General features: G+C 38.9%; 1 protein-coding gene across 1 annotated transcript; it reads left to right on the top strand.

The window, feature by feature from the left end:
* Positions 1–34,290: 34,290 nt before the first annotated feature.
* Positions 34,291–65,423, top strand: LOC140246384 (adhesion G-protein coupled receptor G6-like). Its single transcript, XM_072325852.1, has 15 exons — positions 34,291–34,295; positions 35,894–36,045; positions 37,187–37,429; positions 39,853–40,071; positions 40,662–40,886; positions 42,529–42,663; positions 51,443–51,573; positions 53,336–53,482; positions 54,081–54,266; positions 57,293–57,697; positions 58,235–58,387; positions 60,471–60,595; positions 61,596–61,879; positions 62,382–62,448; positions 63,152–65,423. Exons 1-15 carry the CDS (start codon positions 34,291–34,293, stop codon positions 63,729–63,731), a joined length of 3,057 nt encoding a protein of 1,018 aa, XP_072181953.1. The 3' UTR covers positions 63,732–65,423.
* Positions 65,424–72,089: the final 6,666 nt, after the last annotated feature.

The following is a 72,089-nucleotide window of genomic DNA, read 5'->3' as shown; positions in this document are numbered from 1 at the left end:
ATAACATATCAATTTGGGAGATGAATATATTTGTAATTTATGGATAAATGATGGACATTTGTGACAGAGGCGCTGAAACGCTTTCTGTATTGGCCTTCTTTTGAGAAAATAAGGTTGCCTGTGACAAGTGCTTTTACCACCATAACGTGCAAGACGAATGGGTCAGTATAATAATAATAGGACTACAGTTTAATCATCCGTACAACAAATATTTTATCTCAAATGGCAATGATATAGTAGAGATAGCATTTATATTAGAAAGCAAAGGGGATTAAAGTTAGGTTGGCTTTGAGAAAAGCAATAAGATTGTTCAATCTTGATATTTTGGCTCATATTCTCTATACTGGAAATTTATGCCAATAGGCCTACATTTTTAAATAGGCCTATATTGTGTAATACATGTTCACTCACGTGAACCAAATTCGGTTTGCAGTTCAGTCATAGTACACATAACAATGTGATTAGTTAGTTTTAATTCTACCAGTGGGTTGCAGTTTGCTCCAGTGCGCTGGCCTTGTGTATTGAAGTGCACTGATCATATTAATTCATAATATTGTTGCTTATATTCCCTTCAAAAACAAGAAGACCAATTAAACACGGTTTTTATAAAGATGCGAGCGAACCCTGACGATAAGAGCAGATGATTTGAAAGGAATCCTAGAAACTAAAGAAAATGTTATCGAAATGCTGTGTATCCAAGACAAAGAGATGGATGTTGTGCATAAGACGAAATACTTACTAGTAACAGTAAAAAAACATTTAACGAGGCAATGTAGATTATCAAAGGCATTGTTTACCATTGGGAGTAGTGATTTAAAAATGTTCGAATTATCATGTCAATTTTGATGCATTGTATAAAAAAAACCCAACTAATAAAGCCTTTCTCAATAAACTATAACTTAATACGGTTTAGTCTAGCTAATCTTTTTATTATAACTATTGCACCCAATTTGTATATTCAAATAATACATAATACTTAATTTTTACATTTGTTGTTTCTATTTTGAAGCACTTAAGCTGGGTTTTTGCTTCATCTGCACATGGTAAATAATGCCTTTGATTCAGTAAAGTTTCTTGAACTTGATCTACTCCCGTATCTAATCATCATCACTGTCACTATTCCCTTCTTATGCATCAGCATACTCGTTCATAGGCCAAACATCTGAGCCATCTTCAGACGTGAGATCAACAAGTTCAATGTACTCTGTTGATGAAAGCTCAGTTTCACTTCTTCCCAGACAAGTGTAATGTAGTGTCCATGTATACTTCGCTATATCAGCACATGAAAAGTGATATCTCCTGAGAAATTCATTCTTGGTTATATGTACATTGCATTCAGTGATAATTTTTGTCTATGGTGGCCTGGGACAAATATGAGGATTTGTCGTCAGTGCTCATAACTTGGCATTTGTCACCATTGAGCCTCATTCCCCAGTCGGATGCCCATTTTTTTTTAAGTTGCAATAAATCTTGTAACTTGAGATAATCGCGCTGAGACTTGACTTATTTTTTTAATTGGTAGTCATCTACCAAAAGGCGTAATGAGTCGGGACTTAAAGGGACTGTACAGTACTGGTTGAGGTGGGGAGTCATGTTTTGAACATTCCTACGTTAGATAATGAAAAGCCTCTTATGAAAAATGAAAGAGCATGTAATTTTAAGAAGGATTCAACGTTTATTTGATGAAAATTGGTTTTCAAATGGCTGAGATATCCAAAAAAGTGCTAATAATAAAAGGCGACATGCCACAACTTTATTAGGATCTCTTTGTTTCACCTTGTTTTTGGATATCTCGGCCATTTCAAAACCGATTTACATCGAATAAACTTTTGATACCCCTTAGAACTGCATGCTCTTTGACAGTTCATAGAGTGGTTTCTGAATATCTCGCAAAACGTTAAAAGCTAAATCCTCACCTCGACCAGAACTGTACACACCCTTTAAGGGTATTTGGTAGGTCGTTTATTCAGCACAAAGATAGTAACCGCCTGAGAACTGTTCGGTAACGTATCGAAAGCTTCGGCAACATCCCAAAAGATGGTGTCAGTCTGGATCTTCTTGCCATGGGCAAGAAAAAGATCATACATTGTTGTGAGGAGCTGGGCAATTGTTCAATTACTAGTCTAATTACTAGTCTAATTAAAGGGCGACTGGATGTTGTGATTCTCCAAATGTTGCAAGAATGCTTACATATCATCTGCTCATGTTTTTAACACATCACGGATGTCAGGGAGACAGGTCTGTAATTTCCTGGTTGATGTGTATCTCCTTTCCTCGACACTGGTGTGACATGAGCAGACCTCCAGTTAGATGACAAGTTGTCTGTATCTACTGACAACTGAAGAGAAAGATATTCCCAGCACTGGAGCCAGCTCCTTTGCACATTCTTTTTGCACTGTGTTAGGTAATGGGTCGGGACCTGTGGCTTCGAAACCTCTATTCTCCCGAACAGGGTTTCCACACCGTTGACTGTGTAGCGGTGTACTGTTAATGGAGGGTGGAGTAACTATGTCTGGTATCAGATAAGACACTCTCGTGAAGAAGGACTTGAACTCTTTAAGTAACATCTGAGCCTTAGTTTTGCTGTCATGAATTCGGTCTTCCTATTTGTTTGAATGGGGATGCTGGTTCTGTCCTGGCGTTTCAATGAAGGGTTTGAGGTTGTTTTATTTACCTCTGTATGGTGTATTTGAGCCCTCAAATGCAAGCACATGTCTCTCGGAGAAACCTTCTTGATATAACAAATTGAGACGGATGTAACTCTTGGCAAAGTTGTTTTTAACGATTTAATTTGTTATGTAGGCATATTGTTGACTGAATCGATTTCGTCATCATGGCTGTCTTTTCTCTTCACTCTTTATTGACAACCTCATCATGTATTTGAGCCGTCTAATCCAAAGCACCTATCTCTTTGAGAAAACGTCTTGATTAAGCATTGTAAGAAGTATGCAGCACTCAGCAAAGTGGCACGAAGAGTTGGTGTTTAACTTCAGCAGATTGTGGGCCGAATAGATTTTGACAACGTTGATGCTTTTTTCGTCACCATGTATTTTATTTACAACTGACTGAAGAATTTGAGAACTCAAATGTAAAGTACATGTCTCTGGGAGAAAACTTTCTGCTAAAGCACACAACAGAGTATGCTACTTTAAGCAAAGTGGTATAACGATTTGATTTATTATTCAAGCATATTGTTGCCTCAATCGATTTCGTCACCTCTGCTGCTTATTTTCGTCACCCTTTACTTGCACCTCATCATGTAGTATAGCCTCTAATCCACAGCACATGTTTCTTGGAGAAAACGTCTTGATATAGCGTATTGGAAACCAGGCACCTCTCAGCAAAGTGATACCACGATTTGATGCATTACCCAACCTCATTGATTCATTAATAAACGCTGCAATTTCGTCACCGTTGCTGCGTTTTTCGTAACCTTTTATGTACAACTGTCCTATGCCCTTGAGTCCTCTTATCTAAAGCACATGTCACTTTGAGACTAACTCTTGATACGCTCACTGAGATCCATGCACCTCTAAATACTGTGACATAATAAGTCGATGTATGTAAGCATATCGTTTGCTGAATCGATTTCTTCACCGTAGTTGCCTCTTACGTCACCCTTTATATACAACTTTCTCATGTATTGGATCTCTCGAATGCAAAGCATAATATATATCTCTGGGAGAAAACTTCTTGTAGCACATTGAGAAGCATGTAGCTCTCAGAAAAGTTGTATAGTGATTTGATGCTTAGTTTTTGCATAATGTTGGCTGAATCAATTCCGTCACCGTGCCGCCTTTTTCGCCACCCTTTATTTACAACTATCTTGTGCGTGTCCTTCAAATCCAAAGCATTTGTAATTTGGAGAAAACTGTTATACATAACGATTTAGTGTATCATTTAAGCATATTGTTGGCTGAATCGATTTTGTCACTGTTGCCTCTCATTTTCGTCACCCTATATGTACAACTGTATTTAAAGGACAAGTTCATCTTCATAGACATGTAGGTTAAGTGAAATGCAGCAATATTAGCAGAACATATTAGTGATAATTTGAGGAAAATCGGACAATCCGTTCAAAAGTTATGAATTTTTGGAGTTTCTGCTCAGTCTTGGCTGGATGACAAGACTACTATGGCTTGTGATGTCACATGTGTACAACAATATAAAAAAGTATAAAGAAAATCAAACATATTTCCACTTTTCTCGCATAACAAAAGAACAATCGACTTCTCTATTTCAGAAGGCGAGGGGGATAATGTTACTCATATAACATACGTCAGTAACAAGTCCAGGGAATATGCACTTTATTCAAAAAGCGAAGTTTTATGAAATTCTCTTATTATTTCCGTCATAATTATAGTTCTATGCATATAACATCACACTCTTCTCGTGTAGCAGTGATTGTGCAGATATTTTACAAATTCATAACTTTTAAACGGATTGTCAAGTTTTCCTCAAATTTTCACTGATGTGTTCTACTAATATTGTTGCATTCACTTAACCCTCATGTCTATGAAGGTGAACTTGTCCTTTAAATACATGAGACAGTTGTACATATAGGGTGACGAAAATGAGAGGCAACAATGACAAAATTGCAGTGTTTATCAATGAATCAATGAGGTTGGGTAATACATCAAATCGTTGTATCACTTTGCTGAGAGGTGCCTGGTTTCCAATACGCTATATCAAGACATTTTCTCCAAGAGACATGTGCTGTGGATTAGAGGCTATACTACATGATGAGGTGCAAGTAAAGGGTGACGAAAACAGGGGCGGATCCAGGGGGGACCACAACCGGCGCACGCCCCCCCCCCCCTTTTTATTTTTTTTGAAACAAAAGAAATAAAAAGAAAAAAATGAGGGAGGGGTGCGTGCGCCCCCCTTTGATTTTGTAAACGTGCCCCCTCTTTATGGAATTCCTGGATCCGCCCCTGCGAAAATAAGCAGCAGAGGTGACAAAATCGATTGAGGCAACAATATGCTTAAATAATATTATACATAAATATAACTGCATTCACTCAATCCACATGTCTAGTAAGGTGAACTTGTCCTTGAAGAACTCGAATGCAAAGCATATATCTCTGCGACAAAAACGTTTTGAAATAGTTCATTGAGAAGCACGTACGTCTAAACAAATTGGTGTAACGATTTGATGTAATATTTTAGCATATTGTTGGTTTAATCCATTTCGTCACCGTTGTTGCCCTTTTTCGTCACCCTTTATTCACTTCGTCATCATGTATTTGAGCCTATAATCTAGAACACTTGTCTCTTGGAGAAAACATATTGATGTAGAGCATTTGGGAGCCTGCAACTCTCAGCAAAGTGGTATTACGAATTGATACATTACCTAAGCACATCGTGGCTTGATTACATTTCGTCACCGTTACTGCCTTTTTTTCGTCATCCTGTCTGGTTCTGGATGTAGTACGGTGCAGGACCTTGCGGTATAAGGCACCGGGTGAGAGAGGGCACGTTGGGAGCGTTGGTAGTCAAAGTAAAGAAGACTTTGCTCAATCTTTGCTTTGAAAACCTCTTTAATACACTGTTAACGACTTCAGCTGGAAGTTAATTCCAGACCAGGATCGGTTTCACAAAAAAAAAAGAGGGAAACTCGGTCGGTATACTGATGTGTTACAGTGAATTACTCTTGTAACATTTAGTCTGATTTGTAACGTGATTTTCGACATTTTTTTCTTACGTTACATTCTTTATATTTCTTTGCTGTAATATTTCGCTTGGGTCTTACTTTAGTGAAGACAATTCCAGAATGTAGAGCTGGGACCAACCCCTTTGCCACTTTGAAGAATGATTTTAATCTCCGGACCTGGCATCCCAAGGTAAGAGTTGGCAAGTTCAGTTTCTCCCCCATGCACGTTGTACAGTCTGAATCGCGGAAAATGTATTCATTGCATATGAACCGTACAGCTCTTCGTTGTGGGGTTTTCCCCTGTCTGTCAACTCTTTGATGTACTTGAGCCATATATTCCAAAACACTTTTCTCTTTGATATAACGTCTTGATATCGCACGTTGAGAAGTATACAAGTCTCAGTAAAGCGGTATAACGAGTTGATGTACTAGTAATAAAGAATATTGTTGGCTGATTCGATTCCGTCACCGCTGCTGCCTGTTTTCGTCACCCGTTATTTACAACTATCTGATGCGTTTGAGCCCTCTAATCCAAGCCCACATGTCTTGCATAAAATGTCTTCATAAAGCACAATAAGAAGCAGACAGCTCTCAGTAAAGTGATATGACGAGTTGATTTATTACTTGAGCAAAATGTGGGCTGATTCGATTCCGTCACTCTTGCTGCCTGTTTTTGACACTATTTATTTACAACTGTCTGATGCATTTAAGCCCTCTAATCCAAAGCATACGTCTCTTGGATAAAAGGTATTGATTTAGCAAACTGAGAACCATGCAACTCCCAAGAAAGTGGCGTGACGAGTTGATAAATCGCGTAACCACATTTTGATCTGATTTGATTTCGTCATAGCTGGTGAATTTTTCGTCAACCTTTACGTACAACTTTATCTACAAATGACTGATGCATTTGAGCCCCTCTAATCCAATTTACACATCTCTTGGATATAACACCTTGACAAAGCACATTGAGAAGCATGCATATCTCAATGAAGTGATATGACGAGTTGATTTAATGCTTGAGCAAAATGTGGGCTGATTCGATTTCGTCACTGTTGCTGCCTGTTTTTGACACTATTTATTTACAACTGTCTGATGCATTTAAGCCCTCTAATCCAAAGCATACGTCTCTTGGATAAAACGTATTGATTAGGCAAACTGAGAACCATGCAACTCCCAAGAAAGTGGCGTGACGGGTTGATATATCACGTAACCACATTTTGATCTGATTTGATTTCGTCATAGCTGGTGAATTTTTCGTCAACCTTTACGTACAACTTTTCTGATGCATTTCAGTTGTCTAATCAAAAGCTCATGCCACTTGAAAAAAAAATATTGATAAAGTACATTGTGATATACAACTGTAAAAAAATGGTATAACAATTTGATGAATTAGCTAATCATATCCTGAACTAAATAGATTTCGTCACCGTTGTCGCCTTTTTCGTAACCCTTCGTGTACAACGGCATCATGTATTTAAGCCCTCGAATGCAAAGAGCATGTCTCTGGGAGAAAATGTCTTGATGTAGCACATAAAGAAGCATGGGACACTAAGTAATTTGTATAACAATATGAAGCATCATTTAGACACATTGTTTGCTTCCGTCACCCTGATTGCCTTTTTCGTCACCCTTTATTTACAACCTCATCATGTATTTTCGACCCCTCTGATATAAACACACGTCTCTTTTATAAATTTCTTGATATAGCACATTGAGAAGCATGCAGCCCTGTAATCCAAAGTACATTCTTCTTGGATAAAAACGCCTTGATAAAGCACAATACGAACCATTCGGCTCTCTGTAGAAAGGTATAAAGAGTGGAGTAGTACTTGAGTAAATTTTGGTCCAAATCGATTTCGTCACCGTTGCTGTCTGTTTTCGTCACTCTTTATTTACACTCTCCCTGATACAATTGAGCCCTCTAATCTAAAGCACATGCCCCTTGGAGAAAACGTCTTGCTGTAGCACAATGAGAACCATGCAACTCTCATCAAAGTGGTATGACGAGTTGATATATTGCCTAACCACGTTTGTGACCCTGCATCACAAAACAAACAAAAAGTCGCCAGACAAGGATTTTTAGTTAAGAATAGATTCTGAAAGAGCAGACTCTAAGCTTTAAAATGATGTATAACTCAATTCAAACGGACTCTTCATTCTAATCCAATCTAAATATTGGAAAGAAAGGACACAGTCTGGAAAGTGTGAACTGAGAAAACAGGCTCTGAAGTACAGGGTGTATTCAAGCGCTTAATCTTTACCAAGTTATGCTAGCTGTGGATGAATGGAACAAAAACAGGATGTTGACCACCGGAGCAACAACAATGAAGGGATTATCAGATTATTAAGCATGTTTCATTAACACATTCTGTGCATGATTAATGCCAATTTTCAATGCAGTAGCATTATTCTTTCTAAAGTTATTGGAGTTGAAAGTGAAGTGTATGGACAGGGTTATTGAGAAATGGGACGAGGGTTCTATGAGAAACATCTAATCACACTATTCCACCAAAAAGTGTTCGAGAAAAACTGCTGAAAACACAAGTTCCTGTTTGTTTTATGATCCCAAAATTTTAACATAAAATAGAAAAAGACTTGCTCTTTCAGAAAATATAAAAAACTCAACATTGGTTAGGTTGACCCATTTCACCTGTTTTCAGTCCTCACACAAAATCACTGTGTGCGACTTTTTGTTCGTTTTGTGCTGCACGGTCACATTTAGGATTAGATAAATTTCCTCACAGTTGCTGCCTTTATCTTCATCCTTTATGTACAACTTTCTGATGCATTTGAGTCCCCATATCAAAAGCTCATTGGGATACATGCAACTCTGAACAAAATGAACAATTCGACGTATTAGCTAATCATATCGTGGACTGAATCGATTTAGACACCGTTGCTGCCTTATTTCACCACCCTTCATGTACAATTAGTTTCATGTATTTGAGCCCTAGAATGCAAAGCACACGTCACTGGGGGAAAATTTCTTGATGCACTGTAAAGCACACTGAGAAGCATGCAACTCCGATCATAAAACGATTTGATGTATTATTCAAGCGTATTGTTGCCTGAATCGATTTCGTCAGCGTTCTCCTTTTCTCTTTTCTTCGCCCTTTATTTACAACCTCATCATGTATATTAGCCCTCTAATCCAAATCACACGAGTCCTGGAAAAAATGAAGAATCGTTTTGATATAGTACATTGAGAGGCATGTAACCCTTAGCAAAGTGGTATGATACTGTATTACCATAGCACATTGTAGGTTGATTCGATTTTGTCACCGTTGCTGCCTTTTTTCGTCACCCTTTCTGTACATTTGTCTGATGCATTTCAGCCCTCTAATTCAAAGCTCATGCGACGTGGAGAGAAATTCTTGATACAGCACATTGACAAGCATGCAATTCTAATCAAAGTGGCAGAATGATTTGATGTCTTCGCTAAGCATATTGTTGGCTGAATCGATTTTGTCACCCTATACTGCCTTATTTCGTCATCCTGTATTTACAACGTCATCAAGTATATGAGCCTCTAATCCAAAGGGCACGTCTCTTGGATAAAATGTCTTGATTTGGCGTTGAGAAGCATGCAACTCTCAGCAATGTTGAATTACGAGTTGATGGATTATCTAAGAATATTATGGCTGAATTGATTTCGTTACCGTTGCCGCCATCTTTCGTCACTCCTTATTTACAACTGTCTGAGGTATTTGACCCTTGCAATCCAAAGCACGTATGTCTTGGACAAAACGTCTTGATAAAGCACATTCAGAAGCGTGCTACTCTAAGCAAAGTGGAAAATAAGTTGAGGTATTAGCTAAGCACATTGTGGGCTGATTTCATTTCGTCACCGTTGCTGCCCTTTTCTGTCATCCATGGTTTACAACTGCCTGTCTGATGCATTTGAGTTATGAGAGTGGGAAGGGGCTGATCTATGATTTGGGCCGTATTTCAAAGGGGATTATCAGCACATACACGAATGCTTTATTTTTGACATTTTTAGTTTGTGTATGTTTGTCATTATACTTGTCTTTGTGTGTGTCAATGCGTGTGTGTGCACGTGTGTAGGCATGAATACGTGTGCGTGTTTTCATTCAATTTTTACTGCATGATATAATATTCAACCTTTGTATTATTGCTGTCACATCAACGTATTTTGTAACTAAAAGAAGAATATTTCGTTTTCGGAATAACGAACCTGATTTTATTATCTGATTAACGATCCTTGGAATGATGAATCCCAGAAAGGACATGAAGGAACGTAATCATTTCTGAAATCTTGTCAGAAAATACGAGTATAATCATTTCTGACAGGTTGGATCAAGCGAATGTTATTTCAACAACCACGCCTAACCTCTAAACAAGATGTTCCAGGCGAAAATGGTACAAGACTATTTAGCAGAGCCACACGTGTCACTTCCACTGATCTCAGAGGGGAGATCAGTGGTCACTTCTAGCGATTTGGACATGGACTCTTCTGTTGCGTGTTGTGCCTCAGTTGCGTAATACGTCTTGTGTGTGTGTGTGTGTTGGTGTGTGTGTGTGCGTGCGTGTTTGTATGTGTATTTTACCACAGTTGTTCGCTTGTTGATGATACTCAAGTTAGTCATACATATGCATACAGAATATGCCACAAAGATGTCCTCATATATGCATTTGTAATGAAATGTGAATCAGATTGAATCGGTTTATCATTACTTGTTGCCAGGACCACATAGATGGCATCTCGTATTTTCATGATTGCAAAGAATGCACCATATTTCCCCTGGGCTTTTGGCTTTGCAGGAATCTTTTTGTGTCGCAGCTCCTCTTTGTTTTCCCCTTGGACGCCCATGTTACCGCGGACGAGTTCTTCCGTGACAGTGTGATCACGCGTGAACACGACAGAAAATGCCTGTTTAAAGTCTATTGTGCTCCGATATAGAGATTGATATCTTGACGGCAGCTTTATTGATGTTAAGCAAATATCATACAAAGTTTAATACAAAAATATATGGTAACTCAAGGTTAGAAATAATAAAGTGGAGTGGTGATATCAAATACATTTCCGAAACGTACAATTAAAGTAAATATCAAGTAGACTTTACTCCAATAATTGAAGGTTTGCATTCGGCAGTAATTTGGGCGTAGTTGCCACGTGCAAAACCCTCATAGATTTACAACTGAAGTCAGTTGCACTGATTGCCATCATTCTTTTCTATTTGAAGTAAGGTAAGATGTAATACACCTCAAATAGAATGGAGAAGAGTGAAAAAATACTGTAGTAAGCTGAAAGAGACAGGCAAACTGTATTTTTATTGAAAGATTATCTGTAGTATACCTAGGAGAGTAGACTAGCATTTCTTCGGGCTCTGCGACGTGTTTTGATTGACATCCGATGCTCAGCCAATAAAACTTCGAGAGTTGACGACTGACAACTGTCTTGCCACACCCGGTTCCACGCCTCTATTCGGAGGTTTCTTACTAGACGTATTTTTAGTCAACTTGACTTCCACATCGTCGCGCCCTCTATTGATTGCCAATCACTGATTTAGGCTAAAAATACGTCGCCCGCTAGACTACGTAGGAAGGTGAGTGGAGTTCAAATCAAGAAAAAGAGTACGATGTATGTGGAAGAAAGAGATAAAGGCGTACTCGATGCTCACACTCAACCGAAACTATTGTCCTTCCGTACAGTACCACACATCTGCAAAGGGATTATAGAACTTCGAAGTGAATTGAAATTTAGTGTACACAAATACTTTCACAGATTTATGGGTATCCAGAGTACAAAAATATATGAAGGCACATGAAAGAGATGCTGTGGACTAAAACCCTCGCGGTTTCAGTAAATAATACAGACTTCGTGTGAGCTTTTCTTAGAGGTGTTCTGTTGTTCAGAACGAAAGCAAATGCCAACGTCAAAACTTATCTTATCTCAAAAATACATTTCAGTATCATCAGCATCTCAGGATAAGAATAAAATACAATTCTGCGATAACATTGTGTACGGGAGAATGACAGTGTGAACGGGAGAATAACATTGTATACGATGTGAGTGTATGAGCGCATTTGAGTGAGGACTGCTACATGAGTAATTCCGGCGTAATTACGGCTGACATGCTACATGTGTGTACAGAATGCAAACCTCTAGCTCAAGCAACTGTGCAGGAAGGTGAGTGGAGTTCAACCCCCCCCCCCCCTTAAAAAAAAATGTACAATGAAGAAAGTAGAGATAAGGCGTACTTGCTGGTCACACTCCCCAGAACTATTGCCCTCTCTTGCATACAACACACCTGACAAGCTGTACTCTCCCTTCCTCATCCTCACAGCTGGTGTGCGAAGTTTGAGAATATTTACTTTTGAAAATAAGCAATCTTATGTATCGAATAGAAAGGTCAGAAATGCGTTTCTCAATGTATATGAATCAGCTCTCATCTGGGGTGCTAGGGAAGGTGGCCGTGTGAGGGTAAAAAGTGATTGCGGGACTTCGAGGTGTAGTAAAGATTGGTGTACACAAATACTTTGACAAATTTATCGGTACTAAGAGTACAAAAATAAGTAAAACCCAATGTAAAAGAGCTATCAATTAGGTTTCATGGTTGCCCCATGAGGATAGTATCGGGCAAGTACCTGTATTAAATGTGATAAACTGGAATATACAGATGTGACAGAAAAATAACTTCTGTCCGTTACAATTCACGTTAGTAATTGTGAGCAGTCTTCAAATTTCACACATTGCAAATGCATTCTAAGTTTCATACAGATTATGAGGGAAGTAAGTGAATACTCGTAAATTGTTACTGAAGTTTATATAATCTCATTTCGGGACTGTTTTGTAAACAGATCATTCACCTACCCCCCCCCCCCCCAAAAAAAAAAGGAAAGAAAAAAGGAGAGAGGACAATCATAGCTGTAATACGCATACAGCCGCCATTATATAGGTGGCTTTCACGTTCAATTCACCATGATGGTCTGTAGACTACAATTTTGATTCGATATTGTATGGTCGCTTTCTAGCTCAGTGAATTAAAACTCTTACGTTTTCGGTAGTAAATACAGACTTCATGTGACGGCTTATCTGAGATGTTCTCTGTTGCTCAGACCAAAAATAGGTGGCTTTCACGATCAATTCACCACGATGGTCTGTAGACTACAATTTTGATTCAATATTGTATGGTCGCTTTCGTGTATCTTGCCCAGCTTTCAGGTATTCCTCCATTTCTGACCTTTTTCCGAGTTTGGAGCTGGATTTGTGTGCCGGATATCTTGATTCTCGTAGAAAGGTTGTTGTTTCGTCGAAGATTGTAGGCTATCGATGCTAGTCTGCCCCTTTCGCGTTTCATCTTAGGTGGCAAATCTGTGCGGATCGACACTCTGCTATAAGCGGTCGGGGCGATGGCTTGGTTGCTTCCTGGAGGGGCCGGTTGCTGGCGCGGTTGACGGGGTCGGTGCTCGAACGCATTGAGGAGCCGGTCTCTGTCGATCATCCGAGCGAAACGTACAATGATGGCAGGCGGCTGGAGGTCCGAGGTGCTCCCGGCAGTGCCTCGCTTCGGTTGTTGCAGTCGATGGACGGCCACGAGCGGAATCCGTTTAGCATCCTGCTGGGAGATGTTCAGAAAATGGCAGAAGACGTCACTCACTGTTTCATGGATATCTTCGTTTGGTTTGCACGACACTCCGTAGATGAGTAGATTCTGCTTTCTGTCGTGTATCTCACTTAGGGTGAGTTTTTCGTCAAGCTCAGCAATTTTGCTGTCGATGTAGTTTCGCATGCTTGGAATGGCGTCATTTTCAACATCATGCAGTCGATTAGATGCATCCGTCAATCCAGTCTCCAATTCACAGACGGTTTGTTTCGTTCTTGCAAGTTCAGCCTTCATCACTGTAATTTCGTTGACAACAGAATCAAGTTTCGAGTTTACTTGCGTGGTGAAGTTCATGAACATGCTTCTCATTTCTTTCATGAACGAAGACAGCTCAGGTGGGACTGAGAGGGCAGCGACCGGCTGGCCACTGGCCTCTATCAGCGAAACATCGCTGGCACTGGACGAAGTGGAGACGTCGGCGAGATTACAGGCGCCTGTAGGTGCCTGCGTCAATGTGGCGCCATTTGTAGAAGCTTGCTTAGCCACACCTTGAGTTGCTTCCTTCCTCGAAATGGACGTATTTGACGCCTTTTTGGTGGCTGTGTGAGGTCGAAAATTGTAGTCTTTTTTCCTCACATCCATATTGCCGGTATTTCTGAAGAAATTTAGCGTACTTCCACCAAAATCTTGAGTATATTCAAGAGCTTCCTGAAATGCGTTGCCGCTACTCTGGCATCACGTGATCACGTGGCATCACGTGATCATCTGGCATCACGTGATCACACTCTGTTTGTTCTATTGTATTTGTTCGCTGATAGTACTTTTTAACATTTTAACCTGTACATATTGTGTATATATTGTTACGGTCAAGTTCACACAAATGAATGCAAGGCGGTCTCAGTGAATTGAAATGAACAAATCTTCCGGAGCTTTATTATGAATTTACTGAACAATCAGTTTCCAACCGGAATAGCAATTCTTGTTCAGACATTACAGCGAAATTAACCATAACAATGAAAGGTTAGACGGGATCGTTTTAACAAGTGATAACTTAAAGACAGATTATGTAATACCTGGCCAGGGTTTTGCCCTAACAAAACCAACGTCGGGGCCCAACTCATCTGAGACGTGACGGGGAGGCGACGCCAGACGCTATCACGTCGAGAGCGCGTCGATGCACGGGGACGTCGTCGAATCAGCGGGCGACGCTATCTCAGGTTGTTGTTGTTGTTCATTTTCCATCTGTGAAGATGGCTGGATAGCCCATATTCAGCTACACTAAGCTGGTCTTCCATGGGGTCCAGTTGGATGTGGGGTGGGACCACTTCACCGGGTTAGACACCCTGCTCTTTGCGATGAATGAATGAAGCGGGATCTTTTACGTGCATGAGCTGTGACTCTCTCATACACGGGACCTCCATTTTATGTCCTATCCGAGGGACAGAGTGTTTTGCCTCTTGCTAGAGGGGACGGTATGTTTACACACAACATTGCTCAGTCCAGACTCGGGTTCGAACCCGGACCGCGTGATCGTGAGGCAAACGCGCTACCGACCGAGCCAACTCACCGCCCTAGCTTGCAGCTCAGCGACTACGCCGGGCAGAAGGTAGTCTAGCGGGCGACGTATTTTTAGCCTGAATCAGTCCTTGATTGGCAGTCAATAGAGGGCGCGACGATGTGGAAGTCAAGTTGACTAAAAATACGTCTAGCAAGAAACCTCCGAATAGAGGCGTGGAACAGGGCGTGGCATGACAGTTGCCAGTCTTCAATATCCAGGTTTCGTTGGCTGAGCACCAATGTCAATCAAACCATGTTGCAGAACCCAAAGGAGTTCTAGTCTACTCTCCTAGGTATAATGCATGTTGTCTTTCAGTGAAAACACAATTTCCCTGTCTCTTTCACACTATCATAGTATTTTGCCATTCTTTCCCATTCATTTTGATGTGTATAACATCTTACCTTACTTCAAATAAGAGAATGATAGCAGTAAATGACCACATGCATTTGAAAATTCATGAGGGTTCTGCACATGGAACTACTCAAAGATTACTGCCGAATGCAAACCTCTCACTGTTGTTGTAAAGTCTACGAGATATTCACTGTCATTGTCAGTTTTGAAAGTGTGATTTATGAATTTTTCCCATTGGCATTTCTTTATTCTAAAATACTTTATATTATCTTCATATCAAATCTATTAAGATAGTTGCTCAACATCAATTAAATCTGCCATCGAGATAGCTAATCACTATTGCCAAGCACATCTACATTAAACAGGCATTTCGTGGGTGATCACACTGTCATGGGAAAATCCGTCCGTGGTACATTTTCTGTGAAAGGAGAAAGAAAGGACCTGCGACACAAAAGGATTCCTGCAAAGCCAAAGTGCCAGGGAAATATGGTGCATTCTTTGCAATCATAAAATTACGAGACGCCAGTCTCACAGAAGACTTGTAAGTACTGATTAACATTTTCAACTCAAATGTAGATAAGGACATCTCTCCTGGCAATTCGAAATGCATGCCTATGTAGAAAATGTGAAGCTGAAAAAATGAAATAACATTAACGAGCTAACCTATGTGGATGGTGTACACACACACAGCACACACACACAATGGGCAGAAACACGATATGTTACGAAACTAGAGCACAACGCACAAAATCCATGACCACGTCAAAAGCGCCAGAAAAGACCCATGTGGCTCAAATGAAGTGTCTGATACCATTTTCAAGAGAAACATCTCGTTTAGAAGAAACCCATGAATTGTTTATTACGTATATTATACAAATTAGTTTAGATCTGTCTGAGATAAACACTGTCTGCCTTTTATGCCAAGATTCTAGAATTGTGAATTAAGAATTGTGTTCCTTGATGTCCTTTCCGAAGTTGTTCGAAGGATCGTTGATCCGAAGACAAAATAGGGTTCGTAATTCCGATGATGAAGTAAACTAAGCTGTCTGTAATGAAAAAATGTGGCGATATAACAAAGTAGTAGGATATTATGCAGTGAAAATTGAACAAAAACATGTACAATTCCCCCCCCCCACACACACACACGCATACACACACGCACACGTACTTAAAAACATACAAACACTACCGATACATACACTCACTGGCGAACCGGAATACGATCGTAATTTGTAAATTGTATTATTAATAAAAAAAAAAGGTATTTTTTTTCCTCTCCTCTGTATACTCATAATCAGGACGAGCCATATGTGACGAAGAAACAATAATTGCACTAAGAGGCCACTTAAAACAAAACAAAACAAAACAAAACACACACACACACACACCCACACACACCCACACACACATAGACACACACACATAGAAATGCCGCTATGACGACTGGTATGTTTCCGCCATAATGCATGGTTCACCTTGTAGGTTTATAGTACAATGTCTTGACGTGTGATGACAGTTTCACATAATACTTATCAGAAAAATGTTAAAATGACAGGTTTGTCACAAATGTGCTGAAAGCTCACTTTCGTTAAAGTAGATTTAATTGGGTGAATGACTATATTGTCTAAAAGTGCGTGTATTTGAAGATTTGAGGATTTTTACTTAACTTTTGACCCTTTCATAAGTTAAGGGAAGAAGTGAAATTTAGTACTTTCACTAGACCTTGAACCTTTTGACCTTTGACCTCATGGCAAGGTACTTCCAAAAGAATCTCATTGGGTAATACTTGCATACATTAAGTTTAAAGAAAAATTCTGCAAGCATCGCATCTAGATAAGAAGAAAATAGTGAAATTTGGAGTATTTGACCTTGACCTTTGATCCATGACCCATGCATTCCCTATATAATCACTGCCAGTCAGTGCATGTATATGTACTAAGTTCCATGAAGATACTTTGAACTATTTGTGAGATATGTGAGATTTATGAGATAGTAACACTTATTTGATTTGATCTTTCTTCGTTTTAATCGGATCCCCCAGTTATAGTATGGTCTAAAAAATATCTGTACTTATGATTCCCCTGATCTGATTTTATCACGGGACCTGCGGCTCTATATAAGCTTGCTTTCCCGCAGGCCCCATATTTTTCGCATTATATTCTCAGTTTAACTCGCATATTTATATACAGATCTTATGTATACCAAGACAAACTTTGAACATTCCGGTGAAGTTCTATTTTGTACTGTGTTCTGTATAATTTTCGTATCAATTTACTTTATATTGTGATATATGTGAGAAATATGAAAATAAATTGAAATGAATGAAATGAAATATGGAGAGAAAGTAAAATTCAACATTTTCACTTGAACTTTGACCTTTGACCTCACGACACAAAACTCTCTCTGGAGAATCTTCATTTGGTATAGTTCATGTATACACAAAGTTTCAAGAAATACCTTCAGGCATTGCGTAGATATGGGGGAAAGAGTGAAATTTTGGACATTTGACCTTTTTGACCTATTGACTTTGAGCATGTGTGCCCAAAAGTTGACAGTTGATAGGCATAACGTCACCAACTCGTACATATACATGGCTGCCAAGTTTCATTAAAGGCATAATTTACCATTTGCAGATGAAAAAATAACCTAGCATTAGTGCTTAAAATAGTTCTAGAATGTGAGTTAGGGATAGAAACAACGACATTAAAAATTTGAATCAGTAAAATCGAAGTTTTAGTACTGTTAAATATACGAAACGTGAACAGTAGTTATAGAAATGTTTCCAGACTTTAGGAGAAATTTTCCGAAGAATAATGTTTCCCAGAATATGGCGAAATAAAGGATTATTGTCATATCACCTCCAAGGATGTACGGTTTTGAATAGGTAATAATAAGAAATAATCTCCATTCGATAAATCATTTCATCAACGTTCAGAATTGACAGTTCCCATTGGGTAGCAGAAGGTCTTGCAGCTTTAGACTTTCGAGAGCAGGCCGGCAAGGATGACGAAAGCAGTTTCGCCCTTTATATTGGTGCACTAACATTTATATCAGATTTCCACTCTTCCTAATGAGCGATGGTAACAAATAACCTCGAATTAACATGAAATTTATGTTACGGATCTGACGTCACCGTTTTCACCTTTTTCGTGTCTCATGCATTTGATTCCTCTCACCCATAACACAAGTCTCTTGGTGAAAACTTCGTGATATCGCTCATTGAGAAAGTGCAATAATTAACTGGTATGCAAGTTATATTACTTGAGCATTGTTCTAGACCAAATCAATGTCGTAAAAGTATACTTTTGGGATCTTACCCCGTTTGAACTCAAACCCTGCACATAAGGCTGACAAAATCAGTTTCATCCAGAATATTGCTGTAATAAAGGGTCTATAGACCATTTCGAAATTCCGAAAATGAAATAAGGCTCATAATTCCTAAAGTTTGTTGATGGCCTGAAAATGAAATTGCGTTCGTTTTCTCGAAGGTTCGTTAATACGAAAATGAAACAAGGTCCTGTTTTCCAGTGATTCATTAATTCAACATGTAATAAGGTTTGTTAATCCCAGCATGAATCAAGCTTCGTCAATCCAACAATGAAGGTTCGTTAATCCGAACACTATTTCTATTCGTGGAGAAGCTGGTACTGTCGAGAAGAGGGATGGTCATCGTTTCTGTAGATTAGTTATAATGATGGAAAGGGGTGATAATGATCAAGGGTGCGCACAGTATTCTTTCAGAGGGTATCATCAGTACACGCATGCATGACCTTTTTTTTTTTTTTTTTTTTTTGGGGGGGGGGAGCCCTAAGGTGGCCTCTTGTAATATTTGTTCTACGTCATGCATGGCCCATCATAATGATGCCATAGATGACTATGGGAGCATACGGCGGAGAGGGAGAAATTGTTCATGTTTCCATGAAAAATGCAATTTGCAAATTGTACGATTGCATTCCAGTTCGCCAGTGAGTGTATTGGGGAGTTTGTGTATTTTCCACATTCCTCTCTCTCTCTCTCTCTCTGTGTTCTCGTTCAATTTTCATTGCGTAATAGGCCTATCATACCTTTTGTTACGTTCAAATTAATTCAAGTTTTATTTCATTTTTTCGAAAAGAAAAAAAAACATTTCACTTTTTTTGCTAACAGAAAATAAGGTTGCATAATCAAAAACAAAGTAAATTGAGAAATACAATTGTGGAACCTTGGAGTAACAATAACAACATATTACAGTCTTTTGTCTCTAAAACAAGTTCACTTCATTTTCGGAATTTGAACTTTATTTCGTTGTCGAATTACCGATCCTTCGAATACTTTCGACAAAGAAAATGAAAGAACACAGTATTAATAAAATCATGTCGAGAAAGATGGGAAAAGTTTATTTCTGACAGATCTAAACAAAAATGTCTCTGCGTAATCAACGATAGCTTTCCTCTAAACGAGATATTTCTGGTGAAAAAGGTGCCAAACGCTTCAGTTGAGCTACACGGATCTTGACGGGTGCTTTGGACTCACTTTCCCAACATGTCGTTTTTTGTGCATCATCCACAAACTTGTTGGTGTTACTCAATTTAGCTTCATGTTTTTCTGCATAAGCATGCATTCCGAATTGACAAAAAGAGATGTCCTCATCTCCATAATTATTTGTGTAGAGAATGTCAATCAGCATCGACTTCCCTTCACAAGTACACCTGTACCGCCATCTCAGACTGGCGTCTCGTAATTACGGATTGCAAAGAATGCACTATGTTTCCCCGGGCCTTTGGCTTTGCAGGAATCCTTTTGTGTCGTAGATCTTCTCTTTTACCTTTCACAGGAAATGTACCACGGACGGATTTTCCTATGACAGTGTGATCACCCACGAAATGTCTGTTTAATGTAGATGGTGCTTGTCAATAGAGATTGTTATCTTGGCGGCATACTTAATTGATATTTGTCAAATATCTTAGTAGATTTAATATGAAAATATAAAGTACTTTAAAGTGAAAAACATACCAAAACATAACATTGGGAAAATTCATAAATTACATTTTCAAAACCGACAATGACAGTGAATATCTCCTAGACTTTACAACAACAGTGAGAGGTTTGCATTCGGCAGTAATTTTGGAGTAGTTTCCATGTGCAGAGCCTTCATGAATTTTCAAATGCATGTGGTCATTGACTGCTATCATTCTCTTATTTGAAGTAAGGTAAGATGTTATACACATCAAAATGAATGGGAAAGAATGGCAAAATGCTATGATAGTGTGAAAGAGACAGGGAAATTCTATTTTCACTGAAAGACAATATGTATTATACCTAGGAGAGTAGACTAGAATTCCTTTGGGTTCTGCAATGTGTTTTGATTGACATTGGTGCTCAGCCAATGAAACTTCGATATTGAAGACTGGCAACTGTCGTGCCACGCCCGCTTCCACGCCTCTATTCGGAGGTTTCTTGCTAGACGTATTTTTAGTCAACTTGACTTCCACATCGTCGCGCCCTCTATTGACTGCCAATCAAGGACTGATTCAGGCTAAAAATACGTCGCCCGCTAGACTAGGCAGAAGGGCGTTGGCCGCCAGGTTCGCGTTGCCACTCACACAGTCTCGGCGCCCTGGATCGACCTCGGCGTGGCTCCCACTAGTTGCCGTGTAGCAGTCACAGGTGGGCGTTGGCTCCAGACCGCCTGGTGGTTCGCCTGGCCAAGTCAACGAAAACTTATCGACGCTGTCGTCGTCGAAGGGAAACGGGCTAGAAGCAGGTTGGCATCTCCTGGATTATCCTGCTATTTAGCACTGAACTCAGTTCGCAGAATACTTGTCTCAGGGAAAGCAATTCCTCCCAAGACCATGGACGGGACGTTGAGAAAGTTATAACGGTCCTCTCTAACCGGAGTCTGATTGTCGACTGACGCGAGCAATGGATTTTTAACATGAGCAATGTTACAAACATGGAAAATTCCGTCAGGCTGCGTTCACATAGAAGTATACTATTCGGGTATTCGGGCTCGTTTTTCGAGGGCACGCGAATAGCTTGAATCGAACGATAGGATTTCCTCACACCTGTTCACATAGGAGGGCACTATTCGAAAGTACCGAATAGCTGCGAAAAGTATAGCAAAGTGGGAATCGAACTTGTTCGTCACTCGTTTATGAAATAATGACAATTTTGGTCTGGATTTTCCCTTTAGCAAGAATAAGCATGTAGACTGACATTCTGATGCAGTTTAGAAATTTTTAATAAGATTTGCTAGGATGTAGGAGGAAGAAATCCTCACTGCATGGGATGGTGAGTTGACGGTGCGGGTGATGGTGTATTCGGGGCCCGATTAGCGAATACCGAATAGCGAATAGCGAATAGCGAATACCGAATACTTCTATGTGAACGCAGCCTCAGGCACGCCCAGCTTAATATATTCATAACATTAAACTCAACCTGGGCGAAGTGTGTAAGGCTGCAGTTCGAAACGAATGACTCGAAAGGAGATTACGTAACCGGTGGTGTTTACAAACATTCGCGATCGTGCACGTGTGATCGCATACACATGATCATAAAACATAGAACCACATTGTTAAGTGATTACATGGGAAAATTCGTAACAATATGCATGATTGTAATTTCCAATCTTTTTATCCGAAGAATGAAATAAACGAATGAATGAATGAATGAATGAAAAATGATGAATGAAAAAAAGAAGAAGAAATAATTCACCTCTACAAAAAGATCCACAAAACAAAGAAATCATAGAAATACACTATTCTTGTTTTCCCATCTGTTCTGTTTAACAGATATTAACGAATGCATTTCGCTCGCTGATTGCCATGCCAACGCTACCTGCATTAACACCTACGGCAATTTTACTTGTGAGTGCAATGAAGGTTTTGATGACCAGAATATTGCATACCCAGGTAGAGTTTGTGAAGGTGAGTATTTCAAGTTGCTTTTCTTCTCAAATATTATGTTTATTATATTTAATCGATTGTTGATTAAAAAAAAATAATTGAATGAGTATGCAGACATTGCCTTGCCTCTTGAATCTACTGTTCTCCGTCTGATATTGCGTTACCGAATCTACATCGCATTAACCTTCTTGTCGCTTGTCGGAAAGCATGTATATCGCTTATTCTCAGAAAAGGTTCGAATCAGAGACAAGATACTTTGATGCACAAGACCTTTATATCGGCTTCACAACTCTCGACCACTTCAATCCTGATTTCGTTTTACCATATTAAAACATCTTTTGTCTCAACACGTAGACCTAAATTTGCCAAATAACGGTCCTCTCTGATCGGTAGCTTTGTGGAAAGCATAATTTTCTGTAAATATGATCAAAATCATACCTTGAAGAAATAGACGCACGTAACAGAGATCTCATCATTTTGTAAGTCATGCCCTGATACTTCCATCAACTTTATTCAATTAGATGGTTTATATCAGTCTTGTACGATGATGATCCATTTGCATTTTCTTTGAGAATCGCTGTATTCAGTGAATTTTGAATGTGACTTTGAAAAAAAAAATGAAATGAAACCCTCGAACGCATGTCATTAAATCTTAACGAATGTGTAAATGCTTCCTACAGCTGCTGTTAGGGTATGCAAAAATAAACCCTCAATGTCAAATCCACCAGCGATTTGATTTGTAACAATATGATTTGGGTTTGACTAGTATACTGGCGTGACAATAAGATCTCATCTATCTTCGCAGATGTGACACTTCCAAACATTACTGGATGTCCAGATTCGCAGTCGGTCTCCACACTCCCTGGATTGTCTTACGCGATTGTTTTCTGGGCTGAACCAAGTGCATCAGATTCATCTGGCTACGTGTCTCTTGTGTTCAACGGACCCCGCGGGAATGGCTTTCGATTCGACATTGGAGAATACAACGTCAGCTATACTGCGACAGACTGGGCTGGCAATGCTGTCACTTGCCAGTTTGAAATCAACGTGTTAGGTGAGTGGATAGAGTGGTGACAGCGCGGCGGGTTAAAAGTCCCTTGAACAATCTAGGTGGAAGTCATGCCAGCACCGGACTTTCCGAGATGCCCACATAAAAGTGTATTCATATTTTAATTACACCCTAAGACGAGGACCAAAGTTGATCGATGAATGTTCTACTTAACGTCCATGACCTACTGTATAAATCATGCTGAATTTATCATCTCTTACTGTCGTAGACCGTGAATCTCCTAACATCACTTGTCCCGATGATATCACGATGCAACAAATGCCGAACACTGCTTTTCTGAACGTGACGTGGTCAGCTCCGGTGGTGGTAGATAATTCGGGCTTTTACTCAGAGCCTCAGTCTATTCCCGAATCAGGAACTCTGTTTCCTGTCGACAACACTACGATCAATGTAACATCGCAGGATCTGAGTGGAAACGTTGGAAACTGCCAGTTCATCGTCTTGGTACTTGGTAAGACGACTTTTCGAGTTTCGACTAAGCCACTACTACGAAGGTTGCGAGAGGTATCATGTTGTTTGTGCGTCTGTTCTGTAGTGTTACATGTATGCCCCCCGTTGTTTCTGATGTGAAATTATTGATTTCCGTAAAATCATGGACTTTAGAACAAAAGCTAAAATAAAATCGTGCATTAAACATTTTGTTTATAGCTTTTTCATCGTCATGTTACTAACAATTATAAAATGTGTACAAAACACTTACAAATCGACAGTATTCGTACTAAATTCTCTTCTTACTAAAGTCTACTTATATTTGATTCCCGACACAGACTGACGCCATTCGGAGTGTCGATTAATTTTAATAGGTCCGATATCTATTCTGCTGCATTAAGAGCCTCTTTTTAACCGATGCCAAATTTAGGGAAAATTCTGCAGTTTGTAAGAAACCTGGTAATTCCGTGGCTTTAAAATATCAACAACGTTTGCTTGTGGCAAGAAGAATAACGATCTTCTGAACGTCCGTTCATTATATCAATACCTCCTTGCCTTTGCACGCCTTTTAACCAAAATCGACAGGTCATCTGCTTTGTTCACATTCTATTTTTTTTTTGTCATGCAACTGTTTATTTTTGCTTTTTATATCGTCGCTTTCCCACAATTTACTTGTCAAATGAAATCCCTCTCTTTCATGTCTTTATTCGTAACGGAAAATGATGAATGAAAAGAAAAAGAAATAATTCACCTCTAGAGAAAGATCCACAAAACAAAGAAATCATAGAAATACACTATTCTTGTTTTCCCATCTGTTCTCTTCAACAGATATTAACGAATGCATTTCGCTCGCTGATTGCCATGCCAACGCTACCTGCATTAACACCTACGGCAATTTTACTTGTGAGTGCAATGAAGGTTTTGATGACCAGAATATTGCCTACCCAGGTAGAAGTTGTGAAGGTGAGTATTTCAAGTTGCTTTTCTTCTCAAATATTATGGTAGGAACTTTTAATCGATTGTTGATAAAGACACAATGAAATGAATACGCTGACATTTCCTTGCGTCTTCCATCTACTGTTCTCCTTTTGTTAATGCATTACCGAATCTACATCGCGATTTTTGTGGGAAAGCTTGTATATCCCTTATTCTCCGAAAGGGTTTGGAATCATGGCGTCAAAGACAAGTGACTTTAATGCACAAGACCTTTTTTTTTTTGTTGATACACAAGATGCACAAGACCCTTATATTGGTATCGCAACTCTAGATCTCCTCACATTTTGATTTCTTTTTTTTTTCATGTGGAAAAAATCTTTGTCTTAACATGTAACCCCAGATTTTGCAAATAAGGGTCCTCTCTGATTCTTATCTCTGTTCAAACGTATAATTTGGTATGAACATAATGAAAATCATATACGTAACAGTGATATCATAATTTTGTACACTATGCCTTGATACATTATCCACTTTATTCCATTAGACAATTACATGAGTCATGTACAATGATGAATCATTTGCCTTTGCTTTGAGAATCATTGAGTGGTCAATGAATTTATAGACGCGACTTTGACTTACAGAGTCACCAAATCTTAATACTTAATACAACTGCGGTTAGGGTTTGTAAATAAAATCCTCGACGTCAGATCCATGAGCAGCGGGATTTGTAACCATAAAATTTGGGTTTGACATGTAGACTGACGTGACAGTAACATCTCTTAACAGATGTGACACTTCCAAACATCACTGGATGTCCAGATTCTCAGTCGGTCTCCACACTCCCTGGATTGCCTTACGCGATTGTTTCCTGGATTGAACCAAGTGCATCAGATTCATCTGGCTATGTATCTCTTGTGTTCAACGGACCCCGCGGGAATGGCTTTCGATTCGACATTGGAGAATACAACGTCAGCTACACTGCGACAGACTGGGCTGGCAATGCTGTTACTTGCCAGTTTGAAATCAACGTGATAGGTGAGTGGATAGAGTGGTGACGGCTGCGTGATAATAAGTTCAACTTTAGTTATGCTCGCAATGGCTTGTGGGATGTCCATATTAAAGAGAATCCAAGTTTCATCCCCCCCCCCCCCCCCCCCCCGCAGAGGAGGATCAGGGATCGAGGAAACGGTAGTTTTGGTGGTAAGACATTAAAAAAAAACAAAAAAACATAATGGTATGGTATGCTTTACGCCCAATACCTACTGTATAAACTAACCTGAATTACATATCTCTCGTTGTAGACCGTGAATCTCCTAACATCACGTGTCCCGATGACATCACGATGCAACAAATGCCGTACTCAGCTTTTCTGAACGTGACGTGGTCAGCCCCGATGGTGGTAGATAACTTGGGCTTTTACTCAAATCCCCTCTCTGACCCGGAGTCAGGATCACTGTTTAGTATTGGCAACACTACCGTGAACGTAACATCGCAGGATCTGAGTGGAAACGTTGGAAGCTGCCAATTCATCGTCATGGTACTTGGTAAGATGTGCAGAGACTTCTCGAGTTTCCAGACATCATTGATCATTAAGGCCGTTTATATAAGCTTGACAAAGGCATTACATTTTGGGGTTGTCCGCCCGTTCTGTCCTGTTTCCTTTGTCTCTCATGTGAAATTACTGATTTCGAGGAAGTCATGGACTTCGCTAAAAGCAAATTTGTCGCGATTTAGGTATCACTTTTGTCACACTTGTCAACCATACATCACTCACAGTTATCAATGTTTGTACAAAATATTCACTCTTTTTCATTATTCCTTGTCAGACTTTAGCATAGTAATTTCCTGAGCTTTTCAAGAGGTAGATGTACAGACAGATATCTTCCGGAAAGTCTGTTTACTTTCATGAGTGCGGCTCGGTCGGTTCGACAGAGAGCGTTTTATCCTTTTATTTTAACCTACTTCAAATTTAGCGGGGTTTTGAATGTTTGAAGGGAACTGGATAGTAAGAGAGAAGCATTTTATGAATATCGGTACATTAAGTAAGTACCAATTTACCTTTGCACCCTTTACCCATCTCCCATCACAGTTCCATTTTTTAGTGCAACTGTCGTATTTGCTTTTTTGGGGAGCACTTTGCTGTTTATCCCGAATCCAGTAATATCCCTGTTATTAGGTGAAAGTAAAAATGATGAATAAAAAAAAAAAACCGAAAAGAAATCAGTCACCCATATACCCACCCATTATATGGATAATTACAAATAGTCAAGTTCAAGTTCAAATTAATTCGTTTTTTTCCACAATATGTAAACATAAATCTCACTTTCTTGAGTCACAAAAAAACAATGCATACAATTTGTACATAGAAAACAATAATAAAAAAATAACAGTAGTGACACATTGCAATAGTTGTACTGTGTGAAATAAACGGAGGGAACCACTAAAAAGACAATGCTTGTAGAGTGTGGGCCCCTCTTCTATTAAAAGATCGATGAAAAAATTGGATTGAATTGAAAACAGCAGCAAATCAGCACAAAAATTTTGTCACAAAAAAAAAGTTTGGCAGCCTACTAGGAGACAGACGGACAAACAGTTACACAACAAACAGAATAATGCGCATAAGACAAGACTGGGATAGCAACAAGACTACTTGTAGGGAAAGAAACTGACTTGACGACACGAGAGGAAACAAGACTATAGATTGATAAAGAGGTAGCTGAGGAGACATGAATATGCAACAAAGACAACGATCCTCGGAGGTTTGAGGAAGAAAGAGAAGAAGAAAAAAAAAAGAAGACAGAACAAACCCTTCAACTATAGACAAAGCTTAAAGCTTGGGCAATGATAACAATAATAAAAAAGAACGGAAATGCAGATATTGCGGACGTGTAACTAACTGAGCCTATAAACTAATCTGATTCTGGGAATCGTTATTATAAGATTGTAAAAAAACAACAACTTTAATCTCCTTTTAAATGAGTGTATGTGACCGTGCACCTCAAAAACGAACATAAAGTTACACACACACTGATTTTGCGTGAGGACTGAAAATAAGTGAAATGGGTCAACCTAGCCGAACTTGACTTTTTCATATTTTCTGAAAGAGCGGGTCTTCTTTTACATTATGCTAAAATTTGGTGTCATAAAACGGGCAGGAAAGTGTGTTTTTTTTTTAGCAGTTTATCTCGAACATTTTTGGTAGAATAGTGTGATTAGGTGTGTCTTTAGAATCCCCTTTTCATTTCTGAAAAACCTTGTCCACACTCTTCACTTTCAACTCTAATAACTTTTTTTTAATGTTTTTATTCACGTTCCATATTCCACATTTCGTACAAGTTTTGTATTCCATTTGATTTGAAGCAGAAAAGTTTTTTTTTCACACAATGGTCAGTTTGAACCAATAATGCACAAATGTATAAGGACATATAATTAACGTGTAATATGAGGAACCCACTAAAAAGCAATGCTTGTAGGATGTGGGTTCCAAAAATATAACATAGGGTTTTAGTACAGTGTATCAAAGTCAGAAGTGACGTAACGTGCAAAATTCAAAATATCGAGAATATTACAATGTTTACGGGATGTACAAAGTACAGTATATAATGTTTTATGATTAACTTATGGTATAAATGCTTAAAAAAAGTAGCAAGTTAATCAAACTGGTGAGGTCATCCGAGCGAGGCATCATTTAAGTATATGCAAAAAAAAAAGAAAAAATTAAGCGATTACGGCGAAATAATTACACATAGGATTTTAGAAAATTGGCTTTAAGATTTTTCTTAAAGGAGCTTAAAGAACTTGAGTGCAACCGAACCGAATCTAACTCATTCCAGAAAGAAGGGCCGATAGATGTAATTGTCTTAAGGGCTAAAACTGTACGAACAGGAGAAAAATGATAGGATTCACTGTGTCTTGTAGGGTAAGTATAAATATCACTGTTTTTCACAAACATTGAGGAAAATATACTAGGCAGGTCACCAGTATTCAACTTATACATGGAAATTCCAACATGATATAGATACAAATCAAATTTTTAACAATTTACTTGAAACAAACAATTCATCAGTATGATCAAAAAATTGTGCTCGATTTATAATCCGCAAGGCCTTTTTCTGAACCAAAAATAACGAATCAATTTTAGTCTTTGAGCAATTACCCCAGGCTAATATTCCGTATTCAAGTAAGGTAATAATAAAGTTGTATAAAGAGAATGCAATATTGGCTTTGGGAAGAGATATTTCAGCTTATGAATAATTCCAACATTCTTGCATAACAATTTACATAAATAATCAACATGTACCTTCCATGAAAGGTTACTGTCAATATAAATGCCTAAAAATTTTGTTGAATCTATTTGATTTAATTGTAAACCGTTCATTAAAACTAAACCTGGAAGAGATTTTATTGTGTTACTGAAAACCATATAATTGGTCTTATTTATGTTAAGCGACAATTTATTTGCCTGAATCCACTCAAACACCAACTTAAGTTCATTATTCAGAGAATCGAGCAAAACATAAGGATCTGAGTGAGAATAAAAGAGACTTGTATCATCTGCGAACAGAAGAAAAGACAGCAGAGAGGATGAGTTACGGAAGTCATTGATGTATAAAATGAATAAAACCCCGCGTTCACATTGGTCCCCGCGACGCGGGGAAAGTCCCGAGCTGTGGGACTTTCTCCTCAAAAACCATAATGTGAACGCTCGGTGGGACTTGTCCCCTCGTCCCCGCGAAGCAAGTCGGGTACGGGGACCTAGAGTGACCTTGGGGCGAAATTGATAGCGTCCAGCTGTGGTCATCAAATGCGCTATGCCTGGATTCAAGTGGCAGAGTTCGCTCCAAGCCCCCAAATGCCCCCACAGCTCGGGGACAGATGAGATACCAATATGTGAACGGTCAGTCGTAAAAAAGATAAGATCTCTTGTGGCTGTCCCCGCGTCGCGGGGACCAATGTGAACGCGGGGTGTGAGGACCTAAGAGGGAGCCCTGTGGAACACCACAACAAATCGAGTTTGTATCAGATTCATGATTATTTACGGAAACAAATTGAGATCGACCGGTAAGATAACTTCTGAACCACTCCAAGGCCTTTCCACGAATACCGTAATGATTTAGTTTATACAAAAGAATTTCGTGATCTATTGTGTCAAAGGCCTTGGAGTAGTCCAGAAACAGACCGACTGTATGCGACTTTGTGTCTATAGCTCTTACAACTTTCTCAACCAGAAGTAATATAGCATGGGTGGTTGCATGTTTTTTTCCGGAATCCGAATTGATTATCAGCTAAAATATCACAATCGTTTACAAATTTGATTAAACGATTATAAATCACCTTCTCAAGTAATTTAGAAAAGGACGACAGAAGCGATATTGGTCGATAATTTCCCAACTCATCCTCTCTGCCTTTCTTATAGATTGGGATAACTTTAGCAATTTTCATTTTAATGGGCACAATACCAGTCAATAAACATAAATTCAAAATGTGAACTAAGAGTGATAGTATTTCGTTTACAATACTTTTCATGAGGTGATTAGAAATCCCATCATGACCTGTACTCTTCTTGGGGCTAAAAGAATTGACAATATCTACGACCTCTGTTTCAAGTACTGGGAGAAAAAATAAGGACTGTGGATTGGAATTTAAAAGGTAAGAATGAAAAGGTCTGTGTACAGATGAAATATTGCGGGCCAGATTCGGAACAATATTAACAAAAAAAGAGTGGAATGCTTCCGCAATTTCCACATCATCTGTTAAATTCTTCCCTTCACAAAGGATATCATCAATACTACCCTTATTTACACGTTTATGAGTAACACTATTTATTACATGCCAGGTAGATTTTGCATCTGACTTGTGCTGTTCAAACAGAGAACAAAAATAATCTCTCTTTGCTTTACGTAACAGGGACGTGAGAGCATTCCGATATTTAATGTATGTATTTAAAACTGTATTACATTACTTTTGAAAGGATATTGCTACTGCTTTGAAAGTTGGCATTAATTACGGACAGAATGTGTTAATGAGGCATGCTTAATTTCAGTTTAATCTGATAATCCCTTCATTGTTGTTACTCTGGTGGTTTACTTCCTGTTTTTTGTCCCATTCATCGCACAGCCAGCACGGTTTGGTAAAGATTAAGCGCTTGAATAGACACTGTACTTCAGAGCCTCTTTTCTCAGTTTACACTTTTCCTGAGTTTGTGCTTTCTTTCCAATATTTAGATAGGTTAGGAGAGGCCATTGATTTGAGTTATACATCATTTTAAAGCTTAAAGTCTGCTCTTTCAGAATATGGTCTTAACTAAAAATTCATGCTTTTGTTTGTTTTGAGGTGCAGGGTCACATATAGAAGGAACAGATTTTATATCATGATTCAGGGAATTCCAATAATTTGGTCCAGTGTAAATAAGAGTATTCTTTGCTAAAATCGTTCGAAGAAGTGGTAAATGAAACTCGTTAGAGCGTCGGGTGGGGTAATTATGGAATGATTTTTTTTTTGGAACATAGAACCAAAGATAGGTGGGAGTAAACTGTTATCATACATATACATAAATTGACCTAAGTTAAATGAAAATAATTTGTTGATTTTTAACAGCTTATAACAGTCAAACAATGCATTTGTATGTGAACGTGTGGGAGAATTGGAAATGATACGGAAACTTTCTTTTGCAGTAATAACACTCTATTAAGCAGCGTCTGATGAGTATTGCTCCAAGCTAAAATTCCATTTATAAGGTAAGGGAGTATTAAAGAGGAGTATAACACTAATAATGTCTTTTCAGGAATATAAAATTTCAATCTGTTCATAACATCTATATTGCGAGAAAGAATTTTGCAGATATGATCGATAGTATTTTCCAAGACAGTTTATTATCTACAAAAATACCAAGAAATTTAAAATATGACACACTTTCTAAATTACAATCCTCCAGAACAATTTCTGAATTAAACGAATTAACAGTATTACTGAAAAACATATATTTTGTTTTTTGAACATTCAATGATAATTTGTTAGCCTTGACTCAGTTGGTCACTTTTTTTCAGTTCTGCATTAACTTGTTGAACAAGAACATCAATATCTCAATGATAATTTGTTAGCTTTGACCCAGTTGGTCACTTTTTTTTTCAGTTCTGTATAAACTTGTTGAACAAGAACATCAATATCGTTATGGGCAAGAAAAACACTAGTATCATCAGCAAAGTGTATAAAAGAAAGTAACTCTGAAACAGAGGAAAAATCATTGATATATATTATGAATAACAGCGGCCCTAGAAGACTTCCCTATGGAACGCCACACTTAACATCTCTTATAACTGAGTTATTATCTTTAACTGAAACAAACTGTTTTCTGTTAGCTAAATAACTCATGAACCACTCCAAGGCCTTCCCGCGTATTCCATAGTGCGATAACTTGTGGAATAAAATGTTGTGATTAATTGTATCGAAGACCTTGGAGAAGTCTAAGAATATACTAATTAAATGAGAATGGTTGTCAGTTGCATTAACAACTTTATCAATAAAACGAAGAACTGCGTGGATGGTACTATGTTTTTTTCGAAAACCAATTTGTGAATATTTTGTGCACATTAAAAAACTTAATAATTCTGGTGTATATTATTTTTTCTAAAACTTTCGACAACACATACACACTCACTCACACACACACACACACACACACACACACAGAAATCATGGAAACATACATGTACTTCTTTTCCTATCTGCTCTGGTTACCAGATATTGACGAATGTATATCATTCTCTGATTGCCATGCCAACGCTACCTGCATAAACACCTACGGCAATTTTACCTGTGAGTGCAATGAAGGTTTCGATGACCAGAATATTGCCTACCCAGGAAGAAATTGCGAAGGTGAGTATTTCTAAGTTACTGCTTTTGTCGGAGCTTAAGGTAGGAACTTTCAAACGATTGTTGATACAAAAGTTACACATGAATGAGTATGCTGTTATTTCCTCGCGTCTTGCATTTACAGCTCTCTGTTTGTTTTTGCGTTGCCGAATCTAGTCGCATCTCTTGTTGATCGATAATTCTCAGAAAGCTTTCAAAATCATGCCCTCAATGCAAAGTGACTTTTTTGACGTATCAATACCTTTATATTGGTACCACAGTTCGCGACCTCTTCACACATACCATTTGTGTTCACAAGAAGATGTGCCAAAGAATTACTCTCTTTGATTGGTATCTTTGAAGATACCGTATTGCTACTTGGTGGTCAACGTGTCATTTACTGTAAATATGATATAAACCATATTTCAAGAGCTAAAGACACTTACCGCAAAACGGCCTAAATTCACTTAAAGGCATAATTTACCATTTGAAGATGAAACAAAAAACCCACCATTGGTGGTATAGTATCGATGTTAAGTATTGTTAAAGGGACTGTACAGTACTGGTTGAGGTGGGAATTCAGGTTTCAGTATGAGAAACCTCTGATGAAATATAAAAGAGCGTGTAATTTTAAGAAGGATTCAACGTTTATTTGATGAAAGTTGGTTTTCAAATGGCTGAGATATCCAAAAAAGTGATAATAATAAAAGGCGACAGGCCACGCCTTTTATTAGGATTATTTTGTTTTACCTCGTTTTTTGGATATCTCAATACACAAAATGTGAACAAAATGTTTCCAGACTAAACCGTCTACAGTTATGGTTATGGTGTGTAACAAAAAATACTGATATATCCTGACATTTTAGGCTTTATTGCGAAAATTTTATGTGGTAGGATGTTTTGTGATACAACAGACCTACACATATGCATCAAATGTGATATCTTGGAAATTTTTTAAATCACTGCTCCCAAAGGTAAACTGGACCTTTAAGATATTTCCTAAAGGTAAAATAAGAATTTTGTTTTCTTTCATACAATTCTTTGTTTTCATTCAAAAATTTCTTCCGTTATGTTTAATCACCATAGAAAAAAAAAGAATTAAAGATCTTAAAGATGTTTAGGATTTCGTATGGTTTATTATTTTCATTATCTTGGATAAATTATATGCTCTTTTGGAAGAAAAGTCTTGAAAGGTAATAGGTGTACACATTTAAAAAAAAGTTTAGCATGAAAACGAAAACCGCTTATCTTATCCCCTACTTCTTTGTCGTAATATATGATCAGCTTAAACTGTTTACTTGGCTACTTAAGGGCTTTTTACACTTGTGTTTCTTAACCCCGGACTTTCTCTGACCCAGGACTATCGTTAGTCCCGTACCAATTTTTTCAGCTTTTTACACTCGCCAATTAGTCCCGTACTATCTCTTGTCCGGGGCTAAGGAGAAAACTGACCTTTTTACACTCGTCTTTCTTAGCCCCGGACTTTCCAAACCACATGAATATTCATAATTACGCTGTGTACTGTACACGTACACGCACGCACCGGCAGCACTTGATTACCTCGTTTCTGATTGGTCAGTGAGGGTCGCACTTCGTCTCCGTCGCTTAGCCCAGGATTATTTTTTCGTTCTGTTTACACTCACTTGCTTGGCACCGCAATTGCGGTGCTAACCCCTGCTATTTTGCAGGGCCAGATAGTACCGTACTATCGGTGGGGCTAGCCCACTTTGGCAAAAACGAGTGTAAACAGAAAGTGGGCTAAGGATAGTCCCGTACTATCGGTGGGGCTAAGGCCCCCCCTTAGCCCCATCGATAGTCCGGGGCTAAGCAAAAATTTACAAGTGTAAAAAGCCCTTTAGAAGACTCGCCTGTCATAGCAACAACTTCAGATCAATTCAAAATTTGTGCTTGAGTAGTTTTTTAATGGCTTAGTGTGGTCGTTCATTGCTAGTACCTGACTGACTCTTATCCCGTACCCCTCCTAGATCAGGATGTCGTAGGTTCGAATCCTGCTCGAGTATGTACGCCCATGATTTTTTATCATGGCTACTACTAAAACACTGATCAATTCAGTGCTTAATTACGTCGATGTAGGGCAATTTGTCAATCAGTTGCAATGATCTGTTTAAACTGTTCAATTGGCCACTAGAAATCTTGCCTGATGTAGCAACAACTTAAAATCAACTTGAAATTTGAATTTCAGTGGCTATTTATGCTTATGCTCGTTTATTACCAGTATTTTCTGGATTTCAGCACTCTGTCCGTAGTTTCAAAAAGCAGGCTTGCCCTACATAGCAGCAATCTCTACTAAGTACAATGCCTTGATCATGTTCATGCTTCCTAATAGGATTCAGCTTCCCATTTTCACCATCAGCATTTTGTCCTTTATTATTATCATCACCATCTTTGACATAGTTGGTTTACAACAGTTAACATGGTTAACGTGGTCAATGGAATAAAACACCACAAGCATCAGCTGAAGCAATTCCAACTTAAAAATCTCCGCAAAAATCACCTGGACTTGAACCTTTAAACACAACGATAAACATAATTAAAAGCACAATAATTATTTTTCATCTCTCTTTCTTTTCCTGGGATTGTTTATCATATCAGCAATCTCCAATACTGTAGAAGTCAATAAAGTGATGAAATATTTATTTATTTATTCATTTATTTATTCAGTCTTTTTTCAACAGGGTAGCCCCATCAGTAGGCAAGTACTGTTCTTACTGGGGGCCCTGCACAAACAAACATTACAGTTGACAAGACAAAATATCGATGAAAGCAGTAATTTTTACCATGAGCAATATGTGAAAAAGCTCCGCACAGCTTCACAGACAGTATTCTGCTCAGCTGTTTGTCTGGAGATTTCTGATCGGTCAGTAAAGCCAATGACGACGTTGCTTTTGGCCAATCAGGATACAGAATAGATAAAATGGATATAGGCCTTTTTGCCTGCAAAGTATTTGGGATTTAGGTCCTTTTGAAAGAAAACATTCATTTCCTATCAATTTTTAGCAAACTTCGTGAATTTTTGTGGGAGTTGGACCTAGTCAGTTGGATGAACATTATGAATTCCTATTTAGGATGTGAAAAACTGCCATATCATAAGGCCTTTTTACAAATAATATTCTTCAAACAGGGACACGTACCAGTTGTCGGATCTTTTTGTACGTAATGCCTTGATAATTTATTCACTTTGTTCCATTATCTAGGCTATAACAGTCGTATACAATAATAACTCATTTGTTTCTGCTTTGAGAATCGTTTTGTGCAATAATTTTTTAGATGTCACTTTGAAGGAAAAAAAAAATGAAACAAGACTCTGTAGATCTCTCGTGTCTCCAAATCTTAAAGATTGTAGAAATGCCTCCAGCAGCTGCCATTAGGGTTTGTAAACACTTCTCTTCGATGTCAAGCCCACGAGCAGCGGGATTTGTAACCATATAATTTGGGTTTGACTTGTAGACTGACATGACAATATCATCTTCTCACAGATGTGACACTTCCAAACATCACTGGATGTCCAGATTCTCAGTCGGTCTCCACACTCCCTGGATTGCCTTACGCGATTGTTTCCTGGATTGAACCAAGTGCATCAGATTCATCTGGCTACGTGTCTCTTGTGTTCAACGGACCCCGCGGGAATGGCTTTCGATTCGACATTGGAGAATACAACGTCAGCTACACTGCGACAGACTGGGCTGGCAATGCTGTTACTTGCCAGTTTACGATCAACGTGTTAGGTGAGTGGATAGAGTAGTGACGTCTTAGGTGGAAGTTATGCATTTTTGGAGAAATAATAATTTTGCATTCTCAAGAAATTCTAGTCAGATTTATTAAACAAAATTATATGACTAATCTACAAGACATTCATACATTTATGTCAGAATTTTCGAAAAGTGCTCCTAAAAATTGGTCTAAAATGTGCGCGTTCAGGTAGGCAACAGTATTAGAAAACAATGCTTGATTAAAATTCTTTCACGTCTTTGGCCCGCGGTTTGCCTTTCCGCCTGCATGAACTATTAAGCATACAGCTGTTGATCTTAGTGTATCAGCCGAATCTTATCTCAAAGTGTTGTCGGGACGTTGTCGTTGTAATATCCAAATAAGTACCCTTGGCAGTCTGGGGTAAAATTGGACAGAAATTACCGCAACAATGTCCGGACAACATTCGGTGTGGAGCGTCTTAACAGGCAGGGTAAAAATTGCCCAGGCGTTCTTGTAGTGAGTGGAGTCTAGTATGGGTCGAAAGAAGACCGGTAGTAAAAGGATCATCAGGAGATCTTGCTGTATAGACAGTGAATCTCCCAACATCACCTGTGCCGATGGCATAACAAGGCAACAAAGGCCGAACTATCCTTCCTGAACGTCACGTCTAGAGACCCAGTGGAGATAAATAGCTCGGTTTTTTTTTTTTCTCATAGCCTGAGTCTAACCCCAAGTATATTAATGAAGACAGAAAAATGCCAATAGCATCGATTATCGACAAACTTAACAACAAATGAAGATGGTTGGGAAAAAAATGAAATGCACTTACTCCGAGACTTTTTATCAGTGAGATAACAGTCACTGGTTCTGTAAAAATATAATGATTATGCCATGGTCTTATTCAGCAATGGAATCTATTGGGTGAAGGCTCTGGTGTTTCAGCAGGCCCTGCCATTATCATAACCAACCATTGTCTGATACCCATTGTTATATTCAGGTGCAGAGGGACAAAGTAGGGAAACATCCTATCCAGGGTAGCACACACAGGATGCGAACTTGGGACTCCCTTGTGTAGACACCGCACTCTGTTCTACTATACCTCATACAGTCCTATACTAGTGCTGATAGAATAATGATTATGAACATGAAATATTTAATGCTCATTGCGCCTCACAGATATCGAATCTCCGAACATCACATGTCCAGGCGACATTGAAGTCGCACAAGATCAGAGCTCAAAGACTGCCAATGTAAGTTGGGCAACTCCAGTGGTGGTAGATAACTCCGGATTCTTCACAGAGCCGATATCTAGTCCAGAATCAGGAGCGCTGTTTGATCTAGGAAACACGACAGTTACAGTAACATCCAGAGATGAAAGTGGCAATGTTGGAAGTTGTCAATTCATCGTGACCGTTATTGGTAAGAAACAAAGAGGAGTAATTTACCATGTATCCGTACATTTTCCCACCTCGAAGTGCTAGAATTGTTCTTTGGAAAGACTGAAACATCTAGCAAACATTCTGTGTACACGCACGCTTGTGCCAAAACACAATAAACCTGTAAACACATAAATGCTTTGAATAACTATACACATGAACATTCACATGACAATGTTAGACAGAGTCATTAACGCACACACACACACACACACACACACACACACAGGTTTCCGTTTCCAGCAGATTTGCACAAATACTTTATTTCTACGCATTATACGACAATCAAGAACGAATATTTCACTCATCCAGTTGGAGAGAAAATTGTCTCATATCCAGCCATAAATGATAAACAGTGGGTCGAGTACGAGTAAATCGGTTTATGATAAGAACAATAGTCTAGAAATGCAATTTGTGATATATCTGTGTTATACAACCTGGGGCCCGTTTCATAAACTTGTATCAGTGACAAGTTGTCAAAGATGTGACAAGCTACTGAAATCCTTGCATCTGATTGGCTGAGAGCAAATTTGTCATAGAAATGTGGCAGTTGTCACTGATAACAAGTTTTATGAAACGGGCGCCAGCTGTAAACAAGTTGTGCGATAGCTGCAATACTTACATGTATATTGCACACATATACATACATGCATATGGGAGACACAGGAAACATTTATTTTTAAACTCTCATCATTGCAGATGTGGTAATGTCGGTTGACCATTTCTTGTCAAAGTTGACAATAAAATATCAAAACTTGGCATATCAAACTCTGACGATTTGAATAATAAGTGTGTCTCTGTTTCATTTATGTTAGGAAATTAGAAAATGGTGTGCCGGCGAAACATTTCACACATATTTTCTTGTTTTGCAGCGCGAGTATATTGCCCAAGCAATATCACCACCCTCACGGACCAGTTCAATGATGTTGCTACGGTTACGTGGCCGTTTCTTGGCGACGGACTTGAAACGTCCACTAACAACGGATCGGCGTTTGCTCAGGGGGTTACACCTGTCACCGTCGTTGGGCGGGAAAACGAGTGTGTGTTTTTTGTATTAGTGATAGGTAAGAATATCATTTCATGTATATCAGGGGTACCTTATTCACGATATCTAGGGATTCTGGCAGCTCAAACCACTGCACAGTTAGTCACGTTTAATTTCAAACTGCAGGTCATCATACTACAACGTATAGGCATGACGTTCAAGTTCAAGTTCATATTTATTCGTTTTTTTTTCCACAATATACAAACATAAATCTCACTTTCTTGAGTGACAAAAACAATGCATACAATTGTACAAAGAAGGCAACAATAATAGGAAAAAAAACTAACAGTAGCGATACATTGCAATAGGTGCTAAGATAACGAAAGTGAAATGGTTTTCAGTACATGCATTGTGTGAAAAAAAAAACGGAGGGACCCACTAAAAAGACAGAGCTTGTAGAGTGTGGGCCCCTCTTGTATTAGAAGCCCGATGTAAAAATTGAATTGAAAACAGCAAAAAATCCGTACAAAAAGTTCGTCACAAAAAGAGTTTGGGAGCCCACTAAGAGACAGACGAACAAACAGTTATAAATAAAACAACAACAAACAGAGTTATGAACATGCAACAGGACTGGGACAGCAACAAGACTACTTGTAGGAGGAAAAACAAGAAACAAACAGACTTGACGACACAAGAGGAAACAAGACGTTGATATACCTCTTTCTCTGTTGAAGGGACTTGTTGAGGTGTAGAATCCGGAAGTTTGGTATTTTTTTCAAATGGCAGTACAAATACATCTCGTGAGAACTTAGTCAAAAATGTCGCTTGCGTAATTGATTATTCCATCAAAGCGTTAAGGTGTAATATAGAGTCATTTCATTGCAAATTGTTCTTTGTGTAAGCTTACAAAATACAATGAAACGTCATTCTTAGATGCCAAACAGCAGACTTAACAATCCATAGATTAAAGGGAGATCTGTAATACTGAAAAGGAGCGTTAACTGATCTGTCGACAATTTTTGGACAACACTCCAATCATTTCAAATAATAATTCATTCAATGAAAGAACACTCCTGTGGTGTGTGGTATGGGCTAATGTATGTCTTATTCAATAATGCTTACAAGTGTTTTGTAATGACACTTGCATTTATAGTAGGAGTACAGTAAGCGCAGTGTGGCATGGCTTAGTAAATATAACGATGTATAATGAGATAGTGTATTGTTGTTATGATTTGCCATTTCTATATAACTACCATCGTACAAATTATAGTTAATTTCGGTTCGCTTTATCTAAACGAATAAATGTCACAATGTAGCAAAGACATACAGACATTTAGGTGATTTCTGCATGTTTTGCGTCATTCTTTCACTTTATGCTGCAGCCATGAGTTAGCAGATTCTTACCATGCTTAACTCCACAGAGCTGATTAAACCAGTGTGCCCAAGTTCTCCCTTTGCGAAGCTCGATAGTTTGTCAGCAACGATCGTATTCCAAATACCCGACCAACCCTTCAGTGGATACACCGTGGAAAGCAACATCGCCAATGGAACAGTGGTCGATGTACCATCGACCACAGTCGTCACTTTCGCTATAACGGATCATCCAGATTACAATTGTAGCTTCACAGTGGAATTTGCTGGTAAGGAAACTGGAACAAATGCATACAAGTGCTCAAGAGAGAAATAAGTTGAAGGGCAAATTGAGATTTGTCATTCTTGGTTGGAGTGTAATGAGACTTTGATATCTTCACCTCTGTCATTATAAACCATTTTCTTTTCTCGTTGAATTATCATGTAATACTCTCATTGGTTGTCCGTCATAACACACGTTACAGCATTTCATGTAATTTGACTGTTTTTTTTTCTTTCTTGGAGAAGGTTATTATGTTAACATTTTCCCTGCAAATTCCATCATTGCACATAAACCATTGAGCTTACCGGTATGTAACAGTAAAGAAAGACTTCCAAATCAAATCTTGCTTTCAAAGGAAGAGACTTGAAATGCTGGTTATACCCTACGCACTACATGATATACGACACATGTTCCTTTGCTGTAATCACTCTGCAGCCTATGTGACTTTATACGTGCTTACGTACACCTTTATACATCGGAAAAAATGAGGCAAGCCATGGGTGCATGGCTGTGTAACTTGAGGTACTTTGAGCAATGTTATTCGAAAACTGTGGTCATGTTCGGGTTTTTTTTTTTCACGTCTTTGTCACATATCAGAAGTGACATGTACCATCCCAGAGTACCCGTCGCCGGAACTCATTTTCATCGAGTCTTTCAACGACGCCGATCCGCAACGTCAGGAGCAGTGCTTGCCGGGAAGCGACGTCCTTTTCGGAACGACGTGTACATTTGATTGCAGCGATGACTTCAATTTGACTGACTCGGCAATGGTCACGTGCCTGGGGAGCGGAGACATCTCCAACCAATTGCCGAATTGCGAAGGTTCTAAATTGCTTTATAATGAGTTTCCGAACGTTGTCTTCAATGTGAAATTGCTTATTCCTTTGAAGACCTTTTTTTGTCATTACTGTTACCTATTCAAACCTTATTCGTTTCCTGGGAAATTTTACCGTCGAGTATTCTTTAACTCTTGACCCCAAATATTGCGGTAATCATAGAGATGTCTCAAAACATGGTGACAACTTATTCAACCTGACGTCTCCACGACGTCTCCACGATGTGTCTATCGTCTCCGGCAGGTCGGCGTGGGTCTATAGAAGGTTGTTAAGACGTTTCGGAGACGTCATGGAGACGTTTCCCAGACGAGCTGGAGACTGGAAAAAGTCTCCGTAAAAAGTAAACATGTCTGTTTATCCTGAGCACCCCTGAGACCTGGCTAGAGACGTCGTCGCGGAGACGTCCAGCGAAGACTCGAGTCTCCACTAGATAATCACCTAGTCTCCAGGCCATCCAATGAGATACACACTTTAACAAGACGCGGTAGTCTCAACAATAATATTCATGTCATTACGTCACGCTCGAGCATGATGCATAGATTATGGCTGTAGAGATTCGTGAAGGAAATCCATGACTATCCATAAGGCGTATGTTGTGTAATAATATATTACCTAAGACTTTTTATGCATTCCGGTCAGCAAACCTCAGTAAGAGACATGGAATATCATGCATATATCTTACTCCTATCTATAACATGCGGATTACACGTGTCTTTGTCAAGGTGACTTTTCTTTTAATAGGGTGGCGTCACGTTTTGCCGAAATTGACACAAAACGGAATTACCAAATGTGGAATTTTCAATATTATGCGAAGTTGGGTTAAATCATGATCAAAAGCCGGTCAACAGCCGAAGATGTAAATTCTTATTGAGAAGTTTAACCGAAAGATACGCAAAGACACGAAGATTTTGACATCGAAGAAGAAGTTGCTATTGGAGCTTGAGAAACTCCACCGGCGCGGCGGTCATACAATAGCTCAAGGTGCCCTCATATCATGAATTTCCCAATGTTTATACGGTCAGTGCCGAAGTTGAACCTTCCCTTTATCTTTTGTCCATCTTTGCTTAATTTTGGGACACTATAGCGCCTGCTTTAATGTAAATACGACACACACACACACACACACACACACACACACACACAAATATGTTATTACAAAGTGGCGACGGGCCAAGTGAAAATGGTATCTGAATCGGATGCAAATGGCATTGGCAGGCATATAATATGCAGAAGTTCAATCGTTGCAGTAATTTTCAGTTCAATCGATTTTATTTACAATGCCAAGAGCTGAGAGACCAATGATCTGAGAAATTCATTGATACAGCATGCAGTGCGAATTAAGTTTTGTTCGAACTTCTCGCATGACGGAAGGGTTGATAGTATGATTTTTACAGAGTACCAGCTAGCTGTGTTTCACAGTTGATGATTCTATTTTCTAGAATGTAGGGAATGTTCTAACGTCAGGGATTGAAACGCTACTTCGGGCAGTGTCGGGTAAGAAGTCCCTCGACTTTATCTCGAGGGTCAAACCCCCCTCAGTTACATTTGAAACCCTTTTAGTCAGGAAATTGTCAATGTCCACTTCCCCACCTGTCATCATCTTTACTATGTTTTGCGTTTTCTACCAGCCCTGGACCCTTGCCGATTGACGCCCTGTCAGAATGGTGGTACCTGCAATGCATCCGCCGATCATACCAGCTACTCCTGCACGTGCCCGGCGTTTTTCACACACATCAACTGCAATACAGAAATCATTCCCAATGGTTGGTTTATTGATTTTTGTTTTCATGTCACTTTTTACCCTAAATGTACACCAGTTTATTAACTTAAAACACAGTTGAGAACCTTTCTCGACCCCCCAAAACAAACAAACAAACAAACAAACAAACAAACAAGCAAGCACAGGATGTGCAGTCTCTAGCGTTATACAATAACATGACTACATTTACGCTTTCTTTCGACTTCGCAGAGTTCATCGCTCTGTAAGCCATGCCATTTCCGGTCTTCTAATAGTGTTTTGAAATTACAATGTCTGTTTCATAAAATGATTTGTTTCAGAGCCACCCACCGTTGTAACCCATCCGTCAGCTGCAGAAGAAGTGGAAGCACTGAGTCGAGTTGAGTTGCACTGCTCCTTTACGAATGTTGATAGTTTTGACTGGTACAAGGGAACCACAGTAATTAGAGGAAACACCAATCTATCCCCTTTCGTCATCAGTGAAGTTCTCGCTGAAGATCAGGGCTACTATTCCTGCCAAGGAATCGGGTTTAATCAAAAACCAGTGATGACGAATGAAACACTGTTGACTGTGAAAGGTAGGTCGAGTTATTAGACTTTGTTCCACAAGGACATTCATAACTTCATAAATAAGATACTAATCAAATTTTCCTGACAAATTTTTGGCATTGTAATCTTTCTGAGATAAAAAAACAAAACAAAACCAGAGACTGAAACACATGGACCTGTATGCTCTTGTTAATAAATGTGTTTGGGTGTGTATGTATATACCTGTGTGTATCCTTTGTCACTAGCTAATATAATGTTTTATAACATCGTTTATGATTGCAGGAGTTGTCACCTACGTCGCTTCTACGTCTTTCAATTTGAACTTTACTAGCGCGCTCTTAAATCCCCTGTCACAACAGTACCAACAAACTTCTGCACTTATTGAAAATACGGTGAGTGTGTTGTCTAGTAAATCAGCTTACTCTTTCTTTCTTTCTTTCTTTCTAGGTGTTACATGTTACAATTTATTGTAGTAAATATAAATTCGTGGAAAACAACTTACCTTACTTACATAAAAGAATACCCTATAGTGTTCGATGTCGTGTCTTGGACAAGTTTCGCGGAGCGTTTATATCATTTATATCAAACCAGTTGTTAAGATTTCTTTACAAAAGTCCAAGCTATTTTATTTTTTTTAGCGTAAAACTATCTTTTATAAGAGCCGCACATCGTCTAATGCCAGCACATTAGTGATTTATTAGAAGTGTGAGTAAATACGAGACAAATAAGAAGTAATGCAAGTAATAATTTGTATATTGGTAATGTTGTAATATTTAAAAATAAATACATATGATTAAATAGAAATTGTATATATGCATAAAAGGGAGTTTATAGATTAAAACATATAATGGTGAATTGAAATGTGATAGATATTTTAGAGATTTAAGCTAAGGAGTGAAAGATATATATATATATATATATATATATATATATTTTTTTTTTTTTTTTTTTTTTGCTAAGACGTATTTATGAAAGTATACCGGTGGTTTGGAGGAGAAATATGAGAGAAAAAGAAAAAGATATTTTGGAAACTGATTTTATTATAGGAGGGAAAACAGTTGACATTAGTAATTTACGATCAAAACAAATGTATTTGCAATTTCTTAAGGAAAAAGAAAGTGCAGCACCGATTTTTGATAGAATTAAACGAAATTACGGGTTTTCTGTTAAGGAGATAGAAAATATATTTTAAGGCCAAGACAATGTACATTAAATAGCCGATTACGAGAGTTTCAATTTAAACTGGTGCATGGTATTGTTTGTACAAATCATCATCTTTTTCGGTTCGGTTTAGTTGCAAGTAACTTGTGCTCTTTTTGTGAAAAAGAAGATGAAACATACAAAAATTTGTTTTACACTTATGAGCATGTGGAATTAATCTGGAAATTATGTGAGAGAATGGTAGATGAAGTTGATTTTAAAAATTGTACTTGGGAAGAAATTCTTTTCGGGAGGAAGGAGGGCAATATGGGAAAACACCAATTGTTAAATCATATTTTCATTTTGGTTAAATATTTATACCCCCGCCAAACGAAGTTTGAAGGGGGTATATAGGAATCAGCGGACGGTCGGGCGGTCGGTCCGTTGCAAATCTTGCGTCGCGAACTACTTCCTCAGTTTTCAACCGATTCCCATAAAACTTGGCACAGATGTGTGCCTTGGGTTGTAGATGTGAAAGACGTATTTTTTGACAGTACCCAAAAGTACGTTGCCATGGTAACGGCATATTATGGGCAAAAATGGGTACAAATCTTGCGTCGCGAACTCCTCCCACAGTTTTTGATCAATTTTTATGAAATTAGGTACAGATGTTCATCTGAATATGTTAATGTGCAAGACACATATTTCCGCAGTGGCAAAAAGTGCGTTGCCATGGTAACGGCATGTTATTGGTAAAATATAGGGCAAAATGCTTCATGGCAAAACTGCTTCATCAGCGTTCTTCCAATTCTCATGGAATTCATATTGAATGTTTGTCTTAGGATATAGGTCAGCATGACACATTTCTTGACAGTGACAAAAAGTATGTTGCCATGGTAACAGCTCACATATTATGAGCCAAAATGATGGAAAATGTTGTGTTGCAAACTACTTCCTCAGTTTTTGCCCAATTTCCATGAAACTTGGTACAGATGTGTGCCTTTGGTTGTAGATGTGCAAGACACATTTTTTGACAGTACCCGAAAGTACGTTGCCATGGTAACGGCATATTAATGGCAGAAGATCAAGGAAAGATCTTGCGGATTTAACTACTTCCTCAGTTTTCTGACCAAAGCTTATGAAATGTGGCACACACCTTGATCTTGGTGGGAAGATGTGGAAGACATATTTTTCGGACGTGTCGGAAGCTGCGTTGTCATGGTAACGGCATATAAATGGCAGAAGATCAAGGAAAGATCTTGCGGATTGAACTACTTCCTCTGTATTCGACTGAAGCTCATGAAATGTGGCACACACATTGGTCTTGGTGGGAAGATGTGCAAGACATATTTTTTGGACGTGTCGGAAGCTGCGTTGCCATGGTAACGGCATATTAATGGCGGAAGATCAAGGAAAGATCTTGTGGATTGAACTACTTCCTCAGTTTTTGACAAAAGCTTATGAAATGTGGCACACACAATAGTCTTGGTGGGAAGATGTGCAAGACATAATTTTCGGACGTGTCGGAAGCTGCGTTGCCATGGTAACGGCATTTAAATAGCAGCAGATCAAGGAAAGATCATTCCTTGGGTAAGACTGTCGTCACGGGGCGGGGGTATTAATCACCTTCAGTGATATTTCTAGTTGATTTTTAAAAGTAGACAAGTAGAGACGCCGCCTACATAATGAAATAAAGAATAGTATTGCAGAGGATAGATTTGAGGAAAAGAAATTAGCATCAATGAGGGGAACTTTAACCATTCATTTCAGTAAATGGGCAAATTTGAAAGTATAAAGACAAGTATGGATGGACCCGGAGCCAGATGTCCACGGGGAAGGGGGAAGGGATGGGAAGGGTAGTTGGGAGGGGAGGAGGTATGTATAGGAAGAATGGTTTGATGGGTGTATTGGTTTATAATCGCGGGGGGGGGGGGTAATAAAAGGGGAATATCGATTCCATTTTTGTGTGTGCATAGATCGATGGCGTGTTAAGTTTTCTTTATTTTTTAATGAATGTATTGTCTTGCTGAAATAAAGCTCGATTTGATTTTCACGAAAGTAAGTGAGCAGTGTATATTGTTTTTTTTTTTCCTCCGGTGCATTGTATATTCTTTACGAATGTACTGTTTTGCGGAAAGTACAGCTTACCTTGATTTCACTATAATTGTGTTATGCTGAATCGTGGAGTTTGTAATATATGTGATTTGAGTTGTCATGACCTTGTTTGGAATATGGAATCAATAAATGGTTATGGAAAAACAAAAGAGCATTGATGTTATAAATTTTACTTTGAGTAGCTCGAGACCGCCATTCAGAACGGGCTTCCCCAACAAGTATCGGTGGCGATCAACGGTTTACGAGAAGGAAGCGTGGTGGCAGACTATCAGATCTATCTCTATAATGGGACAACTTCAGACGGTGATCAGCGCGCAGAAATTGGCTCTATACTGATCGATTATGCCCAAAACTCTGGTGGTCTGGTTAATCCCGATTCGATTGCTGTGTTGAGCACAGGTAAGAAATGGAAAGTGTCGCTTGAATTTATATCTCCATTATTTTAACGTTTACACAGACTACGCACTCCACGGAGATTTCTTCAAAAGCTTTCATAAGGCTGTAAGCTTAATGAAATTAGTTTCTTAAAGTTGGCACGTTTACACAGGAAATTTCATACATAACGTGTTTTTGGCTTCTGATTGTGGTCCTGAGCGAGAAATTATAAACAAGATTCAGAAAAAAACAAAACCCAAAACAACAACAACAAAAACAACAACAAACAAACAAAAACAAACAAACAAACAAACAAACAAACAAACAAACAAACACACAAACAAACGTGAGTCGTCGAATGACCTAATTTCGAATACGGGGTAACACGGAGTAGCCGGTGCCTACAAGGAAGAGTTCGTATTGATTTTTATCCGTGATGTCCGGGATGAAACAATTTCCACGGACATGCCGGAAGATCAAGGATCATGCCGGATGACTTCACGGAGTCAACACGGTCATGACGGAACAGTACGGATCTGATGCTGCAACGACGGTCCGTGATGATCCGTGATGCGATCCGTGGAAGTATAAGAGAGGCATTACTCAAGCCCCTTTTACACTTTCACGGATCGCACGGATCATCCGTACTGTTTCCGGCATGACCGTGTTGACTCCGTGAAGTCATCCGGCATTATCCTTGATCCTCCTGTATGTCCGCGGAAAAAATTAAGCTTGCTTAATTTTTCATCCCGGACATCACGGACGAAAATCAATACGAACTCTTCCTTGTTGGCACCGTCTACTCCGTGTTGCTTCCGTATTCCTTCCTTGCAGGCACCGGCTATTCCGTGTTGCCTCCGTACTCATTCCGGGACAATCCGTGAAGACATCGGGACGTCCGTATTAGCATCGCCTCCATCCGGGATGAAAAATTCGTGTATTTTGTAAATGCAAGCTCATGAAGTCCATTAAATTTGCTCACATCTTCCCCCATCAGTACAGCCAGCAACCCCTCATACTCTGTTCGTATAATGGTCGCACGAAAACCTTCAGTGACCCACACACATTTCCTTGACCTTTTTTTTTGTGTGTGTATGTGTGTGTATTTTTACTTTTATTTGTTTTGTTTTGTTTTGTTTTGTTTTGTTTTGTTTTATTTTGTTTTGTTTTGCTTTGCTTTGTTTATGTGATGATGTTCCCGCAAAATGAGAGATTTGCCTGACGTCGACAAGCCGAGGCATGGCTGCTGTAGATTTTCTGATGTGCTTGTTATTAGCGCTGGAGGCATGTTGCCCGAGAATGATAAAGTATCAAAAGCAAAAGTAAATGTTATCTGTCAACATTTTTGGGATATCCGTGTAAAGACCGCGAAGGGACCCAGTTGCATTCGTGCTCTTCCTTGATATGGCCGTGTTAGCTCCGTATCGTTTCCGCTGTGGTCCGCGTTCGTTCCTTGTCTGTCCGTACGTAGGCACCGTATTGTCCTTGTATTTAGCCTCCGTACTTGTCCGTGTAGACATCCAGTTGGCATAGTATTCACAACGGCATTGAGAGGAAAATCGATATTTTGCATGCCGGAACACCCAGGATGACGATCCGTGGTCATCCATGAAGCAATCCGTGAAAGTGTAAAAGGGGCTTAACCGTATACTGCGTGCTACCCATCATCAATGCGACTCGCTAGCGCGCTCCCTTTACTGGCTGCTTGAATAGCCCCTGCCGCAAGGTTGGCCTGCCAAACAGTCAACGCACTCGTGTCTCGTACATAAACCCGAAACGGTTGTGATTTGAGCATGAGCTTTACTTGTTGTCATCATTACATTTTCGAGTGGATTTTGAAGCTTTTCACAAAAGCAAAGCGTTTGAATATGTTGAGGACACACGGAATATCATTTTCTGCTTCAGATTTTTTTTTTAAAGATCTTAGATTGTGCAAACAGCGTATAGCCACAACGTTCGCGAAGAGTAACGTTGAATTGTTTTGGCGACGACCTGCAATTTGTCGATATCAGTAGTTCCGGAGAGGTTACCTAACCAGCATGATTCTAATTTACATGAATGTTCAGAATTAGAATATTAAGTACGGTGCGTAATTAGTGTGTGGTAGCTGTGACGTAAAGCATGATCTCCAGTAGATCGGTTACACCACTTAGTGTAGGAAATGCTCTATCCGCCAATACCCGACTATGCAGAGACTACTGCTTAAGGTTAATATATATTTTACGTCATTTTACTTAATTTGAGTTATTCCATTATGATGTGTCTATGAAACTACAACTAGTTGATTTTAAGGCCATAATGTTTCATAGAAACGAAAGTAAAAGTGCGATTTCATTAGTACAACTGTATCTGCGCTATTAGTAGAATCAACTAAGTAGGACCCCCTAATTTGCATTCCGTTTACATATAATAGGCATATATCGTTTGGTGTTATGACCCTCTCAGTATCAAGGAGAAAAACCATTAGACGGCAACAGAATGCAAAATAATGATCGAAAACAGAGCTATTCTTCTCTTACAAAACTTGCAGTGCTTAATTTTCACGCAATGGAATTCATACAATGAACACGGCTATAACGAAATTTCGGATACAACAAAGTAAAACTCAAGACCCAAAATTATCAGCTAGATATCCTATACACTTCATTCTCCAGTTGTTCGGATATTGCAAAAGTTTAATATAAAGGAATAAAGATGCCGATCCCAACGGACATCGTTTTAACAGGAATCGCCTGTAACAGCTGATGCAGAGATTGATTTTAGATGTCGGATGTTAGGTCTGTGTCATCCCCTGCAACTCTTACATAATTAAACTTAGAAAAAATGCAATTGTTCCACGAGATGGGCGTACTAGCAAAAGCTCGACATTTTTTGTTTTCACGAGAATCGAGTCGTGTTGTCCTTGATGGACAATAAGGATTTCATGTCTGATATTCTAACTACATTTCTTTACAGTCATATGCCCTCCGACAACTTTTGTAACTGAATACGGCAATGCATCATTTCCGGCTGGTGATCTTAATAGCAGAATCAATGCAACATTTGGGCCACTCTGTCCCGACACCAAAATAAATCGTAAGTACCGCCCTCTGCCGTCTTTTCACACGCAGGCCTTCAAATGACAAGTTCACTGTCGTAGACATTATGGATTGAATGAATGCAGCAATATTGCTACACTGCAAAAAGTCCGGTGTTACATATGAAACACCGAGCTGGTGTTAAATTTCCGGTGCTCATTCATGGTGTTAGATTAACACCTCCGGGTGTCATTTAAAAATATAAAATTGTTCTTTTTTAATAGTTTCGTAGTTACTGAATTTCTTGTTAATTCCGAACTTCAACGAGACAATGAAGAATTTTCCGATAAAGTAGTTGATTTTTGAAAAAAAATGTGTAAATACATTTACACCACAGTAACACCAGTTGCTGTGGTCTCCTATTGAAGCTGGACGGGTGTTATACCACTGAAATTACCACCACCAATATCAAATCAACACCATGCGGTGTCATTAATGAATTAACTCTAGCGCAGTGTCAAAAATATCACCAGCCACAGTGTCAAATTAACACCACGAAGTACCAGGTGAACACTTTTTAACACCGTCACAATACATTTTCTACACCTGTGGGTGTGGTCCTCTATTGAAGCTTGATCGGTGTTAGATTCAACACCCATGGTGTTAAATCTAACACCGATGTTTTTACAGTGTAACACACACCAGTGAGAGTTTGAGGAAAATCGGACAATCCGTTCAAAAGTTATGAATTTTTAAAGTTTCTGCTCAGTCAGTCACTGCTGGATGAGAAGACTACTACAGCTTGTTATGTCACATGTGTACAACGATATGATGAAAATTAAAATTTCAACATATTTTCACTTTTCTCGCATAATAAAAGAACATTTGACTTCACTCTCAGAAGGCAGGGGGAATAATACATGTATTACCATTAACATACGTCGGTGACAAGTCGAGGAAATGTGCACTTTAAAAGAGAACGTGAAATTCTCTCTATACACTGTAGTAGTCTTCTCATCCAGTAGGGACTGCGCAGAAAATTCATAACTTTTGAACGGATTGTCCAATTTCCACAAACATTCACTAATGTGTTCTACTAATATATTGCTGCATTCACTCAATTCACATGTACATGAAGGTGGTTTGAGAGAAATCTTCAAACGTTTCTACTTACCCTTCCCAGAGCACCGTTTTGACACACCTGGTCTACACTACTAGACCTCCACTTAATTTTGGAGAAATTGTTTTTCAAGTGAACATTTTAAAGATAAAGCTGTATTCCTTGTATCACATTGATTTACTGGTCTTTGACTTAAAATTAATGACTTTCGATTTGGAGAGTTCATCTCTTCATCCTTGACGAGGGCATGTATGTATGTAATAGTATAATTATATGCCTACATTTATTTGTTTATATACATGTATTTCTTCAGTGCATCGGGAGTGTATTACTCAAGAAATTTAGTGCTGGAGTTACTAAAATCACTAATATATCCCGGTATTTGAGTATGAGTTATTAAAATCACTGATATATCCCAGTATTTGAGTACAGTGCTGACGAAGTACTAGTAACCATCACTTCATAGTGTTTTGCCATGAACCTGACAGGTGGCCAGCCTGCCATTGCAGCGACCTGCGAAGGAGATACGATCTCACCGTGTAACTGGGTGATGGAAGATGTGGACGAGACCTGTGGACGAGACCTCACTGCCGATGAGCTCCTGGAAATTCTGCAACAGGTAAAACTGTTCAAGCCTCTCATCCATTACTGTTATGAATATACATGGAAAACAACAATATCTGTCTTTAATCTTAAATGAAGATTTTTGTCCCCGCCGAACGATTTCGAGCAGGGGACTATGAAACGGGCTCCGTACGTGTGTGTGTCCGTGTGTCCGTCCGTCTGTCTGTCCGTCCGTCCGTCTGTCTGTCTGTCTGTGCGTCCGTGTGTGATCAAAATGTTCAATTTGCTACTTCTCTGTCATTTATGAGCCAATTTTGATTCTGTTTGCTTTACGATGATAGCACTACATGGGAGCTTTGAAACTTCTACACAGAATTTCAGTTGTGACCTTTGACCTTGACCTTTGACCTATATTGTACATTTTGCTTCAAAATGCTACTCCTTCGCCATTTCTAACCCGATTTCGTTTCCGTTTGCTTTATGTGATGGCACTAGGTGAAGGCTTCAAAACTTCTACACAGAATTTTGACCTTTGACTTCTTTGACCTTTGACCTTGATTTTTGACCTATATTGTACATTTTGCTACAAAATGCTACTCCTTCGCCATTTCTAACCCGATTTCGATTCCGTGTGCTTTATGTGATGTTACTAGGTGAGGGCTTTAAAACTTCTACACAGAATTTTGATCTTTGACTTCTTTGACCTTTGACCTTGATTTTTGACCTGCCTTGTACATTTTGCTACAAAATGCTACTCCTTTGCCATTTCTAACCCAATTTCATTTCCGTTTGCTTTATGTGATGGCACTACAGTCTGTAGGTGAGGGCTTCAAAACTACTACACAGAATTTTGACCCTGGACTTCTTTGACCTTTGACCTCGATTTTTGACCTATATTGTACATTGGCTACAAAATGCTCCTCCTTTGCCATTTCTAACCCGATTTCGATTCCGTTTTCTTTATGTGATGGCACTAGGTGAGGGCTTCAAAACTTCTACACAAAATTTTGGCCGTTGACTTCTTTGACCTTTGACCTTGATTTTTGACCTATATTGTAAATTGGCTACAAAATGCTACTCCTTCCCCATTTCTATCAAAACCCGATTTCGATTCCGTTTGCTTTTTGTGATGGCACTAGGTGAGGGCTTCAAAACTTCTACACAGAATTATTGACCTTTGACTTCTTTGACCTTTGACCTTGATTTTTTACCGATATTGTACATTTTGCTACTAAATGCTACTTCCAGCGGGGACATATTTTACGCACCGCGTAATTTCTACTTTTCCTTGTATTAACACTTAAAAAGGGAGATGGATGAAAACAGTGATTTCTGTGCTATGCTTTGCTGCGAAGAGACGATAAGGTTCAACAAATAACAAATGCAATATTAATGACATTACTCTTTAGCACTGAGTTCATTGCAAATATAGTGTAAGTACTTTGCTCTATATTATTGGATTCTTTCTCAGTAATATGAAAACAGAAAAGAAACGACAGACGTCAGCGAAAGTCCCTTTCTTACACATTGTGAATGTACAATATTTAGTAAAGTCGAATATACCTTGAAGGGAATAACAATAAAAAAAAAAGAAGAAGAAACTTCAAAGAGCCAATCATTTACCCACACCTAGCCTGCAAACAAATTGATTCGGTTTGCCGGTCTAACCACATCGATTTACATGTCCTTGCCTTTGACACGTGCTTTTTAAAGCATTGTCTTGTTCGCTGTGTCAATGAAGAAGTATCCTCTACTTTATTTTTCAACCGAAACTTGAAACTGTATTTACGATGGCTCGTTTTTTGATGGCTGTATAGGAAGAAGTGACCACTGAAAATGTGGAGATGGTCGCGAGTCAAGCCGCTGAAATAACGGAAGACACTGATAGTCTCACAGCAACAGGACTCGAAACCGTGTCTGAAATTCTCCAGGATATCTCCTCTGTAGATTCCAGTGAAATCGAGGTATTGTGAATTATAATGTTCGCTGTTTGTTAGATATATGTATCAAGAAGTGTTTAGCAAATACTATCATTCATTCAATTTTCTCTCTTTTTTCTTCTTTATCTTTCATTTTGAGGATGAGGCGTTTTATTTCTTAAACTCATTGACTGACACTGTCTCACCTGATGAATGAGTCATATATTAGCATATCATGTACTCGTAATAGATTAACGCCGTCATTGGGCCCTTGTCAAGTTTGTTGCTCTCATCTTAACAGAAGAAGGTGGTCAGGTCTTTCCCCTCGCCTACCCAACCAAGAAAGGAGTAACGAAGTCTGTTTCTGGGGCCACCAGATTTTACAAAGAATTTTGATGTGTAAAGTAGGCGAAATTCAACTTCTAAACCATGAGATGTATCGTTGAATGAAACTCATTTAGTCAAAAGAAATGTGCTGTCATAAATATGTTCCTTGCATCCGTGTCGACATCGAACAAAGTCGAAATAAATGTTTAATCTGCAGCTCTGCTCTTTAAAACTAAGATCTCGTGTCCATTTGGAATAGGGTGATAAGTCCCGTCCAAAACATGCAGTGTATCAAGAAAGTGCTTTATCTCAACAGGTGACGGTTTTGGTGGTGGATATTGTCAACAACATGGCAGACACATCAGATAATGAATTACAAATGGCACAAGAGATGAGCGGTGCTGTTAGCAGAGCAGTACGATCCATGGAGGAACAGTTCGTTAATGTTGAGATCCAGCAAAACGAAACGCTAACAGTGACGGAGCCTAACATAGCGGCAGTGGTAAGTCCAATAGACATTGGTGATTCAGTATACGATGATGTTAATCTGGTGGAGTGGAAACGAGAGTAGCAGCCTAGTTCATGGAAAGGAAACGAATTTTCATGCAGACAGGTATAATCTACTTAATATATAACTACGTATACAAAAAACAACGTCTGGCAAGTTCTCTGTGGTGGGTGTTCATTTTATTTCTTTTTTCATTTCATTTATTAAGTTCACACACAAATCATACAATGTTGCATTTGTACCATACATCCACAGAGATCAATGAAAAGTAACACCTATTTTGTAAGTCTGATTTTTTATTGACACTAAATGATAATATTACATGACCTTAAAGGAATTTAAATCTGGGGGACAGAGCACAAAAAAAAAAGAGCTAGATTAAATGGATAGGAAACACTCTGTCGATCACGAGAAAATTATGTGGCATAGTTCTAAGTACGAAGTTGCCCGATTTACAACTGCCAGACAATCTAACGATATAAAGCCGGGGGGGGGGGGGGGATATATTGCACATTGTGCCCCTACCATATTTACATTTGCCACTCTTTCACCCTCAACTCAATTTTAACCAACTTTGGAGACTTTCCTAGCATTTCGCTGCTGACATTCTAATGTCTAATTTAGCTATGATATAAGCTACGATATTGCTTGTTGCCATGGCATCGATCCCAAGATGATGAGTCTACATTACCAGTGATTATCAGGAATTCAAGTTTTCTTTCACTTCAGATTATGTATATATTGATATATATACTGACATCAAAGGACTTATCCACAACATGGCGGGGCGGTGCAAGGACAGTAAATCTATTGACAGCAAATCTTGCACATATAGACGTGGCTGGTGTTGGGTAGCACCCCTTTAATCATCAAGCTTTCGGGCGAAATGCCCTTCTTCAGGATCTACACAGTCAATCACAACAACGTATAAGCAAAATCAACCTAGGTATAAAATCATACCAAACTTAACTGACCTTATATATTATACATTTCAAAATATACTCAACATAAAACATACCTCAATTCAGCGCATTTTATAACAAAAAACAAACCAACTTCTATTACTAAATACAATCTCAAAACAATACTTACTGTGTTGGTGCTGGGTGTGATCTTGTAATGTTGTCTATGTGAAAGTTATGGTCGGGTGTATCTTATATGTGTTTGTGTATATGAGGGGGGGGGGGGGCGTTTCTGTACTAAGGCTCGTTCTCATTTAATCAATCATAAACTACCAATACTCATTTTTTTCACCATCCAACAATATAGAAAAAACTTATAAATTACAATTACAATTTCTACATATTAATACACTTCTTATAGTACATACGAACATACACATCCACGTACATAAATAATTCATACACATAAATCTATTTATTCAAATACTTACATACCTACACCCACATTACTTTAACAACAATTCAACCTTCCCAAAAATACATCATTATATATCTACCTACAGTTACATCTATCACTACTTACAATTCTTTCCAACTAAATAATATTCTAACCATCTCAAACAATAACGTATTTATTATATACTAGCATTCAAATAATCTAACAAATCATCTAAAAAAATAACATATTTTTATACACTGACATTCAATTAATCTCTTCTCATCTATTTCTATATAATACACCTTCATACATCTATTCAATACTTCCCATTAAGTCAAATAATCAGCTACAAAACATAATAATACATACTTACATTTATTTCTACAATTGCTCATACATATCAATTTCTGACAATCAGTTGTGGAGAAGAGAGGAGGTGACATTAACATTCCATGTTAATTCCGTTTGGGTGGAGGGTCTTTAACTTGTCAATCCAAAAGGATTCTCGGCGTAGTGTTGTTATGTGCGATTTGCTCTCGATAGCTTCGATGGCTGTAAGTTGTAGGTTGGATAATGAGTGTGAGGGTAGGTTGAAATGTTTGGTGTATGGGAGTGTTTTGTGATGTGATATATAAGGTTAGTTAAGTTTAGTATGATTTTATACCTAGGTTCATTTTGCTTATACGTTGTTGTCATTGACTGTGTAGATCCTGAAGAAGGGCATATCGCCCGAAAGCTTGATGATTAAAGGGGTGCTACCCAACACCAGCCACGTCTATATGTGCAAGATTTATATATACTTCATTATCATGCTGCAATTATTCTTTTTCCATCACTGTTGCAATTTTTGCACACACTTCCCAAGAAATCTTATATTAAAGATGATTTCAATGTATTTTTCATATCGCCGAATATTGCCCTCATTTGATAACCTTAACAAAATTCTAAATGTAGTTAGAAATAAATTTTGAGGTACTCCAACTCTGTGCATAAAAGTAATTAAATTATTGGGCTGAAGACATACCTAAGAAGTACAGTTACATTGCATTTCCTTTATACATCTATAGAATTATCTTAATGAATAATGCCCCATTGAATGTAGTGACCTTGAGAAACTTCAACCATAATACTTAAAATGCTTTTCTTTTGTGGTTAAATATATATATAAATATATATATATATATATATATATATATATGTATAAAATCATTGGGCCAATTGTAAAGACATGTCAAATGTTTGGAAAAACTTTTTAATAACATATCTTCTATTTTTTTTTCTTTATATCGTGAGAAGCTCCCCCAGTAGCAGGTACTGAGAAAGTTCAAAGGTGGGGTCATGCAGAGTTTAAGTTGCTCAATCCATGTGGCAAATATGACAGATTAATATCCGAAAATTAGATAGGTTATAGATTATAGAGAGGGGCATGTAATGTATGCCCGTGGGATAAGGAAAGAGTCAAAATAGCCTGGCTTTATAGGGTGAAGATTTGGGGAGTGCCCACCAGGCTTCCGTCCGCCCGGCCATTGTACACACAATGTGCACATTTGAAGAAAAATGAATAACATTTCGTCATTAAGAAGGAAAAATTGATTCATAACCATTAGCGTGTTACCAATTGAAGACCAGTGAATCAATTGATTCATGACTCCTACCTCTCCTTCTCTCTTTCTGAAAAGGTTGACGACGTAGAAGCAGAAGAAATTCTGGCTGGTTTTTCAGTTCTTCTGACAGTCACTGGTGTCAATGAAACCATTACAACCGATGATCTTCGTCTCGAGCAGGGGAATGCCACAAACTTGACAAAGAACCAAAGTTATCTGCCGGAAGCTAGCATTTTCGTTCCGGGAGAGGTTGTTGCGAATAATATGAACATAACCCGCGTTTTTGCTACAGGTTTCCGTGACCCGTCGCTCTTTCCGTTTTCATTCAAGAATGAAAATAACACCGAAGAAAACAGAACCGTTGAAAATACCGAATATAACAGGATTATTAATTCTCGCATTTTAGGGGCGTCTATCGGGAATCGGGTAATAGAACGCTTAAAACAGCCTGTCCGAATTTTGTTCACACCTCTCATACAGGTAAGCTATTGCGATTTTTATAGATTTCTTCTTAACAACGTCCCTGTTGATGTGGGAATGTGTTCAGTTTTGATTTTTTTCATCATCTTCTTCATTTTGACACACACACACACGCACGCACTCAAAGAAATGTATATTGTTATTCAAGTATTCAAAGCACTAAGGAAAAATGTCATTCAACCACATCAAAACTTGCCTCTTCCAATGTTATCTCTCAGTACATGATTCATAATTGGTGATAGAATGAAAAAGTTAAATCAAATTACAGACCAAGATTTATTTCTTAGCAACTATGATAAATATTGTGAGTTACTGGCACCTGCAGAATAAATTGAGAAGATATTGCCCTTTTTTTCCGTTGCACATCTCAGTTCATCACCTACCTTGGTAATTAATTGCCTGGCTTTATATAATGTGATTGCAATCATTTTGACATGGGCGAAGTTTTTCCTTGCTGACGGGAAGGTCAAAGCTCATGCTTAAAAGACAACAACAAAAAACATTGAATTATTTAATGCAATTCATTTAAACATTCAGAATGGTACCAATCCAATTTGCGTGTTTTGGGACTACGAAGCTAACAACGGCACGGGTAACTGGTCGACCAGAGGCTGCTGGCTGAGTAATTCCAGCACCGATAAACGACCGGAGTGTGAATGTAACCACCTCACAAATTTTGGTATTCTCATGGTAAGTCAAATGCTGTTAGTGATGACCAAAGTGCCAATAATGGTAATGAACACGTGGGCCGCTGATGAGAAAGAAAGTTGTGATCCCGTTGGACTAAATACAATACATGTCCAGAAATAGTCTAGTTTGGAACGTTTTTATCAATTCTTTTATGCCGACTATACGCGTTAAGCCGAGTGATGGCGCAATCACGTGAGCTGCTTGGAACTTTCCCATCATTAGAATTCCACTTGAATTTTTCTTTCCTCTGGCGGCCTTGAACAGTCTGTTTCCATTATGAATAAAATAATAGCTGTATTTGGCTATTGCAATATATAGCCTAAGGTCTAGAAAATTGCTCTGGATTTGGAAATTATTGATATTACAATATGAGTCATAAATAAGATAACATCACTTCCGTGTAATTTCTCACAAGATGCTGTAATCATAACCATTGTTTTGTCCGACTTCAGTTCAACTTTATAATTGTGCAAGTATTTTTCCAACAGTCTCACCATTTAATATTTTATGCATTTCTCCAGTTATGTTGAGTTAAAAGAGACCACATTCTAAAATACTGTACTGAGAACTTCCTATACAAGTGAAAATATCATTCACTTTCAAGGAATTGTCTGGAATAGAACTAAAGCTGGTAATAAATGAACGAAAAATCCTATTGCAATTTTCCAGGCCAGTAGTACAAAATGTGTCATTTAGGGACGGTCTTTATAGCCGAGAGCAATGTTCTTCGACATAGCCTGCTACGGTTTAAGTCTATTCCGTCTTGTAACCTAGATTTCAAAGCCAATAAGCAGTATATGCATATATTCATCACGTTGTCCTCCTTGATTTATCTAATTGTGACCCTGCATCTCAAAACGAACAAAAAGTCGCCAGACATGAATTTTTAGTTGAGACCATATTATTCTAAAAGAGCAGACTTTAAGCTTTAAAATGATGTATAACTCAAATCAAATGGACTCTCCTAACCTATCTAAATATTGGAAAAAAAGCACAAACTCAGGAAAAGTGTGAACTGAGAAAAGAGGCTCTGAAGTACAGTGTCTATTCAAGCGCTTAATCTTTACCAAACCGTGCTGGCTGTGCGATGAATGGGACAAAAAACAGGAAGTAAACCACCAGAGTAACAACAATGAAGGGATTATCAGATTAGGCTGAAATTAAGCATGCCTTATTAACACATTCTGACCATAATTGATGCCAACTTTCAAAGCAGTAGCACTATCTTTTCAAAAGTTATTAGAGTTGAAAGTGAAGAGTGTGGACAAGGTTTTTCAGAAATGAAAAAGGGATTCTTAAGACACACCTAATCACACTATTCTACCAAAAATGTTCGAGATAAACTGCTAAAAAAACACACTTTCCTGCCCGTTTTATGATACCAAATTTTAGCATAATGTAAAAGAAGACCCGCTCTTTCAGAAAATATGAAAAAGTCAAGTTCGGCTAGGTTGACCCATTTCACTTATTTTCAGTCCTCACGCAAAATCAGTGTGTGCGACTTTATGTTCGTTTTGAGGTGCACGGTCACAATTATTATTTCACAACACATAGAACATACTAATAACTCCAAATCAGGACTATATATTATCACACCAAAACATAAAATCTGCTTTGAGAGTTTGGCCCTGGCTTTTATGGTTTATTCCTTTTTGAGCCAGAGACTTTGGAACGTGTTCCACGCTTTGCGCTTTTCTGTACCAATAGGCTCTCAGGGCGCACAAAGGGTCAACTCAATTTCAACATTAACATTTATTTTAATTTTTAAGCGAGACACGCTTATAACTCATCGATGCCATTTCAATGTCAGCCCTAAATATAAGATCTTAATTAATATTAATAATTAACGTTATTACATTATGAATTAATTTAATTACATTAATTAACATTAATACAACAGTACTTTATAATCGTATCCACTGCTAAATAGGAATAATGGTAGAGGCACATTTATGTGCCTCATGAACTGACGAATGAACAACTGACTTCAGGAAAAAAAATATATATATATGCATGTGCAATTTTGAACGAACAATGATCTCTTACTTTTTCTTCTACTTTCGCTTCATTCTTCTACCACAAGGATTTACGTGGCGGTTCTGCAATCTCAGTCCGTGTTGACTACACGTTGGAAATCATCAGTTACTTTGGGTGCTGCATGTCGATCTGGGGACTTCTTGCCACCATTCTCACATATGCTATTAACAAGTAAAAACTATTTTCTACAGTTTTGAGTGTTCAGATAATATATTAGGCAAAGTAATGATACGTATAAAAACTGAAATCCAGAGGTCTATCTGCTTTTGTTTATTTGATTGTTTATTAGGTTTTTGCTGTTCACTTTGATAAATTGTATATATTATACCAACCATGCAATTTCATAGGAAACATGAATACATGTAAAATCATATGCAAACTCTCATAGAAAAGCACTCGACAATCAGTATGGGCCTAAACAAGTATAGTGATAAGAGCAAAAAAGGAATATGTGAAGTTTTCAGCGTTACTTCCAATTTTTCAGAGTTCCACGGAACCTTTCTGCTAAAGATATGTGATTTGTGATAGATGTAGGATTTTCTTTAGATATAGGGTTTCTTACATTGAATTGAAGCAGTTGCTTACTAGATTTCTGCTCTTTTATGCTGAATAATGTATGTATATAGGACATGAATTTCTTACGGTAAACCATACCCTATGGAGTATGTCATGCACTTTTAGAGCTTCAACACGTGCCTTGATGAAAAAAATCTGTGTGTGTGTGTTTACATGTGATCATATATATATATATATATATATATATATATATATATATATATTAATTTAGGAAATATCATTTACTCAAGTGCACAAGTAACTAAATATTACAGACTAACCTACATTCTGACTGATGAGTTTAGAGCGACATGGTGACTCTGTGCATATCTGAATATTGCGCTACTAATGTGATCGGTTACTTCATCTTTCTTTTTTTTTTTTAGACAGGTCTTTTACATTTCCAAGTTGGAGTCCATTTAAATTCACATTTAGTGAACAAGAAAAATTTCATAAAGGGGCCTATAAGGCCTACTGTTTCTGTTCCTGAAAAGAAAGAGTTAGCTGAAAAGCATTTCGCAACATAAACAGTTATATCTTAACAAATGCATTGCATTTGTGGAATGTTGGATAAATCGGGAATGAGTAAGTTAGGGTTTATTTATATCTTATACAGGAAATTACGGGATCGGAAACCCAACCAAATTTTGATTTCGTTGTGCTGCGCACTCCTTGGCTTGTATGTGACCTTTGTGTTGCTGATCAGCTTTGACATCGAGGAGGACAACGATGTGCCAGCAACTCCTCCATGCTCAATTCTGGCGGGCTTCCTCCACTACTTCATGCTGGCGTCCCTCTTCTGGATGGGGGTCGAAGGTTACAACATGCACCTCTTACTTGTGCGCGTGTTCAACACGTATGTGCCTCACTTCCTAATTAAGGCGTCGCTGGTTGCATGGGGTGAGGTTTGAACCAGTATGACGTAGACATATGCACTCCTTCAGTCCTAAATATCAATTCCATCACCATGTTTTGGCTTTTAATTAGCACTTAGAATTGAATGAGGAGAGTGGGCGTTGTCAAAGCTGAAGAAAAATTGAGCACATTCCATTATTTTGTTTTTGTACCTTGCCAACACATTCCCTTTGCAATGTTTTGTTGCATGATGTGTGAATGAGATCTTTTGCTTATCTACAATTACTATGTTCTTACGCGTAATTGAATTTGTGTGTGCGTTTCAATTTGTAACCCTCCTTTGATGGTCTCTTTAAACAAACAAACAAACAAACAAAAACAAGGAGAAGGTGTAATTTCACTTTGTCGAACATGCTTTACGTTTTGGAAAACCTGCTTTGCTAGTCACGGGAAATGAATAGAATAACATTTATACATTTCACTTCGATAGCAAAAACACTAAGCTAAATTGACTAACACTAAGTATGTCTTCATCATCTTACTTCAGGATGTCCGCTTCTTATCGTTGCCATAACTGCTGGAGCGACGCGTCAAAACTATGCTGCAGCTAACTAGTAAGTTTCTTCTCTACCCCGTACGGATTGGTCTTTTGTACTTTGTACCTGAATAGAAATTTTACCGTTTACATCGTTGTCGCCTACTCCTGGTACAGTAATAATGACATGGTGTTATAAAGCAAGCGTAGCCTTTTCCAGTAACAACGCTCTTTCCAGACGACCTTCTTATTTGGATTGCCACAGTATTGCCAGATAGTCTCACCCATTTATACACCCCGGTCAAGAAGGGCATCGTGGGTAAAACATGATCCAAGGAAGTACGCATCGGATGGGGTTTGAACCCAGGGCATTATAATTATGTGAACGTTCGGATCCTTGTCCACTATGCCACACTGCTTCCAAATGAAAAATTGATATTTGAATGAAAAAAAAAACCCTGTGTATTACAACGTAAAAACGCAATCTTTGTTCGCTGTCTTCCATGCATATCGAAATAAATGCGAGAAAAAAAAATGTATAGTCGAAGTTATCATTTTCCTTTGGTAAAAAGTAGCTCAATGTTGGTTCATGTTCCGGATTTATTTACAATTCTAACTAGTTGCAACACTGACAGAAATCTCCGCAGATCATCCTGCCTGAGTTGATATGCAAAGCCACCCCCCCCCCAAAAAAAAAAAAAACCCAAAACAAAAACAAAAACAAAAACAAAAACAAACCCTGAATAAATTAGTCTTTTTGATCTCCCGTTCGGTAACTGCAGTTGCTTCTTAACAAGTTCACCGTTGATTGGAGGCGTGCTTGTTCCGGTCGGCGTAATCATGATTTTCAACATGGTAGTCTTCGTTCGTGTGATAAGACAACTCAACAAAACGGTCCAAGGTCGAGTGATCGACGAGACAGAAAAGCGACAGCGCCTTCGACGTTTCCAAAACGCAATCTGCATTTTGCTGTTGATGGGCCTCACCTGGGCCGTCGGGTACCTGAGCTTTATCAGACCGGCAAACGCGGCGGTTATCGCCATCTTCACCGTGCTGAACTCGTTACAGGGATTCTTCATCTTCGTACTGTATTGCGTGCGACAGCCTCAAGTGCGTGGAATTTGGCGAAGCCAATTTCAGTGCTGTCTGCCCCGGTCTTCCGATGCTGTTAACTTCAAATTCGATACCAGTACCGATCACACCAGTTCAACATCCAAGGACAATTCTGGAACGCTGATCTCGTTCAGTGAAAAACAGTCTATGGTGGGACATCGATCGACCTTTCGCCCCGAAAGCGTGGAAATGACTTTCCCAGAAAGAACACCAAGGCTGATCTTCCCAAACGAAGCATTTGAGTTCTGAATTGAAAACAAAAACAAAAACACAACAACAAGCAAACAATAGCAATACTATACTTTCGTAATGAAAACAAAACTAGGGCCTAAGTTTAAAAAAGTAGGGTCTTTAAAATGTATCATAGATTGGGCTTTAGAATCTCTGCAATCTCTTGGTCAATTGCCATGCATTGATTTTTACTGATCCACACTGAACGCATGGCTCAAGTCTTGTATAGTGTTGTAGGTGTACCGAGATGCATGATTGGGAAAAAAGTTGTATTTCATGAATTTACGGGCCCATTTTATAACACGAATGATGCACCGGCCTATTTCGTGGATCAGTGAGAATTTGATGCTTTTGTTTAAGTCTGTAATAGTGCGCTCGTAGGTTTAAACACTTCCAAAGACTCATGCATCTAATTCTCACCGATCCACTCTGTCCTGTGCATCAGTTGTATATTCTATGTTATGTCATAGCATACTCAGAGTCAACTAAATAGCCCAACGAGAAAATGTTAAACGTATAAGTTCGGTGTAAGATTTACAGCACGGTAAATGGGCGTTTCGAGCTCTTTGAACCCAAATCAATCTTGGTTGTGACTCTCTGTCTGTCTGCCACCATGTTACTACCATTTTGGAAACGGAATCCTTTTAACAATAAGTCACCATGATTTCTTTTTCTCTCTTCCATTCCCTGTGCCTTTAAGGACCCTGGAGGAATGACAACTGCAGCTGAAATTTATCATTGTTAAGCTATGTTATACTTATATAGTTATATATTACATGGTTAGCTTGTAAAAAATGCTCGATAGAGGAACTTGGTATATATGTATATCATAATGATGCATTTTACCTGTGGTGATATAATGTTCATGTATACTAGTATGTCAAACATATACCTTATACATAAAGATAAGTAAAGCTTCAAGAAACTACGTGAACTTTATCATTCCCTTCATTCCTGGGTGAACTGGGCAAAATTAACGTTTGAAATGATTTACAGAGTACAAACAACAATAAAATTGAATGCTTGATGACCACTTTGTTGATGCAGCGGGGTTCTGCATGTTTCTACATTAGGAGTAATGTTTTGAATTTGTTGTAAAATTTTACAACTGGTCACCTTTCATTTGGCATGAGGATGCAAACATAAAATGGTCTCGAAAGATAACTGAGTGTGGTTGAGCGTTTGCTAAGTGTTTGCACAATAACTTATGCGAGGATGCCAAAGGGAGCATGTCCTCGTCACAAATAGTGTCGAGGTAACCAGTATCATCTGTCTCAACAGAGTTTCGGGGATAAAGGATAACAGAAACAAGACCAAAACAAACCAACAAAAAACAACGAACAAACAAACGAAAAACATTAATTGTTTAATTCCTTGAGGCATTACACTGTATTCCTTTCTGTAGTTGTGAGGGGTTTATTTTTTTAATTTGGGAGTTAGGTCTTTAATAGAAACTATGTATGATAATAATGACCTGTCTTCTGCTTGTATGATTAGTACGTACTTGTAGTAGGAAACTAGGAGGACCGATGATTTGTGCACAAGATGAACCATTGTTCAAGCAAGTTTTCACCTTCTTATGATTTCATTTTAACTTTCACCTAAATAAAGATGAACATCGGGCTAATACAATATTTTTGTTGTCTCTTTCAAATCAATCAATCAATCAATCAATCAATCAATCTTTCTGATTCTACCTTGTGCAGAAAAAAGTGGTTAATGCGCATTGTAAAAAAAAAGAGACTGATCGTTGGTGTGCGCATTTGTGTATTCTTGCGTATTTGCATGCGTGTATGTGTTTGTGTGTGTGTTTGTGTGTGTGTTTGTCTGAGTCTGTTTGCATGTTTGCGAGATTGTCTTGAAAGTTGGTGTATTTGGCTTAAGTGAAAGTAGGTATGTGGGCATATTTATTCGAGTAATCGTGTATGAACGGTGACTTGTCTATAGTGCATTGTCTTGTGTAATGAAAATCGGGTAACAGAACAAAATCAGGACTTATCGATCCGCCTGACAATGTATAATCTACTCTACCTTATAAAAATGAAATATAATCCTATTTGAGCCAATTCGGTTTCAACTGGTAGCAACAAGGCCTGCATTCCATTTTATATGCTTCATGGCCATGAAAAGGGGTTCCCAAATTATGCCAACCTGGCTGAAAAAAGTAACTAGCACGTATAACCGATTGGATGTTTTCAGCCACAGCCGCTCTCGAAACGCAATTAAAAGGCACCAATTTTGTACCTGTGAGTAACCTATTGGATGGAAAAGTAATCTCATCTATGATATCAATAGTTAATACTTAACAAAAAAATGTCAGTCATGTAACTTATATTGCGCCAATTCCAATCTGTTGATTGCTTAAGGCGCAAACGTGATATAAGTCTTGCTATCTTATTGTTCGTTACATTCCAAAGGCAGAAGGACGGCTGTTGCCAGGCATTGTAAGTGGTTGGGCGTAGTAAGTTGTCGACGCCCTTTAAGACCCGAATTCTCCACCTACCGTGGACCAACTGAAATTGTTACGCCAAAAAAACACGGGAACTTCTGTATATTTCTTCAAAAGCAAGAGTTGGACTGTTGCCCCCCCCCCCTTTTTTTAAGCAGTGGGCCTAAGCCGGCAAACAGCTCGATCACCCCACCACGACGACCACCACCATCACGGCTAGAATGTTAGTTTATCTCAGCCTTAGAGTAAGGGTGTGAAACTTTGGAATAAAAAAAAAAAACATCTAAGAGTCAATAAATATCAAAATGGTGGCCGTATCTCTCAACCTTATTCACCACCCCCTTCCACAGACACATATACAGAGAGACACACAAAACAACGCTGCATAATGATTATCCATGACTAAACCACCATCCATCAGAATTCCTGAACATCGCGCCCGATTCTTTTTTTTTTTACTCACCCCCCCCCCCCCAAAAAAAAAGATACCATCATTGATATTTTGTATCCGTGTTTGATGCTTGGGACATCAATAAAGGCAAACTTTGATACCTGAACCTACAAAGGCAGGGAAAAATCTGGTGCTTCTGAGATTGGTAAAGGATGTAAGTTATCTTCATTTGTCAAATAATGACTTAAAGGCAAAGAATGATAAAGAGTTTCATTTCAAATTGGTTGCTTTTCGTTATGTCGATTTCCAAACCCCTGACGAAGACCCGTTCAAAGGTCGCAAGCTTTGCATTGGCATTACAGGCATTCAAAGTAAACGAACGCTACGTCCACTGTGATATGTGTGTGTGTGTGTGTGTGTGTGTGCGTGTGTGTGTGTGTGTGCGTGCGCGTGTGTACACAATATTAGCAGAGGCCCGATGGCCCAAGGCAAGGGCCACTAAGAATTTCTGTCGCTCTATCACATACTAAAGAAGGCTGTCTTTTGGTGGCCCGATCTGGCAGATCGTGGCACTGATATCAAATATTTCATATTACATCATATTTCAACTACATTTTTGTTTTTGCGCGACGAAAATAAATTTCAAATGCAAATTTTTTAGTGTCCCGAGAAAAAAAAAAAGTTTCGAAACCCAGATATATATGAATGTGTACATACATACATGGATACATAAATATCATACAAATAATGAATTTTTACGAGTGCAATGGACAGAATATTTCACGAGGTGAAAGATGAAATGATCCATTCAACTCTGCTGCGTGTATATAGTTGAATGGATAAAACATTTCATTTTTCACCGAATGAAATATTCTGTCCATTGCACGAATGAAAAAAAAAAAAAAACCACTTATTATTTGTTTTATATAACGCCTAAAGTAGATCCTTGTCATTTTCTTTTGATGTTTTATTAATTTAGAAACAAGATAGAATCGTAAGGCCGTGTCACACCTTTCCGGGCAAGCCTTGCGTGAAGAACAATTTTTACTACACCTGGAGGTCCCCGCAGATGACCCGCACATGACAGTACCTAGCACGTATATCACCCGTAGTCGCCCGGAGGTGCGCACGCAAATCTTTTTACCCGCAACAATGTTTATAGTCAAGGCGCTAAATCCTGTAAGGGGCTTAATTAAGGAGTTCGTTCAACCCACCCCGCAGAAAAGGTTTGACCACACAGGGTGGTAGATGGGACCTCCATGAACACCATTAGGTAGTATGTGATTCCAATTTGTGGTATCAATAAAATTTTACAGGCCACTTTTCATCATTATTTGTTGGAACAAACGTAAAATAGTCTGCATATGCCAAGACTACTACACGCACCACCGGCACTTGCTGGAAGCTCTATGGGACGCACAGTGCCAGTGGCGCGTGTAGTAGTCTTGAAGCACACTTTTTTCGACCAAAAAAGGTTTGTGCCTGCAAACTAACGGAGCTGTCACACCTGTCCGGGTACTAGTAAACTACGCCGGCTTGTAACGAATAGGGATTTCCCAGCAAGCAGGAGAATTATCTGCGGGCGGACAAAGATGTTGACGAGTTCCGTACTTGCGTCTTACCTGCTAGACGCTTGCTACTTACCTGTTACTTGAGTGTATTCCGTATGACCTGCGTGAAAGCTTCGAAATCGACCCGCTTTCAGTTACGAGCGACATACGGGGACTGCGAAGTACCTGCGTGGGAGTCGCCTGCGAGGTCTGCCACTAAGGGCCTCCTACTTGTGTTGTGCGTGTACCTTTGCGGGCAAACCCCCGCGACAAGTTTTGAGCATGCTCAAGGCCTTGTTAAACCGTGCCTGGGGAAGCCTTGCGGGTTGACTTGCGGTTAAAAAAACAAACAAACAAACAAACAAACAAAGAAACAAAGAAACAAACAAACTGCCCGAAGCTCCCCGCAGTTGGCCCGAACCTGGCAGTACTTATCTGGTATCTCGCCCGTAGTTGCCTGGAGGTGCGGACGCTAATCCGATACATTTACCCGCAGCCAAGTTTTGAGCATGACCAAAACGTTTTCCGAGTGAGTCGCGGAGACTGCCTGCAGAGGTCCACGCAGAATCAAGAGGCCCGTAGCTGCCGCAAGTTGCAAGCAGCTGACCCGCTTGAAGTACGTAAGTTGCGCGTGGATCTATGCAAATCGAATTCCTGTAGAAGGATTCCTTCACCAAGTTGCCAGCCCTCATTCGCCACCCATGAGCCTGACACGCAGGTCAGATGGAATGCACTTAAGACGAACGTAAGTAGCACGGGTCCAGCATGCAGGACGCAGGTGAAACTCGCCCAAAGCCTTATCCGCCAGCAAAATTTGTCCTGTGTGCAGGAAAATCCCCACACGTAACAAACTCTCGTAGCTTGCCCGGAAAGATGTGACAGGGCCTAAACTTGACTGCGGGTAAACAGGACTTGCGTGCGGAACTCCGGGTAACTACGGGCGAGTTTCATACTAGGTACTGTCATGTGCGGGTTATCTGCGGGGACGTTTCCTCTGTTCTTTTCCAAGGTTGATTCGAATGACCATCGCTCTGTAAATACTCAAAAGAGCTAAAATTAGAATATCATTGGCTTTGCTCTCTGATTCACACATATATTTAAGGGAAATTTGTGTCTATACATTGCTAAAAACTACATTTGCGTGTACTTTGAAGTCAAATTTGTGTTGAAAGTACGACGGATGCAACTTTTTCATGCATTTTTATATTCGAACATGACATCTTCCTTTCAATGGCCGTTTTCTCAAAATGTGTTTTTATATGCCTTTTATTACAAAAATTTGCTGTAACTTGAGAATGTTTCAATACTTTCTTCCCATATGCGGTACACTTGTTCAGGACATGCTTATTGAGCTTTTCGAAATTGTGGGCTTTAGTTTTTATGTTACTGACAGCTGAAACCTGATTGGATAATACTGGTTGTCATGGCAACAGGAGAAATCTTTTTTTACAATAATCAATAAAAATGTTTGCTTTTTTTCATTGCATCTATATATAAAAAAAAAATAAACAAAAATACCAAAGTTTGCAGCAGCAGGCATTTGTGGGCTACCAATCACCTGTAGGCTTCTGGTTACCATGGAACCATGCACAATATTACACCTTACAATGTATTCCATTGTATTGCTGACATCTCTAGCAACATGTACATAATGGTTTTATGGAGTTTTGATGAATTCTTCATGAAATAAATGCAAAAACTGATTATTTTGGCATTTAATAGCGACAAGCGTCACCGGCTCTAGTCTAGTTTCTAGCCGTTTTATTTCGTCTTTATTTCTCAGTTGCAGCTTGTGTATGTGCAGAAGCCCGCTGTATTGCGCTAAGCCGAGTGAGGGCGCATACCCAGTGATTGCGACGCCCGAAAATAAAGAATAAAACGGTTCGGGCTTCGCAATCACTGGGTATGTGCCCTCACTCAGCTTGCTGCAACTCGGAGAAATAAAGACGAAATAAAAACGTCTAGAAGCTATACTACACCGACCCCAGCTTGGCATGAAAAGTTACTTTGCAGGCAAAAACCCTTGTCTGTCGAAGAAAAAGTCTGCGTGCACTAAGACTACTACACGCACCACGGTCACTAGCGCCAGTAGGAGTGCTAATGGTGCGTGAAGTAGTCTTGGTATGCGCAGACTCTTTTTTCGAACAATAAGGTCTTGTCGTAACTAAAGTGGCCTGTAAAATTTTATTGATACCACAATTTGGAATCACATACTATCTAGGGTTGTTCCAGAGGGCCCAACCGACCACCCCATGCAGTCAAACCCTTTCTGCGGGGTGGGTTGAACGAAGTCATTTTTTCTGGGTCCCTGCGCCTTGATTATTAGGCCCTGTCACACCTTTCCCGGCATTCTACGCGGGCTTCTTGTGTGTGTGTATTTTCCAGCATACCGGACAATAATTTCTGAGAGCGGACAAGGATTTGGGCGAGTCAGTGCATGTGCTTGCTGGACGCGTTCTACTTGAATTCTACTTGCGGGTACACCGTGTGACCTGTGTACCAGTCGCGTGGGGGCTGACAACTCAGTGAAGGAATTCCTCTGAAGGAATGGCAGAAGTCCCACAGAATGTCATTATCTTGGCTGCATACGGGGACTGCGAAGTACCTGCGTGGGGGTTGCCTGCGAGGTGCTGTCGCTAAGGGCCTCCTACTGGCGTTCTGCGTGGACCTCTCCTGACATTCCCGCGACTCACCCGGAAAAAGTTTTGGTCATGCTCAAAACTTGGCTGTCGTTAAATGGGACTTGCGTGCACACCTCCGGGTAACTACAGGCGAGATACGCGCTAGGTACTGTCAGGTGCAAATTTAGCAAATTTATTTCCCCGCAAGTCAAGCCACAAAATTTCCCAGATACGGTATGACAAGGCCTTGAGCATGCTCAAACTTGTTCCGAGTGAGTCGTGGGGGTTCGCTCGCAGAGGTAGACGCAGAACACCAGTAGGAGACCCTTACCGGCAGCACCTCTCAGGCAACTCCAACGCAGGTACTTCTCAGTACCTGTAAGTCGCTAGTAACAGAAAACGGATCGGTTTCAAAGCTCTCAGGCAGGTTACACAGAATACACGCAAGTAGAAGGTAAGTAGCACGAGTCTAGTAGGTAAGAAAAAAGTGCGAAACACGCAAACATTCTAGTCCGCTCGGGGAAATTCTCGGGGAAATGTAAAATCCCTCCTCCCAACAAGCCCGCGTAGCTTGCCCGGAAAGGTGTGACACTGACGGCCTTGAGATCGCGCGAGTTCTCACTGAGCGCTATACGCTAGCGCGCTGTCGCGTACACACTGCAAACGCAAGCGTTTTACACGAGTCGTGTGCCGGCTCTCAGCGAGCGTGCAATGGAGCAAGTCGTAAAAAAATGCAAGGTAAATGGAGCCACAATTGCACGGATGATGACGTCATGGTGAAATTTATTTTTGGAAAATTTGGATGTTTTATTAGAGCTGATTAATCAAGAAAACAAGATGTATACTTGATGGGCGATTTTGATATTGATCTTTTGAATCAAGTAAATAATGTTAAGAATAAGTTTTGTAATATTTTGCAAGCAAATTTCTATAATATCACTATTGATAAGCCCTCGAGAATTACGGTGAACTCATCAACATTGATTGATGATATTTTCACTAATATTGATACTGATTATTCGAAATCTGGTCTTTTGTATAGTGATATATCTGATCATTTACCTATATTTTTTTATTTGTGACGACACACAATATTCCCATGTCAAGCAAACAAAAAGTAAGAAGAAGCGCAAATTTACATCAAAAAATATATCATTACTCAACGACGATTTAATCACGAAAACATGGGATGATATATTACTTTGCGCAGACCCAAATATTGCTTATGATGCGTTCTGGAATATATATATATTATATATATATATATATATATATATATATATATATATACATATATGAATATATATCTTATTTTAAAGGGTGTGTACAGTTCTGGTTGAGGTGAGGATTTAGCTTTTAACATTT

This window comes from Diadema setosum, chromosome 2 (genome assembly GCF_964275005.1).
Source record: "Diadema setosum chromosome 2, eeDiaSeto1, whole genome shotgun sequence".
In the NCBI taxonomy this organism is placed as follows: Eukaryota; Metazoa; Echinodermata; class Echinoidea; order Diadematoida; family Diadematidae; genus Diadema; species Diadema setosum.
Note: the sequence above shows the minus strand (reverse complement) of the source record. Positions and strands in the feature narration are given on the sequence as shown.

Coding starts and splice junctions, on each gene's coding strand:
- LOC140246384 (XM_072325852.1), top strand. Junction 58,388..60,470: donor CAAATTTTGGTATTCTCATG/GTAAGTCAAATG, acceptor TTCTACCACAAG/GATTTACGTGGCGGTTCTGC. Junction 60,596..61,595: donor CTCACATATGCTATTAACAA/GTAAAAACTATT, acceptor TATCTTATACAG/GAAATTACGGGATCGGAAAC.